This window comes from Acipenser ruthenus, chromosome 38, assembly GCF_902713425.1.
Source record: "Acipenser ruthenus chromosome 38, fAciRut3.2 maternal haplotype, whole genome shotgun sequence".
Lineage (NCBI taxonomy): Eukaryota > Metazoa > Chordata > Actinopteri > Acipenseriformes > Acipenseridae > Acipenser > Acipenser ruthenus.
The window spans coordinates 8,970,159-9,042,247 of NC_081226.1; the positions used below are offsets into that span (position 1 = coordinate 8,970,159).

A 72,089-nucleotide genomic window follows, 5' to 3' on the forward strand; every position below is an offset into this window, starting at 1 on the left:
GTAAGGTAGTCCAAGATTAGTGCTGATCAGGGTTTGTGAAAGCAGCCAAAAGAGTTGGATATTTCAAGTTATGTCTAACTTTGCATTAAGTCACTAATTGTTAATTCAATTGGGGGATCAATTTAATAATTGAGAACTCAGTTGGAACACAAACAGCAGACACAGTGGGTCCGCAGGACCAGGTTTGTGAAAAGCTGACATAAATGATGAGATATATGTATATTTTATATATGTGTGCATTGCACAATTATTATTTGTACTTGTTTTGTTTGTTATGTTTAATAATCATGAAGTTCTCAAAAGTGTCCTTTAGTTTGCATCTTTCAGGTTAATCAACTTTACCAGCAATACTGAAAAGTCTCTCTACTTTATTATGAGCATTAATATTGAAAAGTGTTTAAAATTGAAATATTTTTGAAGCTTTCCCATGATTTGAAATTCAAATGCAAATTCTTATATTTCAGAATATACAAATACCAAGTCAAATGCAAATAGTTGAGCATTTAAATTATTATTATTTATTTTTTAGCAGACGCCCTTATCCAGGGCAATTTAAAATTGTCACAATTATATCACATTATGTTTACATACAATGACCCATCTATCCAGTTGTTTATACTGAATCTAGGTAAAGTACCTTGCTCAAGGGTACAACAGCAGTGTCCCTCACCTGGGATTGAAACCACAACCCTCCGGTCAAGAGTCCAGAGCCCTAACCACTACTCCACACTGCTGCCCTGTCCAGAGCCCTGACCACTACTCCACACTGCTGCCCTGTCCAGAGCCCTGACCACTACTCCACACTGCTGCCCTGTCCAGAGCCCTGACCACTACTCCACACTGCTGCCCTGTCCAGAGCCCTGACCACTACACCACACTGCTGCCCTGTCCCAAGCCCTGACCACTACTCCACACTGCTGCCCTGTCCAGAGCCCTGACCACTACTCCACACTGCTGCCCTGTCCAGAGCCCTAACCACTACTCCACACTGCTGCCCTGTCCAGAGCCCTCACCACTACTCCACACTGCTGCCCTGTCCAGAGCCCTAACCACTACTCCACACTGCTGCCCTGTCCACAGCCCTAACCACTACTCCACACTGCTGCCCCAAAGTAATGTGTCAATTTAAACCAAAGTTATGGTTTTGGAGACATTCTGTAGGGGAAACTGATATAAAGAAAAAAACTACAGATAATTCAAGAAAACAGAAACATTGTTTAAGCACATATAGTACAGTGGCTAAGATAAGAGTGTGTAATGAGGAAAACCAGGTGTCTGACCTTCATACATTTGGGTAAAATGTTGTGTTTGTGAAATAATAGAACAAAAACTATAAAAGCTACACTGTAAAACACTTATTTGTCACACTTTCAAAACACACCACTGGGTTTATGATTTGAAATGTGTTTAGGATTTAAACACTGTGTGGTCCATTTATTCAGCGCGTCTCAGGCGCGTCAGGTCCAATTTATTTTCACACACACAGTTTATTTTAGACGCGCTGTTTACAAGTATTTTTCACAGTAAAACAGGTTTAAAAGGCCCTGCATATCAACAGGACACTCAGTACTGCATCTCCAGCCCCGCCCCACCCCTTGTTAGCTGTATTTTTCACATACCTCTTCATAGTCGTGCATACCGATAAATCATCTCCTGATCACTCGTTTTAATCACCAAACTCCTCAATAATGCGATCCAAGTCATTATTTTATTAGTATAACATCTAAAAAAAGCTTGGCAAATGTCTGTGATGTTCTTTGAGCGCTGGATGCAGAAGCAGCTATCTTCTTGTTTATGTCCGTGTTATCTCTGTGGTGGAGAATAATAGTGAGTAGCTGGCGAGCCCATGCGACCCGGGAATCTTTTTTAAGGTGAGCAAAGCGAGGTGGTTATTATTTAAGACGAGTGCAGTGAGCTGGCATCAATAAATTAAAAGTAAATCAGCTCATTTTTGCTGTTTAATCTTCTATTTGTTAATTAAACAGGTAAAACTTGAAAGAAAAGTCTGAAGTACCTGGTATTGCCAGGCACTCTCCCATCCAAGTACCAACCAGACACACATATTATTATTATTATTATTATTTTTTTTAGCATGCACACTTATCCAGGCCAACTTACAATTGTGATATACAATTACCCATTTATACAGTCAGGTTTTTTACTGGACCAATCTAGGTAAAGCAGCAATGTGTCCCCCACCTGTGATTGAACTCACAACCCTCCAGTTAGGAGCACAGTGCTCTAACCGCTACTCCACAGATGCTGCAAGCGACGTATCACTAGTGTCTCGTTGTATAACTAAATCTCGGCAGTTTCCCACAAGTTTTTCTAACTTGTATGAGGAACTACTGTTCCTCTCGCTCTCTCTAAATTAAATGATTCCTTTATTTATTTGTAATTAAACGAGGAACTACAATTTATCAGAGATTTAGACAAGGAAGCTACATGCCACTCTTGCGTACAATTCAATTATGTGGTATCTACCAAACAAACAGGAAACTGGATATTTTCAAACAGGAAATAGAGCATTTCTAGAATCAAGCAGCATCTTCAGGTTTTCAGTGAAAGCTGGTCAGGCTTGGATGTAAGCTTAAAAAATTAATACATTTCAACAACAGCCCAGCGGCGCAGCGGGCTGAGGCCGTGTGCTCTTCAAAGACATTGTGTTGCGAGTTCAAACAACGGTCATTATTATTATTATTTGCTGTTTTAAAACATAAATAAATTGTTTAATATAAATGGTGTGGATATCAAACTGCTTGCATTCCCTGGTTTATTTTGACGTTGACCAACATGTGGAATCACGTGATTGGTAGATGTCCAGTTATTTAGCTTTTCTGTTTGAAAAGTCGCTACACACCCTTAAAGTAGACGGAAGAGGAAGAAGAAGGAGGAGAATAACAATTTGACCTTAGTTTGACGACTTCTATCTCGTTGTGTATAAGAGGTATTTACGTTTTTTTTTCACATTTGATGTAAAAAAGTTTCAGACTTTTGGTACTTGTACAGACGGTAATTCTAAGTGATTTAGTTTTGCCGCTGCAACATGGTGAAAACAGCTAAACTCTTGGAGCTGTATAGAGACTCTCGGTAGTTTCAAACAAGTTTTTTCTAACTTGTACAGGGAACTACCGTTCCTCTCAATAATGGTGGCCAGGGGTGGATCGTCCACTAGGGGCGCTAGGGCGCCGCCCCGCCATAGCAGAACACAAGAAAAAAAATAAAAAGCATAAAAAAGACTGTGAACATTGAAGTGCTTTATCCTGACATTTACTCACGTTCTTATTTGTTATTATCCACAGCAAATGTAAATTTTATGGAAAAAAAAGTCTTTATGCCAAATCACTGGTTATGCTTATCGTATGCCTCTTCTCCTGGTTCCGGGGGGTCTCGCCCGGAGGATGGCCATTTATGAGCATGCGTCGTTATGATTTTCAGCCGAAATTGTAGCCTAGATTTTCGCTGCTCCTATTAATCCCATTTGTGGCGGCGAATTTAACCCCCAATGGGGAGTCTATGCAGTTACCACCTAGACACACTAGATGGCGGTGTATAAACTATTGCAATATTTATCAAGACGATTAATGTTGTAGCCAAATAGCAGCCTCAGAATAAAAACATTAAACAAGGAGAAAGAGAAGAAGTAGTTTGTAGCTCGCAGCCATTTTTGTTAGAAAATGAACGATGACAGAACAAGAAAGGCCAATGAGCGCCGTGCTGTCTCTACAGCAAAGTCCGTTTGAGCGGAGGACTCTGTCAGAAAAACTACAGGTCAAGGAGTTGGGCCCAGATCAGCCAAATATTACAGTAAATCAGCAAAGCAGTGACAGGGGGAAATTGTACAACCAGACATTCTCCAGAACATGGTACGAGAAAAAGCCCTGGCTGCGTGGGTGTGCAACACGCAACGCTGTGCTCTGCTCTCCATGTCTGCTGTTTCGGACAACTGCTTCAAATTTGGCCTGGACTGACCGAGGGGTGAGCGACATGAAGCACATCTCAGAAAAGATGAAAAAGCACGAACACGGTAAAACCCATATGCAGAATGTGGTAAAGCTGGCGATGTTGGGCAAAGTTAACATAGCTACTCAACTGAACAGAGTTCAATAAAAAGGTAATTGAGAGGTTTGCCTCCCAGAAAGAGAGACGGGCAAAGTTTCTTCATAGGTAAATGCCTGTTTCTGATCCTCACCTGTGTGATTCTGTGTCAGCTGAGCAAAATAATTAATTTACACACACCATCACTCTCACATACTGAACTATACAGTAAAAATGTGGGTGATGTTTAAATGTTTGAGTTATTTATTTTGTATTTATTTATTTGAGTTTATGCACATGTTTGAGTTATCTATTTTGGATTTATCTGAGTTCATGTAAATGTTATTTATTTGAGTTTATGTATTTGTTTCAGTTTTTTATAGTGTCAAGTTGAAATTTTTATAATGTTGCTATAGCCTATGTTTAATGGCTATAGCCTATGTCTAATGTAATGTGAATGTTGATAAGTTAAATGGAAACAATGTAAACAGTTTTAATGTAATAATATATTTGTTTGTTTTTTGACCCCTGGGAGTGTGTATCCATTCGTTTGTGTGTGTGTGGTGACCAGGCATCCCAGTGCCCCGACATTCTCAATCTTTTAAAAAAGTCCCAGGTCGTGTTATTTTGTGGTACATGTTAAAATTTGGTACACCATGTACTGCGCTTGCCCGGGCTGTGAAAATAATTTCAGCTCAGAAAACAAGGAAACGCTCATCTGAACAAAAACAAAGTACTGTTTGACCTTTAAAGTTCATTGCAATATCATTTTTTTTCTACCAGTTCAGCAAATATGTGACTAACTAATGAGCAACACATTGTGTTATCTAACATTGTAAACATATACCATTTTGTAAGTGAACTACAGTTTGTCTTATTCCTAGTGATCTGTGCAGCAGTCAATAACAACACTGACAGTGTACCATTTTTTGATGTCACACGGGTCAAGTTTTGGTACCAGTACCGCATTCTGATGATGTATCACGTTCTACACCTACACCGGTTTTCAGCCACTTCCTGCAGCGCGATGCACTCTAAATACTTTTTGTCAAAATAACAGAAACAACCGCGTCTATATCATTTAGTTTAAAACAACCGCGTCTGTATCATTTAGTTTAAAACAACCGCGTCTGTATCATTTAGTTTAAAACAACCGCGTCTGTATCATTTAGTTTAAGGCATCTGCAGTTAAAAAATAATAATAATAATAATAATAATAATAATAATAATAATAATAATAATAATAATAAAAAAATAGAGTAATCAAGAACATTATTTTTATAAAGTCATTAACACAGACAGACGTGCTTATCTCTCAGCGCGCAATGCGTTTTCATGTAGTTTATATTCAATATGAATCTACAATCACGTGTAGTTTCGTACAGTATCTGTTCAGTTCAGTCGGGATTTATCCCAGACACTAGGAGAGCATCGAGAGGTTGCGCGCATCCGAGTTCAGCAGGTTAAACCACATCAACAACGCGCTGACATTACTAGCTACCCATGACGAGAACATCACATACCTGCGCTGCACAGAAACACTGACCGGCTGAAAAACCCGCGGCTAACAGCAAAACACCACTGCGTCGAGAACAACCAAACACCAATTAAAAACAACAACATGGAACTCACTTTTTTTTTTTTTTTTTTTTTTTTTAATCGTCCACGCCTTGTCAACTGGTGCGCAACAAAATGTTAAATAAATTAAAAACAACTGTGCAGGGCTGAGTCGGGTTTTTTTCTTTTCTTTTAAATTTCAGGCGTTTGTCGTTGTTTTTATTCTCTTTGAAAATGCGCTGAGGTATGACTCTGCCTGCGCTCTAGTAACTCCTAAAAATCCTGCGTCGCCAGCGGGAGTCTGCCTCTGACGTCACCGCCTGCGTAGACGGAGCTGGGACAGATTTAGGAGGTTTCCCAGCGCGGTCCACTGAGCAAACATAGCGACCAACTTCATTGATTTTGCCATTGCAGAAGAGATAGAAGCAATTGAGTTTCCCTTCGTGCTCCACCACCTTCAACAATTACAGCAACCTCAGAAAAGGTCAAACGATGTAGACAGCACAAATACATTTTTCATTAGTTGTCAGTATTTTATTAGAAAAAGCCTTTGTACAATTAATTAAATGCTACATTTTACACAAATACATATACGTCCCATAATGATTGCATTTACTATAAGGATAAACAAAATGCAACAGAAAATATAACTGCATAAAGTGATGGAGTCCAGTAACCAAACTAGTGTATCCAGTGGTACTATTAGTTCACTGACATTCTTAATTAAAATATGTTCTATATATATGGCTTCTGATTACAAACAAACACAAGTGAACTCTCCCTACAATACAGTTTAGAAATATGCACACACATAACTCACCTTTTGGGTGCACTGTGCTCTGGCTCTTCAGTACATCACTGAAAAGCCTACTGGCATATTCAAGATCTGCATGAAATAGGATGATCAAAGATTAGTCAATATATAACTGTGGCATTAAATGAAGTCGGAATATGCATTGTATCAAGAGGAGCTAACAGGTCTGGTAAAGGGTTAGGGTTAAGGTTAGGGTTTGTCTAAACAAATACCAATGCAAATGCACAACAACAAAAGGCTGTAGTTATGGTATTACAGGGTTGTTGTAGTTATTGTATTCCAGGGTTGTTGTAGTTATTGTATTACAGGGTTGTTGTAGTTATTGTATTACAGGGTTGTTGTAGTTATCGTATTACAGGGTTGTTGTAGTTATTGTATTCCAGGGTTGTTGTAGTTATTGTATTTCAGGGTTGTTGTAGTTATTGTATTACAGGGTTGTTGTAGTTATTGTATTCCAGGGTTGTTGTAGTTATTGTATTCCAGGGTTGTTGTAGTTATTGTATTCCAGGGTTGTTGTAGTTATTGTATTACAGGGTTGTTGTAGTTATTGTATTACAGGGTTGTTGTAGTTATTGTATTACAGGGTTGTTGTAGTTATCGTATTACAGGGTTGTTGTAGTTATTGTATTACAGGGTTGTTGTAGTTATTGTATTACAGGGTTGTTGTAGTTATTGTATTCCAGGGTTGTTGTAGTTATTGTATTCCAGGGTTGTTGTAGTTATAGTATTACAGGGTTGTTGTAGTTATTGTATTACAGGGTTGTTGTAGTTATCGTATTACAGGGTTGTTGTAGTTATTGTATTACAGGGTTGTTGTAGTTATTGTATTACAGGGTTGTTGTAGTTATTGTATTCCAGGGTTGTGAAGATGACAGGTGGTCTCTGTAAAACATTTCTCTCATGTTCCTTATAACAGCTTTCGATGTCTTCAAGAACATATTTGTTGTAGTAGTTATAGTGACAAATCAAACATGAACACACAACATCACTGATACACATCATGTAAGTTTCAATAATGCATTCTTAAATGGGGTTTAGTTTATTATCAGTATTAATATTTCGTACTTGACTGAATTCTTTCCTTCTCTGCAGGTGTAATAGTTGCCATGCCATCAGTGAGTGTAATATCCAGCTTTTCCATTATGGATGCTCACCAGGGAAGTGGCTGCCACTAACATAGCTTTTATAGACACAGATACATACAGGTGGGTTGAATGAATCACTCAGGATAACAATGTGGCTTTATCACACTTTAACCATTCAGGTGTGTTTTAAGTACATGTGGGTTACTTGTTAGTATATTATTAAATGTGATAATTATGGATAACTACTTTCACAGGAGAAAGCTTATGTACTTTCATATCTATTCTGACATTTAGCTTCCAACATTAGCACATATTCTATATGTGTATGTATGTGTACATTAGACCAAATACATTCCAAATCAACAGTTAACCGGTAAGGGCATCATTTGAGGTCTGCTTTACCTTTATTGTTTGTAGTTTAATCAATAGACAGCAATAAGAACAGGAACACTATACATGTCATTAAATAAACTAGAGCAATGTAACCTGCTCTGCAAGCTGTACTGGAAATGCCTGTATAAATAAACACACACACACACACACACACACACATATATATATATATATATATATATATAGTAACATTGTCATGTCTGTGAAGCAGGACTCAGGGGAAACGCTGTTAATTCTTAATACAGGTTTATTTGAAAATAAAAGAAGGAGGGGATTCCTGTGGAGCTGCAACAACAAATAATCTGGACAGCAGCAGGACAAAATAAGACAGACAAGATAAACGAACTGGACAGACAACGAATCCTGCATTGCTGCAGGTGCCCGGATCGTTATTATTATTTTATTATAGGTCTGTTCAAGCAAGTTAAGTCATGTACATCGGTTTTACTAGTTACATTCGAGAATTAAAATCAAACGCGTAATATATACACATGTATGTCGTTTACAATAATAGGTTGTAATTTATGCAAGCTGTTTTCGCATGTATTTCACACCCCCACACCAGGTGGCGGTATCCCCTTCACTAATCCTGCACATGGCTCTCAAAGCCCCTCTTGCACGGCTGGCGCTCTTCCATTGTTTATAGTACGGGTCTGCTTCAGCGCAGCTCCTTTTAGAATCTGCAGCGCATGCATAGTCTCCCCGCCAAGGACATGCGTCACCTCTGTTGTCAGTTCTGGCCAAGCAGTTTGCCTTACTGGGACAGGTTATGCATGCAGACCCACGTCATTTGACACAGGATCCCAAAAGCCTGCGCTACTAGAACGCAGCCACTGGCTTGGTTTTTAGGATGGAACTGCTTAACAGTCCCGCGTTTTGATTGGTTCTTGTCTGTCGGAGGAATATGACGTCAACACGAGTGGGAAAGCTTGGAGGCATTTTAACATTGTGATGAGAGAGAGAGAGAGAGAGAGAGAGAGAGAGAGAGAGAGAGAGAGAGAGAGAGAGAGATGCCTGAGAGAGAAGAGAGAGAGAGAGAGAGAGAGAGAGAGAGAGAGAGAGAGAGAGAGAGAAAAGCCATTAGGTGACGCGATTTGATTGGCTCTTGTAATGCTTTATTGCATATTTCCCGATTACCCCTTGTTCTCTATTCATTGCTTTCATTCCCCTTAACTTGAAAGCTGCGTGTTTATACATATATATATATATATATATATATATATATATATATATGGCAGTTCATTAGAGCAAGTGTTTTCCTTTATCAAATGTTATTATTAAAACCCATTTTTGATATAGAACATGGTATTCCAAAAAAAGGACATCTCATTTGCTTGTGTAATGTCCATCAATATATAGTCATGTATAGCGGTTTATCAGACCTCACTTATGAGTTTTAAGAGACCAGTGCCCTTCAACAGCTTCAAATAAGCATTCCTTGCCTATCCATGGTAGTTTAAACTGGCTATAGATGATGTTTAAACAGTTGGATATGCAAATATAATGCAAACTAAATATATTGTAAATTAGTAATGATTCCATCGAGTGAGTGATTACAGACATTCTTGTGCAAAGTACATGCAACGTGTAAAAATGAGCCCCTCAACCATTTACTGTGAAGTCCTTCCTAATTGGAAACATTTACACTTGTAACGACCCACAGGCAGTCCTGATCGGATATGATCCATGACCTTTTATGTCATATCTCGGCCGTCCAATCACTAATCTACTATTTTTTTTGCGTGGGTCATATCCATGACTACGGGCCACGTCTCCATATAATTGGTTTAGGGCTAGGATGGGTGGGACGTATAATATTATAATACAAGGATAAAATCAAAGTAGATGTCGAAATGTCAGAATTCCTCTAGAGGAAAATATACTTGAACTTTGACCCATTCGACTTCTCGAGATCACTTTCAATTCAAACACAAAATGTCTAGTGTTCAATCACTCGACAACACCCACAATGCAGAAATGTTCATTAACAAAATGAGAATATGTCAAAAACAATTGATGTAAAGCTGGTACATTTGTCTGTCAGAGAAACTCGAGAGGAATGGGAAATTAAAGACATTCCTGTCAATGGCTTTCAAAAATTCAATCAGACAACACCCACAATTCATGTTTTTTAGGCACTTTTTTTTTTTTTTAAATTTAGTCGTTGCCAATTAGTTTTTATTATTTTCTCCCCAATTTGAAATGCCCAATTATTTTTAGGCTCAGCTCACCGCTACCACCCCTGCGCTGACTCGGGAGGGGCGAAGATGAACACACGCTGTCCTCCGAAGCGTGTGCCGTCAGCCGCCCGCTTCTTTACACTCTGCAGACTCACCATGCAGCCGCCTCAGAGCTACAGCGTCGGAGGACAACGCAGCTCTGGGCAGCTTACAGGCAAGCCCGCAGGCGCCCGGCCAGACTACAGGGGGCGCTGGCCCGTGGTGAGCCGAGGACACCCTGGCCGACCTAACCCCTCCCTCCCGGGCGACACTAGGCCAATTGTGCGCCGCCACCTGGGAGCTCCCGTCCACGGTCGGCTGTGGAATAGCCTGGACTCGAACTCGTGACATCCAGGCTATAGAGCGCATCCTGCACTCTAGCGAGTGCTTTTACTGGATGCGCCACTCGGGAGCTCGATGTTTTTTAGGCACTTTTAACAAATCTGTCTCTGTGAAGATTTACAATCATCCTTCACCAACGGGAGCACCAACCAAGCGAGCGACACAAATCTTTGACTCTGACAGCGACTAAAAAAAATAAATAAAATAAAATAAAAAGCATACCCCATTGAAACACATTTTTCTTAAAAACACATTATTTTTTGCAGTTCATTACCCAGTTTAATTCAACATTCCTGAATTATCAAAAATAATATTATATTTAAGACTGTTTAATATTGACAGTGTAAGGAAAAATTGATGAAAACTGGAAAACAATATTAGTAAAAGTCAAAAATATGTTTATTTCTAATACAAGAATAGAACTGTTGTACAGAGTCGTGTCCCTCTGGGCTTGCAGTGAGATTGGTAGAACTGAGCACCACACAATGCATTCACTTCAGTTGTGTAGATTCCAAAACACACCCTTTTAATGATGTCATTTATGACCCCTCCTCACTATACCTATACGTGGCAAGTCTCCAGGCCTCATACACACATTCCTTGGCATGTGTTATCTCTGAGATTCTCCCATCCCCCATGCAAGCAAGCAGAGCAGAGCTGTAAAACCCCCTACACAAATGCCCATAAATGGTCATATTTGCTCTCCCTCTAGTCAAACTGCAATTTATTGAGACAGACCCTACACTCTGTGCTCAATATCTCTCCATTGAAAGTACCATACATTCCAAATATGAAAGTGGTGATTGATTATTTGTCTTTAGGCCGTGCTGGAGATACCCTTATATTATTATTATATATTTCTTAGCAGACGCCCTTATCCAGGGTGACTTACAATTGTTACAAGATGTCACATTATTTCACATTATACACATTATACATTATTTCACATTATACAGATATCATATTATTTTTACATATAATTACCCATTTATACAGTTGTTTTTTTACTGGAGCAATCTAGGTAAAGTACCTTGCTCAAGGGTACAGCAGCAGTGTCTCCCACCTGGGATTGAACCCACGACCCTCCAGTCAAGAGTCCAGAGCCCTAACCACTACTCCACACTGCTGTCATGGTAGACTTGTTTTCTAGATTCGACTCGGCCGTACCCACTAGAGAGCAGACCACACAGACCACAATAAAAGCTCCATAGAAAGCCATAATTCAGCCTTTTGGATGTCCGGAGCGTATCCACTCCGACCGTGGGGCTGCATTCGAGTCAGAATTGGTGCAAGAACTAAGCAGGTTGTATGGCTTTCGGAAAAGCTGCACTACCCCGTACCATCCACAAGGGAACAGGGCTTGTGAGAGACTTAATCAAAACTTTTGTCTTTGTTAGCATCTTTGAGAGAGGATGTGATGTTTGGATGCCACGCCCATCTCCCTGTGGATCTAGTAACCAGAACAATACCGACACGGAATCCCCAGACCTTGAGAGGATGGATCTGTTCCTGTTTGGTTAAAGCTTTGAACCCGGAAGGACCCGTATTGTACTGTATCGTGAGTGTTTTGTTTGTTTTGTATAATTGTTATTATTAGACGGCTGACACGTTCCGGAGCTGTCGCAAGAGGCCAGCACTTACCTGGAACATCCCTGCACTGGAGCATGATCAATTGTATTTACAGCACGAGCACTACTGCACTCACTGAGGACTGGTGACCGTGTATGTGTTTTGAATACCGTGTACATTGTTTGGGGCTGCCCCGTGAATTAAATATACAGAGCAGTACACATCATTGTGTATTCCCTGTATCTCATTATTATTTCTGCTGGTCGGGTGTTCAGAGGTGGAGTGAGAGAGCGAGATAGTAAGAATTGAAACTGAAATTAAAACTAAAGAATTAACAATTGCTATGCATGCTGTCATTACACCAGCGTGCACTGGCATTACACCAGCATGCACTGGCATTACAGCAGCGTGCTGGCATTACACCAGCGCGACACTGGCATTACAGCAGCGTGCTGTCATTACACCAGCGCGACACTGGCATTACACCAGCGTGCTGTCATTACAGCAGCGTGCTGTCATTACATCAGCGTACTGTCATTACACCAGCTTGCTGTCATTACACCAGCGTGCTGTCATTACACCAGTGCGCTGTCATTACACCAGCGTGCACTGTCATTACACCAGCGTACTGTCATTACACCAGCTTGCTGTCATTACACCAGCGTGCTGTCATTACACCAGCGTGCTGTCATTACACCAGTGCGCTGTCATTACACCAGCGTGCACTGTCATTACACCAGCGTGCTGTCATTACACCAGCGTGCAGTCATTACACCAGCGTGCTGTCATTACACCAGTGCGCTGTCATTACACCAGTGTGCTGTCATTACACCAGCGTGCTGTCATTACACAAGCGCACGCTGTCATTACACCAGCGTGTTGTCATTACACCAGCGTGCTGTCATTACACCAGCGTGCTGTCATTACACCAGCGTGCTGTCATTACACCAGTGCGCTGTCATTACACCAGTGTGCTGTCATTACACCAGCATGCTGTCATTACACAAGCGCACGCTGTCATTACACCAGCGTGCTGTCATTACACCAGCGTGCTGTCATTACACCAGCGTGCTGTCATTACACCAGCATGCTGTCATTACACCAGCGTGCTGTCATTACACAAGCGCACGCTGTCATTACACCAGCGTGCTGTCATTACACCAGCATGCTGTCATTACACCAGCATGCTGTCATTACACCAGCGCACACTGTCATTACACCAGTGCGCTGTCATTACACCAGCGTGCTGTCATTACACCAGCGTGCACTGTCATTACACCAGCGTGCTGTCATTACACCAGCGTGCACTGTCATTACACCAGCGTGCTGTCATTACACCAGCGTGCTGTCATTACACCAGCGTGCTGTCATTACACCAGCATGCTGTCATTACACAAGCGCACGCTGTCATTACACCAGCGTGCTGTCATTACACCAGCATGCTGTCATTACACCAGCATGCTGTCATTACACCAGCGCACACTGTCATTACACCAGTGCGCTGTCATTACACCAGCGTGCAGTCATTACACCAGCGTGCTGTCATTACACCAGTGCGCTGTCATTACACCAGTGTGCTGTCATTACACCAGCGTGCTGTCATTACACAAGCGCACGCTGTCATTACACCAGCGTGTTGTCATTACACCAGCGTGCTGTCATTACACCAGCGTGCTGTCATTACACCAGCGTGCTGTCATTACACCAGTGCGCTGTCATTACACCAGTGTGCTGTCATTACACCAGCATGCTGTCATTACACAAGCGCACGCTGTCATTACACCAGCGTGCTGTCATTACACCAGCGTGCTGTCATTACACCAGCGTGCTGTCATTACACCAGCATGCTGTCATTACACCAGCGTGCTGTCATTACACAAGCGCACGCTGTCATTACACCAGCGTGCTGTCATTACACCAGTGCGCTGTCATTACACCAGCGTGCTGTCATTACACCAGCGTGCACTGTAATTACACCAGCGTGCTGTCATTACACCAGCGTGCACTGTCATTACACCAGCGTGCTGTCATTACACCAGCGTGCTGTCATTACACCAGCGTGCTGTCATTACACCAGCGTGACACTGGCATTACACCAGCGTGCTGTCATTACACCAGCGTGCACTGTAATTACACCAGCGTGCTGTCATTACACCAGCGTGCACTGTCATTACACCAGCGTGCTGTCATTACACCAGCGTGCTGTCATTACACCAGCGTGCTGTCATTACACCAGTGCGCTGTCATTACACCAGCGTGCTGTCATTACACCAGCGTGCACTGTCATTACACCAGCGTGCTGTCATTACACCAGCGTGCACTGTCATTACACCAGCGTGCTGTCATTACACCAGCGTGCTGTCATTACACCAGCGTGCACTGTCATTACACCAGCGTGCTGTCATTACACCAGCATGCTGTCATTACACAAGCGCACGCTGTCATTACACCAGCGTGCTGTCATTACACCAGCATGCTGTCATTACACCAGCATGCTGTCATTACACCAGCGCACACTGTCATTACACCAGTGCGCTGTCATTACACCAGCGTGCTGTCATTACACCAGCGTGCACTGTCATTACACCAGCGTGCTGTCATTACACCAGTGCGCTGTCATTACACCAGCGTGCTGTCATTACACCAGCGTGCTGTCATTACACCAGCGTGCTGTCATTACACCAGTGCGCTGTCATTACACCAGCGTGCTGTCATTACACCAGCGTGCACTGTCATTACACCAGCGTGCTGTCATTACACCAGCGTGCTGTCATTACACCAGCGCACACTGTCATTACACCAGCGTGCTGGCATTACACCAGCGTGCTGTCATTACACCAGCGTGCACTGTCATTACACCAGCGTGCTGTCATTACACCAGTGCGCTGTCATTACACCAGCGTGCACTGTCATTACACCAGCGTGCTGTCATTACACCAGCGCACACTGTCATTACACCAGCGTGCTGGCATTACACCAGCGTGCTGTCATTACACCAGCGTGCTGGCATTACACCAGCGTGCTGTCATTACACCAGCGTGCTGTCATTACACCAGCGTGCACTGGCATTACACCAGCGTGCTGTCATTACACCAGCGCGCACTGTAATTACACCAGCGTGCTGTCATTACAACAGCGCGCACTGTCATTACACCAGCGTGCTGTCATTACACCAGCGTGCACTGGCATTACACCAGCGTGCTGTCATTACACCAGCGCGCACTGTCATTACACCAGCGTGCTGTCATTACACCAGCGTGCACTGTCATTACACCAGCGTGCTGTCATTACACCAGCGTGCTGGCATTACACCAGCGTGCTGGCATTACACCAGCGCACACTGTCATTACACCAGCGTGCACTGGCATTACACCAGCGTGCTGTCATTACACCAGCGTGCTGTCATTACACCAGCGTGCTGGCATTACACCAGCGTGCTGTCATTACACCAGCGTGCTGGCATTACGTTTTATTTAGTGTTCGCTTTATTTTGTGTTTTGGCCACCGTGCCATATTATTTTGCAAAGTGTTTTGTTTGTTTGTTTAAATCTTTAATTGGCAATAAACTCGCCCAACAGCGCTTCATACCTCCCAGTACTGTGTGTCTCTTCCTGGTCTGACGTCACCCACAAGCCATCTTGCTCACGCTAGCCTACAGTATAACTATCAGGAATAGATGAGGAGTAATTGACCAATGCAATCCAATAATATCCATGTTAAGTTGTTGAAGGGCACTGGACTCTTAAAACCCATAAGCTAAAGAGCAGATATAGGCCTTTTTGTATTTTTTATTTATTTTTTTGCATGTGATAGGTGAATAAAATATGTTGAATTTCCGAGATGTCCTTTTTTTGGAATGCCATATTCCTTCTCAAAAATGTATTTTAATATTAACCTTTAATAATATATTTCAGTGTGATGCAGTTTCTTCATTGTAATAAATAAATACGCTTTTAAAAAAAATAATTAAATTTGATTTCTGTTTCTTCTTAAAACAAAATTTGGGGAGAGTATGACCTAGAAACTGGGCTGTCGTGTAAGAGCAGAACATCCCATAAACTCGGCTGAATTCGGAACAGCAGAAAAGCCCAGAATTTGGGACGTTATCTGAAAAGCAAAGCGGTCCAGAATTTGGCATATAGCCTCAGAACAGGGGCAGTGTATATATAAAACTGTGATTACATTAGAGATAAACTAATGTATCCTGTAACAAAACTGAAATAGTGCAGTATATAGATTTGCAATTAAAATAAATCATGCAAATGATAAGAAGTAGTAAGGTATAGTCAGTAAAACATTTTTTTTAACTCAATTTCATTGCAGAATGTTCTTTGGTTGTTTATTTGAGATGGTGATTGTTTTTTAAAACACTTTATTAACTGTATGACTGGGGGAAGCAAATCTAAATGTAATGATGCTTGTTATATATTGTTATATAGTTTACTTATTGCACCCTAAACCAGTTCCTAACTGCGGACGCGCATGTACACCAGATATACACATACTGTCAATTCTCATGAAAATGAATTTCAAGGGACCAGCAAAAACGTGTTATCAGTAATTCTGATTATCAGCAGTCTCAAATGCATATGGTCAGTTTGTATTGAAGTTACAGTGAGACTGAAATCAAATTTCAATTACAGTCAGCTACAGTGAAAAGTATTATAAATGTAATTACAGTTGTAAGTGAGCTTTTAAAAAGTATACATGGCAAATGAACTGCAGTTGAAATGTGCATGTCCCAGCTGCTGTGCTCATTCCTCAGGGTGTGTCTCATAGTGAATCCAGATTCAGGCACATTCTGATCACAGGCATTTTTAAAGCACAGAAGCAAGGCGTCCTCAGCATCAGGTATTGAGCAAATCAGAAACGCTGACGACTTGCATCCAGTTTGCTGTTCACAGGCCTGTATTATTGTATCCCGTTATTTCAGAACGGTTTTCAAAGTGCTTGTGGGAATGTTGAAATCTGCAGCAGCATCTTTCTTTTTCTTGTACGGTGCTGCATTATCCATCGCTTTCAGCACCTCCACTTGTCATCAAGGAGCGCACGTATTTGTGTGAGCAGCATGGCAACTCGAAATGCATCATGGGAACTGAAGTCCCCAAACAACACTAAAATACAGAACAGAGATGCTAATGTGGATGCAAGTGAATACATTTCCCACAATCCTTTACACTCAGCTGTTTGAACTAGGATGTTTTATTTTATTCACATTTCTTCCCTGGGAAGGCTCCAAAATAATTTGCATCTGCGTTAAATGAGTAGCTCTCTCTTCTTACTGAAAACCTAACCCTAGCACAAAGGATTATTCATCTTCAACCTCTCACCTTGGAGTCCAGGTGCAACACGATCTTTTTTATTCAGGGATTACAGGATAAAACCCTGCAGACGGTTGCCCAGTAAGGACGGTGCAGTCTTCTCTCTGGGATGCTACATACCAGGGTCGGGATAGTCGTTCCATCAATTTATTTATTTTCAAGTCTATGCAGTTTAAATGCTAAACCCTGATACTGATTCCCCACACTGAGTTATCAATTTCTCCTGACTCGTCCATCAGATGAGGTGCGGAATAGTTTCCTTTCTGCATATTCCCGCTCCCAGGCAATGACTGGGATCGGGAATATGCAGAAAGGAAGGGATGCAGTAGGGATTCAAGGAAATGCATGCACATGGATTAGGGAGTGGTTAACATGTAGAAAACGGAAAGTACTGATTAGAGGAGAAACCTCAAAATGGAGCAAGGTAACCAGTGGTGTAACTAAATCATTAATTAACATTAATGATTTAGATTCTGGTATAGTAAGCAAACTTGTTAAATTTGCAGACGACACAAAAATAGGAGGAGTGGCAAACACTGTTGCAGCAGCAAAGGTCATTCAAAATGATCAAGACAGCAGTCAGAACTGGGCAGACAGATGGCAAATGACATTTAATAGAGAAAAGTGTAAAGTATTGCATGCAGGCAATACAAATGTGCATTATAAATATCATATGGGAGATACTGAAATTGAAGAAGGGATCTATGAAAAAGACCTAGGAGTTTATGTTGACTCAGAAATGTCTTCATCTAGACAATGTGGGGAAGCTATAAAAAAGGCCAGCAAGATGCTCGGATATATTGTGAGAAGTGCTGAATTTAAAGCAAGGGAATTAATGTTAAAACTTTACAATGCATTAGTAAGACCTCACCAAGAATATTGTGTTCAGTTCTGGTCACCTCGATACAAAAAGGATATTGCTGCTCTAGAAAGAGTGCAAAGAAGAGCGACCAGAATTATCACTGGTTTAAAAGGCATGTCGTATGCAGACAGGCTAAAAGAATTGATTCTATTCAGTCTTGAACAAAGACTATGCGGCGATCTGATACAAACATTCAAAATCCTAAAAGGTATTGACAGTGTCGACCCAGGGGACTTCTTTGACCTGAAAAAAGAAACAATGACCAGGGGTCACAAATGGAGATTAGATAAAGGGGCATTCAGAACAGTAGTAGTGGTTAGGGCTCTGGGCTCTGGACTCTTGACCGGAGGGTCGTGGGTTCAATCCCCAGTGGGGGACACTGCTGTTGTACCCTTGAGCAAGGTACTTTACCTAGATTGCTCCAGTAAAAACCCAACTGTATAAATGGGTAATTGTATGTAAAAATAATGTGATATCTGTATAATGGGATATCTTCTAACAATTGTAAGTCGCCCTGGATAAGGGTGTCTGCTAAGAAATAAATAATAATAATAATATCTGTTGTTGAACAGCAAATAGGAGGCACTTTTTTACACAGAGAATTGTGAGGGTCTGGAACCAACTCCCCAGTAATGTTATTGAAGCTGACACCCTGGGATCCTTCAAGAAGCTGCTCGATGAGATTCTGGGATCAATAAGCTACTAACAACCAAACGAGCAAGAGGGGCTGACTGGCCTCCTCTCGTTGTTAAACTTTCTTATGTTCTTATGACTGCATTGACAGCCTGAGTTAAACTGACAGCAGAGAAGCCTCTTGTGACGTGTCCGCGTCTCCGCCAACTTTCTGACACAATCAGAGTTTAAGTTCTTGAAGAGCATTTTGACCATTTAAAAATCAAGCTCTTAGAGCGATACACAAAACAGTAAATTACACAGGGACTCATAATGCAAGGTTAAGGTTTCGTTCTGAATGAACATGGGCTTTGTCACCGTTGTGAATTCGCTGGTGTGATTTCAGAGCTCCTGCCTGACGGAAGTGCTTGCCACAGTCAGAGCACCAATACGGTTTCTCTCCTGTATGAATTTGTTGATGTACTCGAAGGTCATTTTTAGTACAGAAACTCTTCCCACAATCAGAGCAGTGATACGGTTTCTCTCCTGTGTGAATTCGTTGGTGTATATGAAGGTTGGTTTTCAAACGGAAACTCTTCCCACAGTCAGAGCAGTGATATGGTTTCTCTCCTGTGTGAATTTGTTGGTGTGTATGAAGATTGGTTTTAAAACAGAAACTCTTCCCACAGTCAGAGCAGTGATACGGTTTCTCTCCTGTGTGAATTCTCTGGTGTTTTTTCATGTCTCCTGAAAAACTGAAACTCTTCCCACAGTCAGAGCAGCAATACGGTTTCTCTCCTGTGTGAATTCGTTGGTGCTTTTTCATGTCTCCTGAATGACTGAAACTCATCCCACAGTCAGAGCAGCGAAATGGTTTCTCTCCAGTATGAATTCGCTGGTGTCTTTTCAGGTGTCCTGACTGAATGAAACTCTTCCCACAGTCAGAGCAGGAATATGGTTTCTCTCCTGTGTGAATTCGCTGGTGTCTTTTCAGGGTTCCTGAATCCCTAAAACTCTTCCCACAGTCAGAGCAGCGATACAGTTTTTAGGGCATGTGGCTAGGTGGTGAAGTGGATTAAAGTGTGTGCATTTTAGCTGTGGGGTTTGCTCTGGGTTACACTAGTTTAAAAATGCAAAGTTAAACTTAAAGCCTTTCTGTGTGAAAGCAAAGTCAGTAAAGACTGATGCTGGTGAAACCGAGCCCTGGGATCAAAATCTGACTGTGAAGTTCTCCTGTAATGTTTCAGGTTTATTGCCCCTGACAAACCCTACAATATATCTTTCTCCTCAGCATTAGATTACAATTATATCTTTCTCATGATGGCATTGAGTAGCTATATACAAAAAACACACGGTTCCTAATGTTTATTTTTACCCTATGATCGCTGGGTTTACAACACTTTTTTAAAAGTTGGAAGTACAGTAGCTCCCACACACTCTGTACATTACAATGGTGTCACACGATGATACAGTAGCTCCCACACGCTCGGTGCATTACAATGGTGTCACACGATGATACAGTAGCTCCCACACGCTCGGTGCATTACAATGGTGTCACACGATGATACAGTAGCTCCCACACACTCTGTGCATTACAATGGTGTCACACGATGATACAGTAGCTCCCACACGCTCGGTGCATTACAATGGTGTCACACGATGATACAGTAGCTCCCACACGCTCGGTGCATTACAATGGTGTCACACGATGATACAGTAGCTCCCAAACGCTCTGTACATTACAATGGTGTCACACGATGATACAGTAGCTCCTACACGCTCTGTACATTACAATGGTGTCACACGATGATACAGTAGCTCCCACACGCTCGGTGCATTACAATGGTGTCACACGATGATACAGTAGCTCCCACACGCTCGGTACATTACAATGGTGTCACACGATGATACAGTAGCTCCCACACGCTCTGTACATTACAATGGTGTCACACGATGATACAGTAGCTCCCACACGCTCGGTGCATTACAATGGTGTCACACGATGATACAGTAGCTCCCACACGCTCGGTGCATTACAATGGTGTCACACGATGATACAGTAGCTCCCACACGCTCTGTACATTACAATGGTGTCACACGATGATACAGTAGCTCCCACACGCTCGGTGCATTACAATGGTGTCACACGATGATACAGTAGCTCCCACACGCTCTGTATATTACAATGGTGTCACACGATGATACAGTAGCTCCCACACGCTCGGTGCATTACAATGGTGTCACACGATGATACAGTAGCTCCCACACGCTCGGTGCATTACAATGGTGTCACACGATGATACAGTAGCTCCCACACGCTCGGTGCATTACAATGGTGTCACACGATGATACAGTAGCTCCCACACACTCTGTGCATTACAATGGTGTCACACGATGATACAGTAGCTCCCACACGCTCGGTGCATTACAATGGTGTCACACGATGATACAGTAGCTCCCACACGCTCGGTGCATTACAATGGTGTCACACGATGATACAGTAGCTCCCACACACTCTGTACATTACAATGGTGTCACACGATGATACAGTCAGGAGCAGGAAGTATCTTCCTCTCTGTCACATGAACAAAACAAGACATAGACAAATAGTCGTATGTAACTTCAAAGCTGATTTCATGAAGCACAGCTCGATAAAACAGCTACTAATCAAAAGGTAAACTTTTTTTATTATCAATCCTCATTGAAAAGAAAACGAAAGTTACACACAGATTGTTTTAAATTCATTCTGGCTGTTTCCAGTGCAAGCCAAAGATGGCCACTGCTTGCATTCAAACAGGCTGTAAATTACATTTAACAACTGCATCACATCAAATATATTTTATCTATGTAATATAATGACATTAATATGTTGTGTAATAACTCCTCAATGAACCACCCCGAGTGAAAAAACAGCAATCCAGATTGATATATCTGTTTTTTAAACATTTTTAACCATGTTTTTAATCATGACGTGCAGGGTACGTCTGTATCGCAAAAGAGGTTAATGTTAAAATATAATGTAATTGATTTGCAGAGTCAGTGTGATACATCGAAAAAAAATGTGGTGAGCCGATAAAGAATCTTGTAGAACTGTGGTTGTGCCGTAGTTCAAAGAAACACTGCAGTTAAAATGGAAGGCTTTTTTTTTTAATGCCTGCCCATTAGCATCAAAGATTGTACAGTATTTATCGAGATTACTCAGGACTTCAAGGTAATGTTGCATTTTACCCCCTGAAAAACATTTTACTCTCAGTGTTAAAAGGGTAAGTTACTCCCAGACCCAAAACCTTATCTGGAGCGCTGATGTAAGGTAATGTTTCTTTCTGAATGAACATGGTCCTTAGGGTTTGTATCCGTTGTGAATTCACTGATGTGTTTGAAGATGTCCTAACTTGTTGAAACTGTTTCCACAGTCAGAGCACTGGTACAATTTCTCTCCTGTGTGAGTTTGCTGGTGTGTTGTTTGAGGTTACTTAACTGACTGAAACTCTTCCCACAGTCAGAGCAGCAATACGGTTTCTCTCCTGTGTGAATTCGCTCATGTTTTGTCAGGGTTCCTCTTTCTCTGAAACTCTCTCCACAGTCAGAGCAGTGATACGGTTTCTCTCCTGTGTGAATTCGCTCATGTTTTCTTAGGGCTGCTAACTGACTGAAACTCTTCCCACAGTCAGAGCAGCGATACGGTTTCTCTCCTGTGTGAATTCGCTGGTGTGCTTTCAGATGTTCAGAAACTCTGAAACTCTTCCCACAGTCAGAGCAGCTATACGGTTTCTCTCCTGTATGAATTCGCTGGTGTCTTTTCAGTTGTTCTGAAACTCTGAAACTCTTCCCACAGTCAGAGCAGCAATACGGTTTCTCTCCTGTGTGAGTTTGCTGGTGTGATTTCAGGTGTCCTGATTGACTGAAACTCTTCCCACAGTCAGAGCAGCAATACGGTTTCTCTCCTGTGTGAATCTGCTGGTGTGATTTCAGGTGTCCTAACAGACTGAAACTCTTCCCACAGTCAGAGCAACAATACGGTTTCTCTCCTGTGTGAATTTGCTGGTGTGCTTTCAGGGCTCCTGATTGACTGAAACTCTTCCCACAGTCAGAGCAGCAATACGGTTTCTCTCCTGTGTGAATTCGCTCGTGATTTCTCAGGGTTCCTCTTTCCCTGAAACTCTTCCCACAGTCAGAGCAGCAATATGGTTTCTCTCCTGTGTGAATTCGCTGGTGTGCTTTCAGGTGTCCTGATTGACTGAAACTCATCCCACAGTCAGAGCAACCATGCGGTTTCTCTCCTGTGTGAATTCGTTGGTGTGTTTTCAGGTTTCGTAACCGACTGAAACTCTTTCCACAGTCAGAGCAGCGATACAGTTTCTCTCCAGTGTGAATTTGCTGGTGTGTTTTCAGGTGTCCTAACTGGGTGAAACCTTTCCCACAGTCAGGATATTTTCCACTGCCTGCTGCTGGACTGGAACCTGGAAAATATGAACAGGAAAGAAAGTAAGAGGGACTGCTTGTAGGCTTAGGACATGTGGCTAGGTGGAGGAGTGGATTAAAGCAGGGGTTCCCAATTCCCCCCGAGGCCCACCTGTTCAGCTGCATCAGGCACTGCGGCCCACTATTAGCACTCCTTGGGAAAATGTCAAATTAAAAACATTTTCTATGCTTAAACCTGTAACATGATAAATAAAGCTAATCTAAACTGTCCTTTATTCATTTGAATAAATAATGTGAAAGATGGAAATCACATAGAATATGCACAGAGTTAAAAATTCAAACACTTTAATTTTAGTGAATACAATAAATTGCAAAGATTAAACAGACGTTTTTATCAACCTTTTAATTAGGTACCTTTGTATAATTATTATTATAATGTTTCAACAAAAAATATGTATAAAATAGCAGTATAACCAAACATTTTAATAAATCAATTACCGGCATGCAAAAAGACTTAGTTTGATTCATAACTTGATTTAGTTAATATTGAAACATCAAAGCACGCAATATTTTAAATGTTAATAGCTACTTAGTGACAAAAACGTATTCATCATTGGCATCAATTGTAAATGAATGTTATTACAAAAGTTCGTATGGAAACGTTTCTACAAAAGAAAAAAACCCATTCCAGCTCCTCAAAGCTGAGCCCGCGGTACAAATGCATTCAAACTCCTGCAGCTGCCTTTTCTGTTCTTTATACTTTGCAAAACGTATTCTTTGGTAGCGGATTCGACATATTGTAATGTTATGAATACTGAACACACTTTTTACATCTGCCAGCAGAGCGATCACATGACCTCAACACCGCCCTATTGTCAGAGCTCTCGCTCTACATCCCGCCTACAGGAAGGCAATCTGTTAGCTCTGATTTGTGAATTTCTGCTTTGATTGACAGTCCGCCGATACTCCCTTGCTACACTTTATTTTTCTATAATTACAGCTGCTGCCGACGCCTGCTTATCGTTATTAATAGAAAAAAACACATAGAATGTCATTGCACCCGCGGCCTGAAGGTGGTGCTGTTTGGAACCCCTGGATTAAAGTGTGTGCATTTTAGCTGTGGGGTTTGCTCTGGGTTACACCAGTTTAAAAATGCAAAGTTAAACTTAAAGCCTTTCTGTGTGAAAGCAAAGTCAGTAAAGACTGATGCTGGTGAAACCGAGCCCTGTGCTGAGCCCTGAAGTTCTCCTGTAATGTTTCCCCTGACAAACCCTACAATATATCTTTCTCCTCAGCATTAGATTACAATGATATCTTTCTCATGATGGCATTGAGTTTTTTCTAATCTTGGGGTCTGTACAGATGCATACACTGAACTGCAGTGTAATCCGCATCAGCTGTCAATGATGTGCTTGGAGACTGGAACGGCTCCCTCCCTCTCTCTGTTTGGAATCATCTTGTTTATTGTTGTACAGATATACATCACGGTGCATTAGAAATGTGCAGCCCCATGCCATAGCATTACATTACACATGCAGGGTTTATGTGTTTTGTTAATTCAGTTCTCTCAATTTATAATTCCTATAATTGAATCCCAACACAGTGGGTTACAGGACTCCAGTATACAGACAGAAACACAAGCAGTTTATTTTATACAGTTACACAGACTGTAAAAGCATCAGCAATCTACAGTACAGCCAAAAGTTTAGAAACACCTAGAATTTTAGGACTGAGACAAAAATAAATAAATACACACTATATAATGTGACATTTCGAAATCTAACAGGAAATACTGTGATACTATTCTGGCTTCTGGTAGAATTTTGCAATATGTCGTTTCTTTGTTTACATGATGCTAAATAAAGGGTCTAAATGATGTTTATATGTTTTTTATTATGCCTCAATCCTACAATTGTAGGAGATGCAAAGCTTTTGTCCATAGCTGTAGAGCCCTGTCTAATCCAGCCCCTCTACAAACCAGCATTCTAATTCGGTATGATTTTGGGGTCCTGATCAAATCCCTATTGAAATGAATGGTGTGATCCCCTCTACAGTCCAGAGCCTGGCTATTCTGGAATCTGTCCCTTCTGCCTGATGTTGTGTATACACTACCATGTCCAGCCGGCGCCATTCTGAATTGTGCAGTTGTTGAACAGCAAATACATGTCTAATCATCCACACAGCGAGCGAACTCTTGAAAGAAAAGCTGAACAAAACACCAACTCAAAAGAGCTAACAGTGAGAGACCCTGAATGCAGCAGAAAGCATCTGAATCCTCATGCAGGTACAGTACGAGCACGTGAAGGTCTTTCTATGGGAATGGGTTAAACAGGCTTGTGATAAAAGGTGAAGAGTTTGCTGAAGCATTACTGTGTTTATTACACTGTGTGTGTACAGTAACACAGTTGTTTAGTGTTCAGATAGTTTAGTCATTTTACCTTTAGGTCAGTATTCAATGTTTTACAGTAACTCTCTAATCTGGCACCACTTTCCAGTCCCAAGCGATGCCGGATTGGACAGGTTTTAAAGTACTCTAACCAATATGCTCCCTCTCTTTCAACCACACTGTGGATTTCACGCATCTAGAATGACAATGTCACAGCTACTGGGAGTCACTCACCTGCTAGACTGCATTCTGAATGGGAGCGCCCGTCTTCCTTTCCACCTCCTTGCGTGCTGTTGGGAGAGCCTTCCTCTCCAGCGCCTTGCTCTCTCACGCAGATTCTCTCCAGCACCACGCTACACTCCCGCAGGCGTACAGGCTCCAGCTCAGGGATGTTTGGTTTGAAGTCCTCGGATTCTTCTTTCCCTGGTTCCATGTGGTCAAACTCTACTTCAGGGGGCTCCTGTTTAATACGGACAGTTTCCAGCACCTCTTCTTGTTTCACAGGAAGGTGTTCTTCTGTCTGGGGGATCTCCTGTTCATTGTGCTCAGCTTTAATGTCAGAGACCTCTAGCTGACTGCTGTCACATTGCATCTCACAGAGCTCCTGTTTAATGGGGAGGGAAGTCAGCCCAGAGAACTCCACTCTAATGGGGACAAGTTCAAGTTCAGGGAACTCCTCTTTAATCTGGACAGATTCCATCTTCACACTGTCCATGGCAGCACACAGGATTCTGTTTAGTAGCTGCTGAACAAATAATTATGTATCAATTTAAAATGTGTTATGAAGGGCATTCAAGGGACAGACACAATCTGGCATTATAGCAGGAGTGGCTTTACCATTGAAGGAACACAGAATTTCTTGTAATAAATATATAATATCATACGATTTTATCTGTTGAAAAAGTTCAACCCTTTGCGGCCCTATGTCGGACCAGATCCAGCATTACAATTTTTCCTTTCCGGTCAGACATCATCAAAAAGATGTCAAGCACAGGTCTCAAGTACACACACGTCCATAACTGCACTTTATGAGGAAATACGTTTAGTGTGTGAGTGTCAGTGACAGAAAGGGCAGAAATCAATATTTTGGAGATGATTATTGGAGGGGCCAGTGCCCCTGCATGTACTAAATATTTGAAGATGCACTAAATAGTGTGTTTCTGACCCGGATGGTCTTCCACACGTGTGTGTGTGTGCGTGTATGTGCGCATGTGTGTGTATGTGAGTACTAAAAGCACATCGAACACCCAATGCCTTAATATTTTGTGTACAGATTAGTTTTGTTACTAAGGAATTTTACCGACTGTATTAAGTTATTTTTTAATTCTGTGAAGACCTTTTTACAATAAAGACCTTAAAATGTGCCCACATTATAGTTTAATGTAAGCTCAAGTTAAGTGTGTGCGTGGTGTCTCCATATCAAAGGCTGGACTCGCTGCGAGTGGTTCATTCTGACACAGCTTAACCTGTGCAAAATAACAAATGTCATATAAATATAAGGTCGCTTCAGCATTGATTTTATCACATCCCTGTGTTACTACAGAATGTCTAATTAATACTAATTAAAAAGCCCATTAATACTCACTATATACTGTAAAAAGCCTATCGTGCTGAAAAGTCTGTATAACAGTATATGTTATGTTAAAAAAGTCCCAGGCCGTGTTATTTTGCGGTACATGTTAAAACGTGGTACACCATGTACTGCGCTTGCCCGGGCTTTGCAAATAATTATAGCTCAGAAAACAAGGTACCGTCCATCTGAACAAATACAAAGTACTGTTTGACCTTTAAAGTTCATTTTAATATCATTTTTTTCTTCCAATTCAGCAAATATGTGACTAACTAATGAGCAACACATTGTGTTATCTAACATTGTAAACATATACCATTCTGTGGGTGATCTACAGTTTGTCTTATTCCTAGTGATTTGTGCAGCAGTCAATCACAACACTGACAGCATACTATTTTTTGACGGTACACATTTTGGTACCAGTACCATATTCTGATGATGTACCACGTTCTGCACCTACACCGGTTTTCAGCCACTTCCTGTACCTTTTGTCAAAATAACATAACACAATCGCGTCTATCATTTAGTTTATGGCACCTGCAGTTAAAAAAACAATAATAATTAAAAAATAATAAAATAGAGTAATCAAGAACATTATTTTACAAAGTCATTAACACAGACAGACGTGCTTATCTCTCAGCGCGCAATGCGTTTTCATGTAGTTTATATTCAATATGAATCTACAATCACGTGTAGTTTCGTACAGTATCTGTTCAGTTCAGTCGGGATTTATCCCAGACACTAGGAGAGCATCGAGAGGTTGCGCGCATCCGAGTTCAGCAGGTTAAACCACATCAACACCGCGCTGACATTACTAGCTACCCATGACGAGAACATCACATACCTGCGCTGCACAGAAACACTGACCGGCTGAAAAACCCGCGGCTAACAGCAAAACACCACTGCGTCGAGAACAACCAAACACCAATTAAAAACAACAACATGGGACTCACTTTTTTATTATCGTCCACACCTTGTCAACTCTGCGGAGCTCAATCTTTTTTCTTTTAAATTTCTATCGTTTGTTGTTGTTCTTCTCTTTGAAAAGACGCGGAGGTATGACGCAACCCCGGTTTTGGGGATGGAACTGCTTAACAGTCTCGCGTTTTGATTGGTTCTTGTCTGTCGGAGGAATATGACGTTGACACGAGTGGGAAAGCGTAGAGGCATTTTAACATTGTGAGAGAGTTATACAACCAATCCTTTTACACGGCAGTGAAGTTTGGAGACCCACTCTAAACTGTGAATACAGTAATTGGGACTAAAGTCCAACAGAAACCTTACATGTAGAATTCTGCAAAAACATCTTGCAGTTGCACAGAAATGCTGCAAGCAACGCTAGCCTACAGTATAACTATCAGGAATAGATGAGGAGTAATTGACCAATGCAATCCAATAATATCCATGTTAAGTTGTTGAAGGGCGCTGGTCTCTTAAAACCCATGTGTTAAACAGCAGATATAGGCCTTTTTTGTATGTTTGTATTTATTTATTTTGTTGCATGTAATAGGTTTATAAAATATGTTGAATTCCACCATTCTATTCATATTGAGGTTTGATAAACCGCTACACATGACTATATATTGATGGACATTACATAAGCAAATGAGATGTCCTTTTTTTGAAATACCATGTTCCTTCTCAAAATGTATTTTGATATTAACCTTTAATAAAGGAAAACACCTGCATTTTCAGTACTGTATCTATTTCAGTGCAATGCAGTTTTTTCATTGTAATAAAGAAATAAGCTTTTTTTTACATTTAAATGTTATTTCTGTTTCTAATTCTTATTTGGGGAGAGTCAAAAAAAGTTGTCAACTTTGATTCATGTACTAAAGGTTACTCTTAAATGAATTCACGATCCAGTTCTGTTGAACATTTTTATGGTAAACTGAGCATGACCTACAAACTGGGCTGTCATCTGTAGAGCAGAACATCCCATAAACTCAGCTGAATTCGGAACAGCAGAGCAGCCCAGAATTTGGCACATAGCCTCAGAACAGGGGCAGTGTATATGTAGAACTGTGATTACATTAGAGATAAACTAATGTATCCTGTAACAAAACTGAAATAGTGCAGTATATAGATTTGCAATTAAAATAAATCATGCAAACGATGCATAAGTAGTAAGGTATAGTCAGTAAAACATTTTTTAACTCCATTTCAATGCAGAATGTTCTTTGGTTGTGAATTTGAGATGGTGATCCATTGTTTTCTAACACACTTTATTCTTAACTGTATTAATATACATGTATGACTAGGGGAGCAAATCTAAATGTAATGATGCTGTTTATATGTGTCTTTTGTGTTGTATTCAAATCTAAATGCAATGATGCTTTTTATATGTGGCTGTTTTGTGTTGTATTCAAATCTAAATGTAATGATGCTTTTTATATGTGTCTGTTTTGTGTTGTATTCAAATCTAAATGTAATGATGCTTTTTATATGTGGCTGTTTTGTGTTGTATTCAAATCTAAATGTAATGATGCTTTTTATATGTGGCTGTTTTGTGTTGTATTCAAATCTAAATGTAATGATGCTTTTTATATGTGTCTGTTTTGTGTTGTATTCAAATCTAAATGTAATGATGCTTTTTATATGTGGCTGTTTTGTGTTGTATTCAAATCTAAATGTAATGATGCTGTTTATATGTGTCTGTTTTGTGTTGTATTCAAATCTAAATGTAATGATGCTTTTTATATGTGGCTGTTTTGTGTTGTATTCAAATCTAAATGTAATGATGCTTTTTATATGTGGCTGTTTTGTGTTGTATTCAAATCTAAATGTAATGATGCTTTTTATATGTGTCTGTTCTGTGTTGTATTCAAATCTAAATGTAATGATGCTTTTTATATGTGGCTGTTTTGTGTTGTATTCAAATCTAAATGTAATGATGCTTTTTATATGTGGCTGTTTTGTGTTGTATTCAAATCTAAATGTAATGATGCTTTTTATATGTGGCTGTTTTGTGTTGTATTCAAATCTAAATGTAATGATGCTTTTTATATGTGTCTGTTTTGTGTTGTATTCAAATCTAAATGTAATGATGCTTTTTATATGTGGCTGTTTTGTGTTGTATTCAAATCTAAATGTAATGATGCTTTTTATATGTGGCTGTTTTGTGTTGTATTCAAATCTAAATGTAATGATGCTTTTTATATGTGGCTGTTTAGTGTTGTATTCAAATCTAAATGTAATGATGCTTTTTATATGTGTCTGTTCTGTGTTGTATTCAAATCTAAATGTAATGATGCTTTTTATATGTGGCTGTTTTGTGTTGTATTCAAATCTAAATGTAATGATGCTGTTTATATGTGGCTGTTTTGTGTTGTATTCAAATCTAAATGTAATGATGCTTTTTATATGTGGCTGTTTAGTGTTGTATTCAAATCTAAATGTAATGATGCTTTTTATATGTGTCTGTTCTGTGTTGTATTCAAATCTAAATGTAATGATGCTTTTTATATGTGGCTGTTTTGTGTTGTATTCAAATCTAAATGTAATGATGCTGTTTATATGTGGCTGTTTTGTGTTGTATTTTTTGTGATATTACAGAAGCGAGTCAGTGCATTTGTTTTGTGTGTTTTTAATTCATTCTAAATGTCATCAGTCACAATTCCTGAAAACCAGGGACCGGTTGCACAAAACACCTCCAGGTAACCCTTTACTGCACAGATCATCATCATCATCATCATCATCATCATCATCATCATCACACACTACAGCAGCCTAGCAACAGTCTTCTGTTATCTCTCTTATTGCACTGAACACTGCATTCATATTTTAATAATGGTGCAATGAGCCTCCAGCATGAGTCAGTGCCGCTCCACTGAAACACATCCTAACTCCAGTGGACAAAACCCTTCTGTGATTACATAAGTGGTATTCTGTTTATATAACAATTACAATGTGTGGAAGAAGTTTGAGCCTAAACTAAACACTTGGGGGTGAGTCTCTGGAATGGGTTAACGCAGAATGATGCACTCAGTACAAGAGTTTAATACCAATGCTTTATTAAACAGGGAACAGCAAGCAATGCAGGGAGGTATTGACATGCACATCTCTTACTTGGAGATGCAGAGGGGTGCAGTGTTCTATTCTTTCTCTGATCTCACAAGAGCTCTAACACTACTCATGTTTATACTGGTTTTGAACTCAATTCCAGCTGCTGTCCAGCACAGCTACATTTCCACTCCAGAAGTTTCCTTTGTCTTGCAATCGATGCAGGTTAGAATTGTTTCAATATATATGAGTCAGGAAAGAACAATAAACTCAGTAAATTCTAATAGGATATTACGAAATCGTAATTCATTCTTTAGCAATCTGTTGTTTATTTATACATCCTTCAGTTAGAATCCACGGCCCTTAAACTGAACACCGTTACATGTATTATGTCTGTGGTTCAATTTCCCAGCGTCAGAGGCCTGTAGGATTTGCTTGTATTCCTGGTCACACAACCCAGACTCGCTCAGTGGATTGGAAAACTCTTGCTGTAAATTTGACCAGTGGCAGCAGGCTGAATCAGTTCATTCATTATTGGTTCAACATTCGTTGACTTTTCCTTTCTTCGATTGCAACCCAGTTGGTCGAGTTTCTCTTTATGGCCTTTTGATTTATTTAAGTTTCTTACAATGTTGATCAAACTATGGGGTGTTCCTGTTGAATATTGGGAAGAGCTTTCGTAAGGCTGTTACCCGTAGCTCTCTCTTCTAAATGAAAACCTAACCCTAGCACAAAGGACTTTTCATCTTCAACCTCTCACCTTGGAGTCCTGGTGCAACCCGATCTTGTTTATTCAGGGCCTCCAAAGCTCAGGAATTCGGGAGAGGCGATCTCCCCCAATACATATTGGTGTTACTATGGTGATCAGGCCATTTCACCTCAAGTCACCATGGCTACCGGGGCCGATTCCTGTTCAGCTCTACAATGCTACACATTTCTCCACTCCCTTGTACATCTGCAGGTGCCACACAATCATACCACAGAGGAGCCCTTTAACTACTCTTCTGGTCCAACACTGCAAAAGAGCAAGAAAGAGCCGGGATAAAACCTGTCTGAGTTTCTGTACCTATGACCCGTACACATGCGTGCTACACTTGTATTATATGATGCAGTTTACAAAAGCAGGGTAAAATAAAAGCATGGACAATGCACATTGCAAAATATTCAATCATTGCAACACTATCGTTTGTTCTAGAAACATGATGAATTTACAAGACAAACCCTCCAGGCGGTTGTCCAGTAAGGACGGTGCAGTCTTGTCTCTGGGATGCTACATACCGGGGTCGGGATACTCGTTCCCATCAATGTATTTATTTTCAAGTCTATGCAGTTTAAATGCTAAACCCTGAAACTCATTCCCCACACTGAGTTATCAATTTCTCCTGACTCGTCCATCAGATGAGGTGCAGGATAGTTTCCTTTCTGCATATTCCCGCTCCCAGGCATTGACTGCATTGACAGCCTGAGTTAAACTGACAGCAGAGAAGCCTCTTGTGACGTGTCCGCGTCTCCGCCCACTTTCTGACACAATCAGAATGCAAGTTGTTGAACAGCATCTTGACCACTTAAAATGCAAGCTCTTAAGAGTGATACACAAAACAGTATTTTACACAGGGACTCATAATGCGATGTTAATGTCTTGTTCTGAATGAACATGGGCTTTGTCTCCGGTGTGAATGCGCTGGTGTGATTTCAGAGCTCCTGCCTGATGGAAGTGCTTGCCACAGTCAGAGCAGCAATACGGTTTCTCTCCTGTATGAGTTCGTTGGTGTACTTGAAGGTCATTTTTAGCACGGAAACTCTTCCCACAGTCAGAGCAGCGATACTGTTTCTCTCCTGTGTGTATTCGTTGGTGTGTATGAAGGTTGGTTTTAAAACGGAAATTCTTCCCACAGTCAGAGCAGTGATACGGTTTCTCTCCTGTGTGAATTCGCTGGTGTGATTTCAGGTATTCTGTGTGACTGAAACTCTTCCCACAGTCAGAGCAGAGATATGGTTTCTCTCCTGTGTGAATTCGCTGGTGTTTTTCAAGATTTCCTATGTTAATGAAACTCTTTCCACATTCTGAGCACCAATATGGTTTTTCTCCTTTGTGAATTCGCTGGTGTGTTTTCAGGTACCCTGAAAAACTGAAACTCTTCCCACAGTCAGAGCAGCAATACAGGCTATATCCTAGATGAATTTGCTGGTGTGCTTTCAGGGCTTCTGTGTAACTGAAACTCATCCCACAGTCAGAGCAGTGAAATGGTTTCTCTCCAGTGTGAATTCGCTGGTGTTTTTTCATGTCTCCTGACTGATTGAAACTCTTCCCACAGTCAGAGCAGCAATATGGTTTCTCTCCAGTGTGAATTCGCTGGTGTCTTTTTAGGTTTTGAAACACATTGAAACTCTTCCCGCAGTCTGAGCAGTGATACAGTTTATCTGTGTGAATTCGCTGGTGTGCTTTCAGGGATCCTGACTGATTGAAACTTTTCCCACAGTCAGAGCAGCGATACGGTTTCTCTCCAGTGTGAATTCGCTGGTGTGCTTTCAGGTGTCCTGAATGACTGAAACTCATCCCACAGTCAGAGCAATGAAATGGTTTCTCTCCAGTGTGAATTCGCTTGTGTTGTCTCAGGGTTCCTAAATCCCTGAAATTCTTTCCACAGTCAGAGCAGCGATACGGTTTCTCTCCTGTGTGAATTCGCTGGTGTCTTTTCAGGTTTCCTAACCGACTGAAACTCTTCCCACAGTCAGAGCAGCGATACAGTTTCTCTCCAGTGTGAATTCGCTGGTGTGTTTTCAGGTTTCCAAACTGGGTGAAACCTTTCCCACAGTCAGGATATTCTCCACCGCCCGCCCTCGCTTTAGCTGCTGGACTGGAACCTGGAAAACATGACCAGGAAACAAAGTAAGAGGGACTGCTTGTAGTCTTAGGGCATGTGGCTAGGTGGTGAAGTGGATTGAAGTACGTGCATTTTATCTGTGGGGTTTGCTCTGGGTTACACCAGTTTAAAAATGCAAAGTTAAACTTAAAGCCTTTCTGTGTGAAAGCAAAGTCAGTAAAGACTGATGCTGGTGAAACCGAGCCCTGTGCTGAGCCCTGAAGTTCTCCTGTAATGTTTCCCCTGACAAACCCTACAATATATCTTTCTCCTCAGCATTAGATTACAATGATATCTTTCTCATGATAGCATTGAGTTTTTTCTAATCTTGGGGTCTGTACAGATGCATACACTGAACTGCAGTGTAATCCTCATCAGCTGTCAATGATGTGCTTGGAGACTGGAACGGCTCCCTCCCTCTCTCTGTTTGGAATCATCTTGTTTATTGTTGTACAGATATACATCACGGTGCATTAGAAATGTGCAGCTCCATGCCATAGCATTACATTACACATGCAGGGTTTATGGGTTTTGTTAATTCAATTCTCTCTATTTGAAATACTGTACTAATATTCTGGCTTCCGGTAGAATCTTGCAATGTACTGTAATTCAGTAGTTTCTTTGATTACATGATGCTAAATAAAAGGTCTAAATTATGTCTATATATTTTTTAAATGCTGCCTCAATCCTACAATTGTAGGAGATGCAAAGCTTTTGTCCATAGCTGTAGAGCCCTGTCTAATCCAGCCCCTCTACAAACCAGCATTCTAATTCGGTATGATTTTGGGGTCCCGATCAAATCCCTATTGAAATGAATGGTGTGATCCCCTCTACAATCCAGAGCCTGGCTATTCTGGAATCTGTCTGCCTAAATCAATGTAATAATGAGTTATCAGGTTACAAATCACTACAGGTGTTCTTTTAAGCGAAGTTCCTGTTCCTTAAGACAATGGGGAAAATCAGTTTCATCCAAAGTGTGTTTCCTCTCTAGGAGGTGCCACAGAGACTGCTGTACATGTACAGTCAGAACATGATGACTGCTTAGCAAAAAAAAAACAATTGACAACTGCTTTGACATATTGTCACAGACAGTGGTCTGGCACCAGAAATGTCTAAAACTAACTATCGTTTTTAACACAGTGCTGCTTAAGCCAAACATGTGGCTTATTGCTACCACCTACAGGACTGGAGTGTACCTCAATCAAGGCTGTTATATTGCTGAACAGTCTTTTTTTTTTTTTGAACAAGCAAGTATTTTACAGTTATTTTGCTGCAGCGTAATAGTTCACCACGAATATGCATGTCTGCGTCCCTTTCCATTCTGTGAGTCCCATGAACGCAAGACAAAATATTTTTCCGTCCAATGGATTATTTTGCATCTAGGATGCATTATTATTGCACAATTACTGTTTTGAGATTCAGATCTTATTAGGGAGTTCCACTAAATCCCTTGTTTAGAAAATACAGGGTATTAATGCTTGAGAGCGAGTAGCCGTCTGTGCTTGCACTCACTGCTGAGTGACAGACAAGAGATCAAGGTTGAAGTTGATACGCCCTGCAGGCAATCAGGATTTATTTACATATAAAACACACTGAACAGCTCACGTGACACTACCAGCAATGGTTGCGTATGGAGCACATACAACACAGTGTACGAAAACTTTGGTGGAATCTACAATCTCTGAACTAATCTTCTCTGTTCAATAATAAACAAACATTGCTGAAGAGATTGATCATGGCAGATAAACGGTTAGGATGGATAGGCAACGGATTACTGTACAAAAGCAAGGTGTTGTGTATACACTACCACGTCCAGCAGGTGCCATTCTCAATCGTGCAGTTCTTGAACAACAAATAAAATGTCAAAAGTCTACAAAGTGAAAGAAAAGCTGAACAAACACCAACTCAAAAGAGCTAACACTGAGAAACCCTGAATGCAGCAGAAAGCACCTGAATCCTCATGCAGGTACAGTACGAGCAAGTGAAGGTCTTTCTATGGGAATGGGTTAAACAGGCTTGTGATAATAACAGGTGAAGAGTTTGCTGAAGCATTACTGTGTTTATTACACTGTGTATGTACAGTAACACAGTTGTTTAGTGTTCAGATAGTTTTGTCATTTTACCTTTAGGTCAGTATTCAATGTTTTACAGTAACTTTCTAATCCGGCACCACTTTCTAGTCCCAAGCGATGCCGGATTGGACAGGTTAAAGTAATCTAACCAATATGATCCCTCCCTCTCAACCACACTGTGGATATCACGCAATCTAGAATGACAATGTCACAGCTACTGGGAGTCACTCACCTGCTAGACTGCATTCTGAATGGGAGCGCCCGTCTTCCTTTCCACCTCCTTGCATGCTGTTGGGAGAGCCTTCCTCTCCAGCGCCTTGCTCTCTCACGCAGATTCTCTCCAGCACCACGCTACACTCCCGCAGGTGTACAGGCTCCAGCTCAGGGATGTTTGGTTTGAAGTCCTCGGATTCTTCCTTCCCTGGTTCCATGTGGTCAAACTCTACTTCAGGGGGCTCCTGTTTAATACGGTCAGTTTCCAGCACCTCTTCTTGTTTAACAGGAAGGGGTTCTTCTGTCTGGGGGATCTCCAGGTCATTGTGCTCAGCTTTAATCTCAGAGACCTCTGGCTGACTGCTCTCACATTGCATCTCACAGAGCTCCTGTTTAATGGGGAGGGAAGCCAGCCCAGAGAACTCCACTCTAATGGGGGCAGGTTCAAGTTCAGGGAACTCCTCTTTAATCTGGACAGATTCCATCTTCACACTGTCCATGGCAGCAGACCGGATTCTGTTTAGTAGCTGCTGAAGAAAAAGTATTTATTTAAATACACTGTTATGAAGGGCATTCAAGTGACAAACACAATCTGGCCTTAATAGCAGGAGTGGCTTTACTATTGAAGGAACATAACATTTCTTGTAATAAATTTATAATATCGTAGGATTTTATCTGTTACTTTAATAAAATATATTTCCACATTTCTATATACATTTTATTAAACTAAGACCAGACTGGCAGATCTAGACTAGACTTTGCATTGTGCTTTCATGTCGACGAACACACGAGGCAGCCAATCAGAATCATGCATGAAAAGGAAATAAACAAATCCTCCCTCCATCACAGACTTGCTTTGTTAACAAGCCTGGAACTGCCCAATCACGCACTCATTCGATTGGCTGTGCCTTTAAAGGGCGGGGTCTAGAGGCCCGTCACAGACCTATTGCTGCCAGTCAAACTGACTGGCGGCTTCAGTCTCTGCCAGTCAACTAGCTTTATTGTAGATTGTGCAAGCTGTTCGGATATATTTGTTTCAGTTTTGTTAGTTACTTTTTTTATATATTATGTATTCAGTCAACTCTCGTTAATAGAAATTTCAAGGGACCAGCAACAACAACAACAACAAAAAAAGCATCTCATCAGCAGGGATCCTAGTTTGTTACCCAGCAGGGAGGAATTAACCCCCCCCTGCTGTCTTACTATATATATATATATACATATAGAAGAATAAAAGAAAGTAAATGGATAAATAGACTGAACACGATTATGCCAGCGGGACTCAACAGAAAAGAATGAACTAATTGACTTCAATAAATATATAACATTTAAATAAATAAACAAAATTCATTCAAAAGTTGTGCATGCTGATGCGCTGGGGAGGCCAAATCAGGACTGATCCTCAGAGCCAGCATCGCATGATATAATAAAAATATAAGTTTATATAAAGTAGTGTTAATTAGAATTAATACAGATTCAAAGATAGAAGTAAAAATGATGTCACAATATATAGAACACCATTACATCATGTAAGAATAAATCATGGATTTGAATGTAAACAATAACAAGTAGTTGTCATGCCGTCAAAAACCTATAAATACCTCCAATGTTTTGATTCAAACACAGGCTCCCTTGAGAAAGATATGTACAACATATCGAAACGTTGGGCAGCTGGCTCTTTGAGCTAATATATATATATATATAAAACATGGTGACCAGGCATCCCAGTGCCCCGACATTTCTCAATCTTTTAAAATTGTCCCAGGTCGTGTTATTTTGCGGTACATGTTAAAACGTGGTACACCATGTACTGCGCTTGCCCGGGCTGTGCAAATAATTTCAGCTCAGAAAACAAGGAACCGTCCATCTGAACAAATACAAAGTACTGTTTAACCTTTATAGTTCGTTAATATATCTTTTTTTTCACAATTCAGCAAATATATGACTAACTGATGAGCAACAAATTGTGTTATCTAACATTGTAAACATATACCATTTTGTGGGTGAACCACAAATTTGTCTTGTTCCTACTGATTTGTGCAGCAGTCAATCACAACACTGACAGTGTACCATTTTTTGATGTCACACGGATCAAGTTTTGGTACCAGTACCACATTCTGATGATGTACCACGTTCTGCACCTACATCGGCTTTCAGCCACTTCCTGTAGCGCGACACTCTAAATACCTTTTGTCAAAATAACAAAAACAACCGCGTCTGTATCATTTAGTTTAAAACAACCGCGTCTATATCATTTAGTTTAAAACAACCGCGTCTATATCATTTAGTTTAAGGCATCTGCAGTTAATAAATAAATCAAATTAATATATATATATATATATATATATATATATATATATATATATATATATATATATATATATAGGGTAATCAAGAACATTATGTTTTATAAAGTCATTAACACAGACAGACGTGCTTATTTCTCAGCGCGCAATGCGTTTCCATGTAGTTTATATTCAATATGAATCTACAATCACGTGTAGTTTCGTACAGTATCTGTTCAGTTCAGTCGGGATTTATCCCAGACACTAGGAGAGCATCGAGAGGTTGCGCGCATCCGAGTTCAGCAGGTTAAACCACATCAACACCGCGCTGACATTACTAGCTACCCATGACGAGAACATCACATACCTGCGCTGCACAGAAACACTGACCGGCTGAAAAACCCGCGGCTAACAGTAATAATATAGCAGCAGGCAGAGGCTTCGTGTCCCGTTAGATTTTCTGTCACAGGTCTGAGTTGAATGTTAATTGAATCGGTCTTGCTGAGGAGGCTCGCCATGGCTTGTTCATTCAGGATCTGCAACACCACTGCGTCGCAAACAACGAAACATGAATTAAAAACAACATGGAACTTACTGCTTTTTTATCGTCCACGCCTTGTCAACTGGTGCGCAACAAAATGTTAAATAAATTAAAAACAACTGTGCAGGGCTGAGTCTGTTTTTTTTTTGTTTGTTTGTTGTTCTCTTTGAAAAGACGCTGAGATATGACGCAGGCCCGGTGTTTGGAATGGAACGGCTTAACAGTCTCGCGTTTTGATTGGTTCTTGTCTGTCGAAGGAATATGACGTCGAAACGAGGTGGGGTGGATAACATTTTGATCAGAGAGAGAGAGCTGCTTTCCAGAACCTTTCAATTCAAATATAATACGCTGTTTTGCGGTAATAATATAAAACTATGAGGGAGTATTACTTTATATAAATGATCATGTTATAAATGAATGTAAGTTTGCCTTGCAAAAGTATTACAAATGGTACATTGAAATTTTGTTCTGTTTGATATTTTATTTTAAAACACTGAAACTCAAAATCAATTATTGTAAGGTGACACTGGTTTTATGTTGGGAAATATTTTTAAGAAAAATAAAAAACTGAAATATCTTGCTTGCATAAGTATTCAACCCCTGTGCTGTGGAAGCTCCCAGTTTACACCGATGAAAGAAATTGCCCTAACGAGGACACAATTACCTTACCATTGGCATCCACCTGTGAACCATTAAAGTTGCTGTCACATTTTCTGGATAAAAACCTCACTGTTGAAGGATCATTGGTCAGGCTGTGAATCTGAAGGAAAATGAAGACCAAAGAGCATTCTACAGAAGTTAGAGATAAAGTAATACAAATGCATAGATTAGGGAAAGGGTACAAAATAAATCTGACCTCCTTTTCTTTCCCTCCTCCTCCCCCTCCTCTGATCTCTCTATCTCTGTTCCTCTGGAATCTACCACACTCTCTCCCTCTTCCTCAGCTAAGAACCTTGGAGTCACCCTGGACCCCTGCCTCTCTTATTCCCAGCACATCTCCACTCTGGCACGCACTTGCCGATTCTTCCTGAGCAACATCCGAAGAATCCGACCCTTCCTCACCAACTATGCTACCCAGCTCCTGGTCCAGGCCTTGGTACTCTCCCGTCTAGACTACTGCAACTCCCTCCTGGCTGGCCTCCCTGCGTCCGCCACCCGTCCGCTCCAGCTCATCCAGAACTCTGCTGCCCGCCTGGTGTTCTCTCTGCCTCGCTTCGCCCACGCTACTCCACTACTCCGCTCGCTCCACTGGCTCCCGATCACCGCTCGCATCCAGTTCAAGACTCTTGTACTAGCCTACAGATGCCTTGACCAGACTGCACCCAGCTACCTCCAGACCCTCATCTCTCCCTACACCCCCACTCGACCTCTCCGCTCCGCCTGCACTAGAAGACTAGCTCTACCTCCGCTACGCTCCCCTGCCTCCAGAGCCCGCTCCTTCTCCACCCTTGCTCCGCAGTGGTGGAATGACCTTCCTACAGATGTCAGGACTGCCCAGTCCCTGACCACATTCCGGCGCCTCCTTAAGACTCACCTCTTCAAACAGCACCTGTAGAACTCCTCTGTTTGTATCCTGGGACACTATCACCCTTCATGTAAATGTGCTTTATTTTGCTCTTATCTGCCCCCTATTTTACTGCATTTAATCCTGTACTTCAGAATAGTGTAATCTGCCAAGTGTTTAACCTGTAGTACTTTGTATTTAATCATATCCTGATGTAACTATCACTATTTAATCATATCCTGATGTAACTATCACTATTATCTGCTGTATTATTGAATTGTGGTTTGTCATACTTGCACTTTGCTTGAACAAAAGTTATTGTATTTCTTGCTCTTATTGTATTACTTGTATTGTAACACTTGAAATGTATTTGCTTACGATTGTAAGTCGCCCTGGATAAGGGCGTCTGCTAAGAAATAAATAATAATAATAATAATAATAATATCCAAGTGTTTGGATATCCTAGTGAGCACAGAGCCCAGGCACTGCCAAGAAAAGGCCGTCCCTCAATTTTGCATATGTTGTTGAGGAAGAAGCGACAGGAGCGTGCCAGAGTAGAGATGTGCTGAGAGTAGGAGAGGGAGGGGTCGAGGGTGACACTGAGGTTCTTGGTGGATGAGGAGGGAGAGAGGGTGGGGGATTCAAGAGGAATAGAGAGAGAGAGAGAGATCAGCGATGGGGGAGGAAGAGGAGGAGAAAATGCAGGAACTAAACACTTGGGGGTAAGTCTCTGGAATGGGTTAACACAGAATGATGCACTTAGTACAAGAGTTTAATACCAATACTGTATTAAACAGGGAACAGCAAGCAATGCAGGGAGGTATTGACATGCACATCTCTTACTTGGAGATGCAGAGTACTTGAAGAACCACAGGGTCAGAGGACTGAATAAAATTCAGGATATTTGGAACCCTATGGTGTATAAAGTGGTACAGTCCCCTCAAGGACAGGGGGCAGCTTATTCTGTTGCCCCTGTGGATGGAACTGGGACGTTTCGGCATGTCCATCGAGGGGAGTTAAGACCACTTCAATGTTGTGGAAGTAATATCACCTGCTGTAAACCTCGATTTTGGCCTGTTCCCCTCACAGTTTCCCACTGCAGGAGAAGATACATCATCAGAGGATGGGGAGAGCATGATGTGTAGCACAGTCCCGGTACCTCAGGATGCCCCTATTCTACCACATGAGGAAGAGGAACTGGAACAGCTGTCTCTAGTGGCACATGAGGAGACGGCCTCAGAGATAGAAGAGGTCTTACGACAGACCGTACGGAGTACTGCGGGTCATCATTCTAATCCCCACAACCTTTCTAGGTCTGTAGTCCAGCACATTGAAGACGTTCCAGGTCCAGCAGTAAGGACAGTGAATCTCACTAGGCTAGGCATCGACAGTTGCATAGTCGAGTCACTACCCGGTATTTCTGGCAGTGGTTGTTAAAAGTGTTGGTGACAGGGGCGTTGACGCAAAATGGGGGGTGTTAGAATGTAGCTGTGTTTTGGTGTTCCCATGGTTCCCCCGTGATGAGGTAAGCTGGTTGCACTATTGTTTTGCTCCCTCTTAATCTTTGTTAAATGCAGTACTCTTGTGGTGGTCTGGTTTCATTGTTTTGTTTATTGGTAGAGTGCAGGGTGAGTCGGCGCACATGCTCTGGATGTCAGTATTCCGGACTCTCCCGTGGTAATGTAAACCGTGTTTGAAATGGAATTGCTGTGTTAGATTTGTTGTGGTGGTGTAACCGGGTTTCTTTCGTTTGCTGTAGGAAGTGGAACGCTGCCAGTCACTGTTTCCGGTAGTTTTCTTTCCCTGTGTTTATATCTTGCACATTGCTTTTGTAATTATTGTCCCCTTCATTTTAGTTTGTGTATACGCACGGTTTGATGTCTTTACAGTTTTAATAGTACCGTGCAGTGTTTAGCTAGCTTTTAGTGTGTGTGTTTATAGGAGCTGCGAGGGAGAGCATCGCTATTTTATCAAGTCGGGTGCTGGGTTGTGTTTTCCTTTTGAATTGTGCACTATTAAGTCTGGTGTGGTGATTTGTTTTGTACGTACACTTTCATATATTTACTTAATTATTCACGTGTGATTTCTTTTTGTTTATTTTATCACAGGTGGTGTTTGACTGCCCTTCTGGGCTTTGGTGGGTGGAGCAGCCCAACACTATTCATTAATTGGATTGACGTTTCTCTATCTCTCCTCTAGGTGTCGCTGGGGACAATAAGTAAACATTTATTTTTAGTGCAAGATATATGGTTAAGATTGTGTTTTTGTTCTATTGCACTGCAGCAATTACTGATTTTAGTTTTGTTATTTTGTTGTCTATTATATTTTGCTGAAAAGAGCACAACCAATTTCCATTCTTTTGTCTCCATTTATTTCAGAGGGGCTCTATGTGGGGTACCCAAATATTGCTGGTATATAGATAAGGTTATTGTAGGTTCTGTTCCTCATTAAATTATTGATGGCGTAGTTTGGATAATGACCTGGACAGTTAAGTAGAAGAGGTCATGGCCGCCACGTATAAATATCAGGTAACGAGTGGATCTAAGCATATACTATTTCATCAAATAAATGTATCGGGTACGTTTTTTCCCTTATTACTGATAATAATGAAATGAGCAACTTATTTTATTTATAAATATTTATTTTGAGAAAAAAATCGAGAGTAGCATTATTGCTTATAAAGTCCCTGAGAAAAAAACGTGTGTTATGTCATTGCAATCACTCAGGTGAAACAATGTCTTGTAATAACATCAACATTTTTCAACAAAACTTTCAGGCAGTATTGCAAGGTCCCTCTGGTCATAGAAGAACGTGTTTCATACAGGCATCTCTAAGGAGAATACATATTAAAAATTACTTTAAAAAAAAAGGTTTGTATGGTTTCTGAAGTACTTTAATGCTCCCCAGAGTGTTCTGAAAAAAGACACCATTTGCAAGATGCTACTGTAAACAATTGATTTTTAGTGAGTTTTTATAGGAAGAGCGTGAACTACAGCCAATGAAACTTCATTCAAAACACAATAAACATTTCCATTTTATTGAGAAAATATACTTACTCTGCAAGATTATGTAACTCCCACCCGAGCTATCCAATGGAATAAGAACACAAGAAAGTTTACAAACGAGAGGAGGCAATTCGGCCCATCTTGCTCATTTGGTTTTTAGTAGCTTACCAGAATCTCATCAGAATCTCATCAAGCAGCTTCTTGAAGGATCCCAGGGTGTCAGCTTCAACAACATCACTGGGGAGTTGGTTCCAGACCCTCACAATTCTCTGTGTAAAAAAGTGCCTCCTATATCCTATGAATATGTGCCTACCTTCTTCAGCACACCCACTGAATACACCAGGGGTTCTAGAAGAGGTTTCCTGAGTTCAGTGGTAGCAGGTCTTGTGGTCCACCAGGTTATTATTCCTATTTGGTTTAATCTTCAATGGTTCACAATAGCGTGGTGCCTCCATCCTGGAAAGACTGTGCACACCTACCAGCATGCCCAGGAATGCTCTCCAGGAAACTCATTTTTAAATACCCAGCAGTGCAATTGTACTAGTAATTCAGAATGGAGTCAAGAACATGAAATGAACAAACTTTGAATGAAAATAAATGTATTTTAATAGAAATGGTAAGCGCAGCCTGCAATACTCAGATGTCTACCACTAGTTGGCTCCATAACATGTACCCACACAATATAGTGAAGTCACTGACTAGTTCAAATAAAAAACAAATAAATAAAACTCTATATTTAATTATAATTTGTAGATACACACTAATTGGACAATTACAAATGTATTTCAATGTATAACACAGTAATATATATTATATAAGAATTAAACCAAAAATCAGAAGTTTTCTAAATAAAAATGCAATCATTCACGCATTCACACAGTATATAATAGAACGGTGACAAAATTCAATTATTACTTATAATTATAATTTAAAAAAAATTATAATAGTAACCACACAAATAAACAATGAAAAAGGAAACTTAAAAACGACTTTACAGATACTGTTTTAAATTAAGTATATTCAACATGGAGACCCCTTTCTTGTTTCAGTTCAAGAACATAAGAAAGTTTACAAACAAGAGGAGGCCATTCAGCCCATCTTGCTCGTTTGGTTGTTAGTAGCTTATTGATCCCAGAATCTCACCAAGCAGCTTCTTGAAGGATCCCAGGGTGTCAGCTTCAACAACATTACTGGGGAGTTGGTTCCAGACCTTCACAATTCACTGTGTAAAAAAGTGCCTCCTATTTTCTGTTCTGAATGCCCCTTTATCTAATCTCTATTTGTGACCCCTGGTCCTTGTTTCTTTTTTCAGGTCAAAGAAGTCCCCTGGGTCGACACTGTCAATACCTTTTAGAATTCTGAATGTTTGAATCAGATCACCGCGTAGTCTTCTTTGTTCAAGACTGAAGAGATTCAATTCTTTTAGCCTGTCTGCATACGACATGCCTTTTAAACCCGGGATAATTCTGGTCACTCTTCTTTGCACTCTTTCTAGAAAATTTAACAAGTTTGCTTACTATACCAGAATCTAAATCATTAATGTAGATTAGGAATAGCAGAGGACCTAATACTGATTCCTGTGGTACTCCACTGGTTACCTCACTCCATTTTGAGGTTTCTCCTCTAATCAGTACTTTCCGTTTTCTACATGTTGACCACTCCCTAATCCATGTGCATGCATTTCCTTGAATCCCTACTGTGTTCAGTTTGAGAATTAATCTTTTATGCAGGACTTTGTCAAAAGCTTTCTGGAAATCTAAATAAACCATGTTGTATGCTTTGCAATGATCCATTCCTCAAAAAATCAAGCAGGTAAGTTAGACATGATCTCCCTTTGATAAAACAATGCTGACTGTCTCCCAGAATAGTGTTACCATTTTGGATCTTATTATAGTTTCCATGAGTTTACATAGTTCCAGTACTCTTAAGATGGCACGCTTGCTGCGTAGTATTTGAGTAGAAAGACAAAAAAAAACATCATCCAAAAGCAGTGGTTTAAAGCAAAATCCAAAAACCCCACTTTGTTTAATGCAAATGAACAGTTCAGATTAAACAGTCCCTGAACTAATATATCAATTACAACCTCCACCCGTCGGGCATTTTATTTGATTTAATTTTTGGATAGAATTATTTAAAATGGATGCAGTGAAATAAAAACAAGTCATTTTTACTCACAGTCTTTGAACTGGGAAACAGTATTTTTAGATGAAAAATATCCCGCGCAGCTTCAGCAGTCACAGCGCGTGGATCCGATTCCCACGCAGCTTCAGCAGTCACAGCGCGTGGATCCGATTCCCGCACAGCTTCAGCAGTCACAGCACGTGGATCCGATTCCTGCGCAGCTTCAGCAGTCACAGTGCGTGGATCCGATTCCCACGCAGCTTCAGCAGTCACAGTGCGTGGATCCGATTCCCGCACAGCTTCAGCAGTCACAGCACGTGGATCCGATTCCTGCGCAGCTTCAGCAGTCACAGTGCGTGGATCCGATTCCCACGCAGCTTCAGCAGTCACAGCACGTGGATCCGATTCCTGCGCAGCTTCAGCAGTCACAGTGCGTGGATCCGATTCTCACGCAGCTTCAGCAGTCACAGTGCGTGGATCCGATTCTCACGCAGCTTCAGCAGTCACAGCGCGTGGATCCGATTCCCGTGCAGCTTCAGCAGTCACAGCGCGTGGATCCGATTCCCACGCAGCTTCAGCAGTCACAGCACGTGGATCCGATTCCTGCGCAGCTTCAGCAGTCACAGTGCGTGGATCCGATTCTCACGCAGCTTCAGCAGTCACAGCGCGTGGATCCGATTCCCGCGTAGCTTCAGCAGTCACAGTGCGTGGATCCGATTCCCGCGTAGCTTCAGCAGTCACAGCGCGTGGATCCGATTCCCGCGCAGCTTCAGCAGTCACAGCGCGTGGATCCGATTCCCGCACAGCTTCAGCAGTCACAGCGTGCGGATCCGATTCCCACGCAGCTGCAGCAGTCACAGAGCGTGGATCCGATTCTCACACAGCTTCAGCAGTCACAGCGTGTGGATCCGATTCTAGCGCAGCTTCAGCAGTCACAGCGTGCGGATCCGATTCCCGCGTAGCTTCAGCAGTCACAGCGCGTGGATCCGATTCTCACGCAGCTTCAGCAGTCACAGCGCGTGGATCTGATTCCCGCGCAGCTTCAGCAGTCACAGCGCGTGGATCCGATTCCCGCACAGCTTCAGCAGTCACAGCACGTGGATCCGATTCCGGTGCAGCTTCAGCAGTCACAGCGCGTGGATCCGATTCCCGCGCAGCTTCAGCAGTCACAGCGCGTGGATCCGATTCCGGTGCAGCTTCAGCAGTCACAGCGCGTGGATCCGATTCTCGCGCAGCTTCAGCAGTCACAGCACGTGGATCCGATTCCTGCGCAGCTTCAGCAGTCACAGCGCGTGGATCCGATTCCCGCGCAGCTTCAGCAGTCACAGCGCGTGGATCCGATTCCGGTGCAGCTTCAGCAGTCACAGCACGTGGATCCGATTCCTGCGCAGCTTCAGCAGTCACAGCGCGTGGATCCGATTCCCGCGCAGCTTCAGCAGTCACAGCGCGTGGATCCGATTCCGGTGCAGCTTCAGCAGTCACAGCACGTGGATCCGATTCCCGCGCAGCTTCAGCAGTCACAGCGCGTGGATCCGATTCCCGCGCAGCTTCAGCAGTCACAGCGCGTGGATCCGATTCCCGCACAGCTTCAGCAGTCACAGCACGTGGATCCGATTCCTGCGCAGCTTCAGCAGTCACAGCGCGTGGATCCGATTCCCGCGCAGCTTCAGCAGTCACAGCGCGTGGATCCGATTCCGGTGCAGCTTCAGCAGTCACAGCACGTGGATCCGATTCCTGCGCAGCTTCAGCAGTCACAGCGCGTGGATCCGATTCTCACGCAGCTTCAGCAGTCACAGCGCGTGGATCCGATTCCCACGCAGCTTCAGCAGTCACAGCGCGTGGATCCGATTCTCACGCAGCTTCAGCAGTCACAGCGCATGGATCTGATTCTCACGCAGCTTCAGCAGTCACAGCGTCTGGGTCCGATTCCCGTGCAGCTTCAGCAGTCACAGCGCGTGGATCCGATTCCCGCGCAGCTTCAGCAGTCACAGCGCGTGGATCCGATTCCCGCGCAGCTTCAGCAGTCACAGCGCGTGGATCTGATTCCCACGCAGCTTCAGCAGTCACAGTGTGTGGATCCGATTCCCGCGCAGCTTCAGCAGTCACAGCGCGTGGATCTGATTCCCGCACAGCTTCAGCAGTCACAGCGCATGGATCTGATTCTCACGCAGCTTCAGCAGTCACAGCGCGTGGATCTGATTCCCACGCAGCTTCAGCAGTCACAGCGCGTGGATCCGATTCCCACGCAGCTTCAGCAGTCACAGTGTGTGGATCCGATTCCCGCGCAGCTTCAGCAGTCACAGCGCGTGGATCTGATTCCCGCACAGCTTCAGCAGTCACAGCGCATGGATCTGATTCTCACGCAGCTTCAGCAGTCACAGCGCGTGGATCTGATTCCCACGCAGCTTCAGCAGTCACAGCGCGTGGATCCGATTCCCGCGTAGCTTCAGCAGTCACAGCGCGTGGATCCGATTCCCACGCAGCTTCAGCAGTCACAGCACGTGGATCCGATTCCCACGCAGCTTCAGCAGTCACAGCGCGTGGATCCGATTCCCGCACAGCTTCAGCAGTCACAGCGCGTGGATCCGATTCCTGCGCAGCTTCAGCAGTCACAGCGCGTGGATCCGATTCCCACGCAGCTTCAGCAGTCACAGCGCGTGGATCCGATTCTCGCGCAGCTTCAGCAGTCACAGCGCGTGGATCCGATTCTCACGTAGCTTCAGCAGTCACAGCGTGTGGATCCGATTCCTGCGCAGCTTCAGCAGTCACAGCGCGTGGATCCGATTCCCACGCAGCTTCAGCAGTCACAGCGCGTGGATCCGATTCTCGCGCAGCTTCAGCAGTCACAGCGCGTGGATCCGATTCTCACGCAGCTTCAGCAGTCACAGTGTGTGGATCCGATTCCCACGCAGCTTCAGCAGTCACAGCGCGTGGATCCGATTCCCGCGCAGCTTCAGCAGTCACAGCGTGTGGATCCGATTCTCACGTAGCTTCAGCAGTCACAGCACGTGGATCCGATTCCTGCGCAGCTTCAGCAGTCACAGTGTGTGGATCCGATTCCCGCGCAGCTTCAGCAGTCACAGCGCGTGGATCCGATTCCCGCGCAGCTTCAGCAGTCACAGCGTGTGGATCCGATTCTCACGTAGCTTCAGCAGTCACAGCGCGTGGATCCGATTCCTGCGCAGCTTCAGCAGTCACAGTGTGTGGATCTGATTCCCGCTCAGCTTCAGCAGTCACAGCGTGTGGATCCGATTCCCGCGCAGCTTCAGCAGTCACAGCGCGTGGATCCGATTCCCGTGTAGCTTCAGCAGTCACAGCGCGTGGATCTGATTCCCGCGCAGCTTCAGCAGTCACAGCGCGTGGATCCGATTCCCGCACAGCTTCAGCAGTCACAGCGCGAGGATCCGATTCCCGCGCAGCTTCAGCAGTCACAGCGCGTGGATCCGATTCCCGCACAGCTTCAGCAGTCACAGCGCGTGGATCCGATTCCCGCGCAGCTTCAGCAGTCACAGCGCGTGGATCCGATTCCCGCGCAGCTTCAGCAGTCACAGCGCGTGGATCCGATTCCCGTGTAGCTTCAGCAGTCACAGCGCGTGGATCCGATTCCCGCACAGCTTCAGCAGTCACAGCGCGTGGATCCGATTCCCGCGCAGCTTCAGCAGTCACAGCGCGTGGATCCGATTCCCGCGCAGCTTCAGCAGTCACAGCGCGTGGATCCGATTCCCGCACAGCTTCAGCAGTCACAGCGCGTGGATCCGATTCCCGCGCAGCTTCAGCAGTCACAGCGCGTGGATCCGATTCCCACACAGCTTCAGCAGTCACAGCGTGTGGATCCGATTCCCGCGCAGCTTCAGCAGTCACAGCGCGTGGATCCGATTCCCGCGTAGCTGCAGCAGTCACAGCGCGTGGATCCGATTCCCGCGCAGCTTCAGCAGTCACAGCGCGTGGATCCGATTCTCACGCAGCTTCAGCAGTCACAGCGCGTGGATCTGATTCCCACGCAGCTTCAGCAGTCACAGCGCGTGGATCCGATTCCTGTGCAGCTTCAGCAGTCACAGCGCGTGGATCCGATTCTCACGCAGCTTCAGCAGTCACAGCGCGTGGATCCGATTCCCACGCAGCTTCAGCAGTCACAGCGCGTGGATCCGATTCCTGTGCAGCTTCAGCAGTCACAGCGCGTGGATCAGATTCCCGCGCAGCTTCAGCAGTCACAGCGTGTGGATCAGATTCCCGCGCAGCTTCAGCAGTCACAGCGTGTGGATCCGATTCCCGCGCAGCTTCAGCAGTCACAGCGCGTGGATCCGATTCCCGCGTAGCTGCAGCAGTCACAGCGCGTGGATCCGATTCCCGCGCAGCTTCAGCAGTCACAGCGCGTGGATCCGATTCTCACGCAGCTTCAGCAGTCACAGCGCGTGGATCTGATTCCCACGCAGCTTCAGCAGTCACAGCGCGTGGATCCGATTCCTGTGCAGCTTCAGCAGTCACAGCGCGTGGATCCGATTCTCACGCAGCTTCAGCAGTCACAGAGCGTGGATCCGATTCCCACGCAGCTTCAGCAGTCACAGCGCGTGGATCCGATTCCTGTGCAGCTTCAGCAGTCACAGCGCGTGGATCCGATTCCGGTGCAGCTTCAGCAGTCACAGTGTGTGGATCCGATTCCCACGCAGCTTCAGCAGTCACAGAGCGTGGATCCGATTCCCGCGCAGCTTCAGCAGTCACAGCGCGTGGATCCGATTCCCGCGTAGCTTCAGCAGTCACAGCGCGTGGATCCGATTCCCACGCAGCTTCAGCAGTCACAGCGTGTGGATCAGATTCCCGCGCAGCTTCAGCAGTCACAGCGTGTGGATCAGATTCCCGCGCAGCTTCAGCAGTCACAGCGCGTGGATCCGATTCCTGCGCAGCTTCAGCAGTCACAGCGCGTGGATCCGATTCCCACGCAGCTTCAGCAGTCACAGCGCGTGGATCCGATTCCTGCGCAGCTTCAGCAGTCACAGCGCGTGGATCCGATTCCCACGCAGCTTCAGCAGTCACAGCGCGTGGATCCGATTCCCGCGCAGCTTCAGCAGTCACAGCGCGTGGATCCGATTCCCACGCAGCTTCAGCAGTCACAGCGCGTGGATCCGATTCCTGCGCAGCTTCAGCAGTCACAGCGCGTGGATCCGATTCCCGCGCAGCTTCAGCAGTCACAGCACGTGGATCCGATTCCCGCACAGCTTCAGCAGTCACAGCACGTGGATCCGATTCCCGCGCAGCTTCAGCAGTCACAGCGTGTGGATCCGATTCCCGCACAGCTTCAGCAGTCACAGCGCGTGGATCCGATTCCCGCGCAGCTTCAGCAGTCACAGCACGTGGATCCGATTCCCGCGTAGCTTCAGCAGTCACAGCGTGTGGATCAGATTCCCGCGCAGCTTCAGCAGTCACAGCACGTGGATCCGATTCCCGCGCAGCTTCAGCAGTCACAGCGCGTGGATCCGATTCCCACGCAGCTTCAGCAGTCACAGCACGTGGATCCAATTCCCGCGCAGCTTCAGCAGTCACAGCGTGTGGATCCGATTCCCGTGTAGCTTCAGCAGTCACAGCGCGTGGATCCGATTCCCGCGCAGCTTCAGCAGTCACAGCGCGTGGATCCGATTCCCGCGCAGCTTCAGCAGTCACAGCGTGTGGATCCGATTCCCACGCAGCTTCAGCAGTCACAGCGCGTGGATCCGATTCCCGCGCAGCTTCAGCAGTCACAGTGCGTGGATCCGATTCCCGCGCAGCTTCAGCAGTCACAGCGTGTGGATCCGATTCCCACGCAGCTTCAGCAGTCACAGCGTGTGGATCCGATTCCCACGCAGCTTCAGCAGTCACAGCGCGTGGATCCGATTCCTGTGTAGCTTCAGCAGTCACAGCGCGTGGATCCGATTCCCACGCAGCTTCAGCAGTCACAGCGTGTGGATCCGATTCCCACGCAGCTTCAGCAGTCACAGCGCGTGGATCCGATTCCCACGCAGCTTCAGCAGTTACAGCGCGTGGATCCGATTCCCGCGCAGCTTCAGCAGTCACAGCGCGTGGATCCGATTCCCACGCAGCTTCAGCAGTCACAGCGCGTGGATCCGATTCCTGTGCAGCTTCAGCAGTCACAGCGGGTGGATCCGATTCCCGCGCAGCTTCAGCAGTCACAGCGCGTGGATCCGATTCCCACGCAGCTTCAGCAGTCACAGCGCGTGGATCCGATTCTCGCGCAGCTTCAGCAGTCACAGCGCGTGGATCCGATTCCCGCGCAGCTTCAGCAGTCACAGCGCGTGGATCCGATTCCCACGCAGCTTCAGCAGTCACAGCGTGTGGATCCGATTCCCACGCAGCTTCAGCAGTCACAGCGTGTGGATCCGATTCCTGCGCAGCTTCAGCAGTCACAGCGCGTGGATCCGATTCCCGTGCAGCTTCAGCAGTCACAGCGCGTGGATCCGATTCCCGCGCAGCTTCAGCAGTCACAGCGCGTGGATCCGATTCCTGTGCAGCTTCAGCAGTCACAGCGCGTGGATCCGATTCCCGCGCAGCTTCAGCAGTCACAGCGCGTGGATCCGATTCCCACGCAGCTTCAGCAGTCACAGTGCGTGGATCCGATTCCCACGTAGCTTCAGCAGTCACAGCGCGTGGATCCGATTCCCGCGCAGCTTCAGCAGTCACAGCGTGTGGATCCGATTCCCACGCAGCTTCAGCAGTCACAGCGCGTGGATCCGATTCCCGCGCAGCTTCAGCAGTCACAGCGTGTGGATCCGATTCCCACGCAGCTTCAGCAGTCACAGCGCGTGGATCCGATTCCCGCGCAGCTTCAGCAGTCACAGCGCGTGGATCCGATTCCCGCGCAGCTTCAGCAGTCACAGCGCGTGGATCCGATTCCTGCGCAGCTTCAGCAGTCACAGCGCGTGGATCCGATTCCCGCACAGCTTCAGCAGCACAGTGCGTGGATCCGATTCCCGCGCAGCTTCAGCACTCACTGTGCGATTTTGGTCTTGGTATCCAAGTAGCAGAGGGTACAAACCGAATGAAACACTGTTTTAGATTTGCAGGCAGGTTCCCACCGAGGGAAAACGCAGTCTCTAGCTCTTCGTTTTACTTTTTTTTTAATTTCTTTAATTATGTTGAGGTTTTGAGTCAGTCTTGAATCTGGAATGCTAACGTAACCTACTCTACGCAGCTACACAGGTCACCAACTCCCCTTCTTCTGTCACACAGACATTCTTAATTAAAAGAGAAGAATCAGCTTTGTTTGTTTAGGCAAGACTGGCAGGTTACTGATATCTAGTCCTTTGAAGTAGTTTTAGGCTGTTTTGGGGGGAGGAAGGGGAAAGACAAACTTCATTAACATCACAGCATCTCAAGTCTCATAGGGTTAAGAATTGAAATGTCATGGTATGGTACATTCAATTACAACTACAAATGTCTCCCACAGAATCCAGGTGCATTATAGGCCATAATCATTTATTAGTTTTAGAATCATGATGAATTTACAAGACAAACCCTCCAGGCGGTTGTCCAGTAAGGACGGTGCAGTCTTGTCTCTGGGATGCTACATACCGGGGTCGGGATACTCGTTCCCATCAATGTATTTATTTTCAAGTCTATGCAGTTTAAATGCTAAACCCTGAAACTCATTCCCCACACTGAGTTATCAATTTCTCCTGACTCGTCCATCAGATGAGGTGCAGAATAGTTTCCTTTCTGCATATTCCCGCTCCCAGGCACTGACAGCATTGACAGCCTGAGTTAAACTGACAGCAGAGAAGCCTCTTGTGACGCGTCCGCGTCTCCGCCCACTTTCTGACACAATCAGAGTGCAAGAGAGATGAAGAGCATTTTTACCATTTAACCACCTAGCTGCTTATGCCGCGATTTCCATGTGGAGCGCATGCAAGTCCAAATTTGTCACTCTTGTGAGAATATATTTATACTTATATAATGCTGCCATTGGGGGAATTGCCAAAATAAATAGGCAGCTGGGTGGTTAAAATGTATGTTCTTAAGAGCGATACACAACACAGTAATCACACAGGGATTCATAATGCAAAGTTATTGTTTTTTCTGAATGAACATTGTCCTTAGGGTTTCTCTCCTGTGTGAATGTGCTGGTGTGCTTTCAGGGATTGTGTGTGACACAAACTCTTCCCACAGTCAAAGCAGATACGGTTTCTCTCCTGCGTGAATTCTCTGGTGTGTTTTTAGGTGTGATGACTGACTGAAACACTTCCCACAGTCAGAACAGTGACACGGTTTATGTCCTGTGTGAATTCGCTGGTGTCTTTTCAGGTTTTGTAACACACTGAAACTCTTCCCACAGTCAGTGCAGAGATACGGTTTCTCTCCTGTGTGAATTCTCTGGTGTGTTTTCAGGTGTGCTGACTGACTGAAACTCATCCCACAGTCAGAACAGTGACACGGTTTATCTCCTGCATGAATTCGCTGGTGTGTTTTCAGGTTTTGTAACACACTGAAACTCTTCCCACAATCAGAGCAGTGATACGGTTTCTCTCCTGTGTGAATTCTCTGGTGTCTTTTCAGGTTTTGTAACACATTGAAACTCTTCCCACAGTCAGTGCAGATACACAGTTTCTCTCCAGTGTGAATTCGCTGGTGTGTTTTCAGGTTTTGCAACACACTGAAACTCTTCCCACAGTCAGAGCAGCGATACGGTTTCTCTCCTGTATGAATTCGCTGGTGTGTTTTCAGGTGTCCTGAATAACTGAAACTCTTCCCACAGTCAGAGCAGCAATACTGTTTCTTTCCTGTGTGAGTTTGTTGGTGTATTTTTAAATGCCCTAGCTGGGTTAAACCTTTCCCACTGTCAGGATATTCTCCACTGCCCGCCCTCGCTTTAGCTGCTGGACTGGAACCTGGAAAATATGAACAGGAAAGAAAATAAGAGGGACTGCTTGTAGGCTTCGGGCATGTGGCTAGGTGGTGAAGTGGATTAAAGTGTGTGCATTTTAGCTGTGGGGTTTGCTCTGGGTTACACCAGTTTAAAAATGCAAAGTTAAACATAAAGCCTTTATGTGTGAAAGCAAAGTCAGTAAAGACTGATGCTGGTAAAACTGAGCCCTGGGATCAAAATCTGACTTTGAAGTTCTCCTGTAATGTTCCCGGTCTATTGCCCCTGACAAACCCAGATTACAATTATATCAGCATTAGATTTTAGAACTGAATTGAATCCCAATGATTATTGTTAAACATGAGAGGATGTTGCTTTTAGGTGATTTTAATGTACGTGTTGATGTCGCTGGAGACCCTCTTGATAGAGATTTTCTGGCATTGCTTGAGTCTTTGGGTTTCATTCAACATGTTACTGGTCCTACTCATATTCATGGCCATACGTTAGACTTGGTTATCTCTTGTGGTCTAATTATTCAGAATCTGTCCATCAATGATCTAACCATTTCAGACACCTATGCGGTTGTCTTTGAAATGTTATTTCCCGACTCTATGAAACAGCCACCATGCAGTATTACAACTAGATCTCTAAATTTATAAACTTCTAAAAAGATCCTGGAAGTTTGTCTGTTTTAGAATGTGCTCACTCTGGAGCGGTCGGAGAGTTGGTAGATAACTATAATGCCACTCTAACAATCACCTTGGATACTACTGCACCCTATAAACTGAAGAAATTATCTACAAAAAGATTCTCTCCTTGGTTCAATGATACAACACATACACACAAACGTATGAGTGGCAAACTAGAACGCAGATGAGAGCTACAGGACTTCAGGTACATTATCTAACTTGGAACGATAATCTTTCAAAGTACAGGCTGCCTTGTCTCTAGCTAGATGACACAAAAGTTTAGAAATCCACTTATTCATTTTTCTTTACAAATGTCCTCATAAGTGTCATTACTGATCTCCTTCTTAAAATATGTAAGGTTATCAGTGGTAGCCACACACCGCAGGAACTAGAATCTGAAATCATTTTTTAAATATCATGTATGGTCTTGATTTTATACAAAATTGTTTTACAGGTGCACATTTTTACCTTTATGAGAAGTGATTGGCAGGGTTTTAGATTATTATGTGAGTTAATGTATATATCCATTTAAAGCATCGAGTGTGAAACCTTTTTTAAAAGCTGAGTGTTTGTAAAACCTGGACATACCAGGGGTTACACTCTGACATTCAGTCAAATCTGAATTTACCCAACTAGAAAGCAAAACAAAAAGCAGAAAACACACACACATCTTCGTCTTTTTTTTTTTTTAATTGCTTTAAAAATATTTTTAATTCTTAACAAATGTAGTCTGTATACTTATGTACATACATATGTTAGAATATGAATAATGTCTGAGCAACAGCAAACATAAAAAAAATATATATTTCTGATTTTAAAAGAAAAATTGGTTTCAGAAAAATACTAGTGCACTTTGTCTGTAAAATATTTAAAAAAATAAATAAATAAATAAATAAATAAATAAATTATAGTAACTAATTAATAACTATATAAGTAATATACTACATTGAACCAAATTCATAAATGGCAAAATCAAAAAGGAACCAATAATGTAAAATAAATAAAGAAAGAAAGAAAGAAAGAAAGAAAGAAAGGAAGGAAGGAAGGGTAACAACACCAAAGTCAATATTGCAATATTGAAAGCGTAACACATTAGCCTACACTAAACAGTTGGACAGTGTACTATCCCTACACACACAAGTCTATTTACAACCAGGGCTTATTTCACATAACTAACATCTATTGAAAACTCAACAAGCAGAACCAGAGCGTTCCCAGACTCATGCACTGCAGAATCTTCATATCCGTGAGGAGAAGCTCGGAATCCAGGGGATAGTCTTCTCCTGGCATTCACTCCATCAACATCTTCTATAAAAATGTCTTCCATCGTATTTCTTTTGGCTCAGTAAGCGTTCGGGGTCTTGCTCTTTGATCCCGTGTTCTACGGTAATCTCAAATAACAACTGCAACCACAGATACTGAAATGCTGCACTGCGTCCAAAAACTCAACTCTATTGGTTAGGGGCTTTAGTGAAATACATTTTGATTGGTTTACATGCCTGAAGTTTGTCGCACAGACATTTCTCAACAGTAAAGGTTTTGTTCTGTTATGAACATTTTGGGTAGTTTAGTATGCTGTCAGGTAATTCTCTGTACTTGCAGAACGCATTGTGGTTGCTGACTCGTTCGGCAGAAAAAAATAAAAAAACACATTGATAAAAAATGAAATAAAAATATTGATCTTGAACTAGAGACCAGACTAACTGTTGTTTGTTTGTTTCTCTGAAGTCAGACGAAGTTTTTTATGCTAATTTAAAAAATAAAATAACACACGTGTCACCACATAGAAAGCAATTACATCATCAATCGATTTAGATCGAGATTATAATGGGCCGTCTGCAAAGGGTTAAGGTGTTCAGCTGTAAGGGAAGCTCCCTCGAATGAGCTGCCCAGTGCTGTAAGGGAAGCTCTCTCGAATGAGCTGCCCAGTGCTGTAAGGGAAGCTCCCTCGAATGAGCTGCCCAGTGCTGTAAGGGAAGCTCCCTCGAATGAGCTGCCCAGTGCTGTAAGGGAAGCTCTCTCGAATGAGCTTCCCAGTACTGTAAGGGAAGCTCTCTCGAATGAGCTGCCCAGTGCTGTAAGGGAAGCTCCCTCGAATGAGCTGCCCAGTACTGTAAGGGAAGCTCCCTCGAATGAGCTGCACAGTACTGTAAGGGAAGCTCCCTCGAATGAGCTGCCCAGTGCTGTAAGGGAAGCTCCCTCGAATGAGCTGCCCAGTGCTGTAAGGGAAGCTCCCTCGAATGAGCTGCCCAGTACTGTAAGGGAAGCTCTCTCGAATGAGCTGCCCAGTGCTGTAAGGGAAGCTCTCTCGAATGAGCTGCCCAGTGCTGTAAGGGAAGCTCTCTCGAATGAGCTGCCAGTACTGTAAGGGAAGCTCCCTCGAATGAGCTGCCAGTGCTGTAAGGGAAGCTCCCTCGAATGAGCTGCCCAGTACTGTAAGGGAAGCTCCCTCGAATGAGCTGCCCAGTGCTGTAAGGGAAGCTCTCTCGAATGAGCTGCCCAGTACTGTAAGGGAAGCTCCCTCGAATGAGCTGCCCAGTGCTGTAAGGGAAGCTCTCTCGAATGAGCTGCCCAGTGCTGTAAGGGAAGCTCCCTCGAATGAGCTGCCCAGTGCTGTAAGGGAAGCTCCCTCGAATGAGCTGCCCAGTGCTGTAAGGGAAGCTCCCTCGAATGAGCTGCCCAGTACTGTAAGGGAAGCTCTCTCGAATGAGCTGCCCAGTGCTGTAAGGGAAGCTCCCTCGAATGAGCTGCTCAGTACTGGAAGGGAAGCTCCCTCGAATGAGCTGCACAGTACTGGAAGACATTCTAGCTAAAATGATATTCTCTTGTCTCTATATGGCATGTTTGACTATTTCCAATTATTTTCCTGTTTTATTTATTCCATGTTATAGGTATTGTTCTTGTTATTATTACAATTACTGTTATTCCTTTTTGTTTTGTTTTTCTTTTTTGTTCCTTATATATTACATACATATATTACAATGTGACATTTCCAAATCAAACATGAAATACTGTACTACTGTTCCGGTAGACTATATAATTTAGTAGTTTCTTTGATTACATGATACTAAATAAAAGGTCTAAATTATGTTAATGTATTTTATTTTTATTATGCCTCAATCCTACAATTGTAGGAGATGCAAAGCTTTTGTCCATAGCTGTAGAGCCCTGTCTAATCCAGCCCCTCTACAAACCAGCATTCTAATTCGGTATGATTTTGGGGTCCCGATCAAATCCCTATTGAAATGAATGGTGTGATCCCCTCTACAGTCCAGAGCCTGGCTCTTCTGGAATCTGTCCCTTCTGCCTGATGTTGTGTATACACTACCATGTCCAGCCGGCTCCATTCTGAATTGTGCAGTTGTTGAACAGCAAATACATGTCTAATCATCCACACAGCGAGCGATCTCTTGAAAGAAAAGCTGAACAAAACACCAACTCAAAAGAGCTAACACTGAGAAACCCTGAATGCAGCAGAAAGTACCTGAATCCTCATGCAGGTACAGTACGAGCACATGAAGGTCTTTCTATTGGAATGGGTTAAAGAGGCTTGTGATAATAACAGGTGAAGAGTTTGCTGAAGCATTACTGTGTTTATTACATTGTGTATGTGCAGTAACACAGTTGTTTAGTGTTCAAATAGTTTAGTCATTTTTAGACCGGTATTCTGATTGGACAGGTTTTCAAGTAATCTAACCAATATGCTCCCTCCCTCTCAACCACACTGTGGATTTCACACGATCTAGAATGACAGTGTCACAGCTGCTAGGAGCTGGGGCTCCCAAGTGGTGCATCCGGTAAAGGCACTCCATGTGGAGTGCAGGATGCGCTCTATAGCCTGGACGTTGCCGGTTCGAGTCCAGGCTATTCCACAGCCGACCGTGGACGGGAGCTCCCAGGGGGTGGCGCACAATTGGCCAAGCGGCGCCCGGGGGGGGGGAGGGGGGTTTAGGTCGGCCAGGGTGTCCTCGGCTCACCACGCACCAGCGACCCCTGTAGTCTGGCCGGGCGCCTGCGGGCTTGCCTGTAAGCTGCCCGAGAGCTGCGTTGTCCTCCGACGCTGAAGATCTTGGGTTGCTGCATGGTGAGTCCGCAGTGTGAAAAAAAGCAGTCGGCTGACGGCACACGATTCGGAGGACAGCGTGTGTTCGTCTTCGCCTTCCCGAGTCTGCGCAGGGGTGGTAGCGGTGAGCTGAGCCTAAAATAATTGGCCATTCCAAATTGGGAGAAAATCATAAAAAATAATTGGCAACGACTAAATTTATAAAAAAAAAAAAGAAAAGCTACTGGGAGTCACTCACCTGCTAGACTGCATCCTGAATGGGAGCGTCCGTCTTCCTTTCCACCTCCTTGCGTGCTGTTGGGAGAGCCTTCCTCTCCAGCGCCTTGCTCTCTCACGCAGATTCTCTCCAGCACCACGCTACACTCCCGCAGGCGTACAGGCTCCAGCTCAGGGATGTTTGGTTTGAAGTCCTCGGATTCTTCCTTCCCTGGTTCCATGTGCTCAAACTCTACTTCAGGGGGCTCCTGTTTAATGCGGACAGTTTCCAGCACCTCTTCTTGTTTAACAGGAAGGGGTTCTTCTGTCTGGGGGATCTCCAATTCATTGTGTTCAGCTTTAATCTCAGAGACCTCTGACTGACTGCTGTCACATTGCATCTCACAGAGCTCCTGTTTAATGGGGAGGGAAGCCAGCCCAGAGAACTCCACTCTAATGGGGACCAGTTCAAGTTCAGGGAACTCCTCTTTAATCTGGACAGATTCCATCTCCACACTGTCCATGGCAGCACACGGGATTCTGTTTAGTAGCTACCAAAAAAAGAAAATTATTTATTTATTTAAATACAGTATTATGAAGAGCATTCAAGGGACAAACGCAATCTGGCCTTAATAGCAGGAGTGGCTTTACTATTGAAGAAACACAGAATTTCTTGTAATAACTTATTACAAGAAGGATTTTATCTGTTGAAAAAGTTTACTCAACTTATTTAACCTTTCTATATACAGTGTTTCCGTGAATTAAAGCATTTGTACTGAACAGATAGGAGATAGGAGACTTCCATAAGACCAGACTGGCAGATCTAGACTAGACTTTGCATTGTGCTTTCATGTCGACGAACACACGAGGCAGCCAATCAGAATCAGGCATGAAAAGGAAATAAACAAATCCTCCCTCCATCACAGACTTGCTTTGTTAACAAGCCTGGAACTGCCCAATCACGCACTCATTCGATTGGCTGTGCCTTTAAAGGGCGGGGTCTAGAGGCCCGTCACAGACCTATTGCTGCCAGTCAAACTGACGAGCGGCTTCAGTCTCTGCCAGTCAACTAGCTTTTGAACCCGTCTGACAGGTTTACCAGGTAATGGAAACGCTGCTATATTAGTCATGGTAGAATTATTTTGTGCAAACTGTTCTAACATATTTGTTTCAGTTATGTTAGTTACTTTTTTATATATTATATATACAGTCAACTCTCATTAATATGAATTTCAAGGGACCAAAAAATCATTAATTCTAATTATCAGGGGTCTAAAGCTAAATGAATACTGTGAGTTTTTATTGGAAGTATACATGGCAAATGAACTGCAGTTGAAATGTGCATGTCCCAGCTGCTGTGCTCATTCCTCAGGGTGTGTCTCATAGTGATTCCAGATTCAGGCACATTCTGATCACAGGCATTTTTAAAGCACAGAAGCAAGGCGTCCTCAGCGTCAGGTATTGAGCAAATCAGAAACGCTGACGACTTGCATGCAGTTTGCTGTTCATAGGCCTGTATTATTGTATCCCGTTATTTCAGAACGGTTTTCAAAGTGCTTGTGGGAATGTTGAAATCTGCAGCAGCATCTTTCTTTTTCTTGTACGGTGCTGCATTTTCCATCGCTTTCAACACCTCCACTTTTGCCTGCAAGGATGATACACATTTTTTGCTCTGGTCACTAATTTCGATGTTTCCTTGAAATGGCATTGATGTGTGCGCACTGTGGCAAAAGCATCAGTAATCTCAAAACAGCATTAAATACAGTAAGGCTGAACTGGATGCAAGTTAATACATTTCTCCAAAATACTGATTTTTGGGGGAACAATGCACCTTTATATATATATATATATATATATATATATATATATATATATATATATATATATATATGTGTGTGTGTGTGTGTGTGTGTGTGTGTGAGTACTAAAAGCATATAGAAGAGTCGACAATGCCTTAATGTTTACCAGAGCATTTATATTTTTATTATTATTTATTTCTTAGCAGACGCCCTTATCCAGGGCGACTTACAATTGTTACAAGATATCACATTGTTTTTTTACACAATATTTTTACATACCATTACCCATTTATACAGTTGGGTTTTTACTGGAGCAATCTAGGTAAAGTACCTTGCTCAAGGGTACAGCAGCAATGTCCCCCACCTGGGATTGAACCCACGACCCTCCGGTCAAGAGTCCAGAGCCCTAACCACTACTCCACACTGCTGCCCTATACTTCTAACTGCAGAAACACTGTGCTTCACTGATACAAGTTGAAATTAGTCTTTTAAATTGGTTAACTTTGAGCTGCTAAACAAGTATTAAATAAGTATCGTGGTTTAGAGAATATATACAGTAAAAAAAATTCAAGATCATTATTTTCTCTTTCATTTTTATTTGTGCATTTCTGAGTCGTCCTGCGTACCCCCTATGACCCTTATTTATTTACTTATTTATTAAGTGTTTCTTAATGTTCCTCATCTTGCTGGAAACAAAAGTGGGCATGTGTACTAAAAAGCTGATTGCATTTGCTGTACAATATATCGGAGCCGTTTTTCGTTCTGGTGTGACCAGGGCTTAATCAAGAACATTGTTTTATAAAGTCATTAACACAGACAGACGTGCTTATCTCTCAGCGCGCAATGCGTTTTCACGTGGTTTATATTCAATATGAATCTACAATCACGTGTAGTTTCGTACAGTATCTGTTCAGTTCAGTCGGGATTTATCCCAGACACTAGGAGAGCATCGAGAGGTTGCGCGCATCCGAGTTCAGCAGGTTAAACCACATCAACAACGAAAAGGCCGATAATACCACGAGAGAGAGGATGGCTATTTAAATAAACTATATTTAAATGGTTAACACATTAGACGTGTAAATTATTTAAGTGTGTCCCGGTGTTGAGCTTTGGAAAGCTGGTCACCCATACCGAGAACATCACCTGCCTGTGCTGCACACAAAAAGCATGGACCGTGCTGAAAACCTGCGGCTAACAGTAAAATAGCAGCAGGCAGAGGATTTCTGTCACAGGTCTGAGTTGTAATGGAAATTGAATCGGCCGTATTGTGGAGGCACACCAAAGATTGTTCATTCTGTCTCCGCAACACCGCTGCGTCACAAACAACACAACTTACTGTTGTTGTCGTCCACGCCTTGTCAACGGGAGCCCAACACCATTTATAAATAAATTAAATACAACTCCGCGGGGCTCGGTCGGGTTGTTAACTTCTGACTGGTGTCGTTATTGTTGTTGTTGTTGTTGTTGTCTTTGAAACGACGCTGTGTCTTAAATGTCTGCAGCAGGCACCCTTTTAATACGTCATTATGAGCTGCCTCGGTCACATGACATGTTTGTATTCCTCAGTGAAGCAGCTGTGTGAGCATATACTGTCAATCTGTATCCTTGTTAGGAGGGAGCACTCTTTCTGTTTCTTAGTGGGAGGGAGCAGTTCAGTCTCTGTGCCTCAAGCCTGCCCTGGGCTAACCCAGGGGGGAGTACTGAAGCCAGTGGTTTTTAATGTGATATTAAAGAAGCCAGTCAGTGTATTTGTTTTGTGTGTTTTTAATTCATTCTAAATGTCATCAGTCACAATTCATGAAAACCAGGGACCGGTTGCACAAAACACCTCCAGGTAACCCTTTACTGCACAGAGCACTGACATCATCATCATCATCATCATAATAAAACACTACAACAGTCTAGCAACAGTCTTCTCTAATCTCTTATTACACTGGACACTGCATTCATATGTTAATAATGGTGCAATGAGCCTCCAGCATGAGTCAGTGCAGCTCCACTGCAACATATCCTAACTCCTGCATTGGGAGGCAGTGGACACAACCCTTCATGTATTATCTACATGATTGGTCAACACAGAAAAAAGACTGAGACAGTACAGGTTTCCCCTCAGTAGCATTCTGTTTATATCACAATTACAATTAATGGAAGACGTTTGATCCTAAACTAAACACTTGGGGGTGAGTCTCTTCATTGGTAGTTAAACTGAGTTTACCTTTACTTCTTAGCCTGTTACTATTTCATTTCTAACTGCTTCAATATACACATCCAACCATGTGTTTCTCCCTGTGGAGGAGTCCAATGGTGCTTTCATTTCATTTGTATTCCATGTTTCACCCATATTCTGACTCTGTGTGTGTGTCATCATAAAAGTATTCCTCTAGCCTCATTCATCTTTCCCATTCTTTGAATTCTGTTATTAACTGATCCTTATTTATGTATCTTCTTGCTGTAGAAAAACCTCGAGCTCCTTGCATAGTAATGCTTTCTGTGAGGCTGTTAATGTTTTAGCAGATACATGACATGCTGTGTCCACTTCATGACCCTCAGTGATCTTCTCTTTGAAATGCTTTCTGTTGTGCACCTGATTGTTAGGTACTTCTTCACTAATGTTATTTAGGATGTTTTTTCCTCTGTTCCGCATTCCTTTCTTTTTGTGTGTATGTATTTATTTATCTTGATTCCGATTCCTTGCAGTTGATATATTTGATATCTATCTGTTACATTTTAGTATAATTAATACAGGTTTAAGGATCTCAGATCAATCACATGCTTACTTTAGTATCCTAGCAAGCAAAACGAAACTCAACAGATAAAAATGATTACATTTATTAAGGTTAACAAAACTAAGAAAAATATAGAAGTTAGAAATCATGGAACCAAAATTATAAGCATCAACACAAGAAGGAATAAAACATTTAAACAAACATTTTCATAAGCAAGCTGGCTTCAGTGTGGTTACGTACACGCAGACTTCAGTGTGGTTATGTACACGCAGGCTTCAGTGTGGTTACGTACACGCAGACTTAAGTGTGGTTACGTACACGCAGGCTTCAGTGTGGTTATGTACACGCAGGCTTCAGTGTGGTTATGTACACGCAGGCTTCAGTGTGGTTACGTACACGTGCACGCAGGCTTCAGTGTGGTTACGTACACGTGCACGCAGGCTTCAGTGTGGTTACGTACACGCAGGCTTCAGTGTTGTTACGTACACGCAGGCTTCAGTGTGGTTACGTACACACAGGCTTCAGTGTGGTTATGTACACGCAGGCTTCAGTGTGGTTACGTACACGCAGGCTTCAGTGTGATTACGTACACGTGCGCACATTATTCCTGCACATTACGTACAGTAATGAGGTTAGGCAGCGTGTGGTGTGTTGGTATGGAATAAATATATATATATAATCAGACAGAAGCGCTCGGGTTCAACACACAGTATGTTTTATTCACAGTGGCCACCTTGACATTTCTCTCCAGCCTCCAGTAGGTGGCACAATCGTACCACTGCTAACTACTATTACACCTCCCTTTCTGAGCTGAAGAAAACTATACTAATTGGCATATTATTGTTTTCCTATTTACCCCCCATTGTCCATACCTTTTTTTTTTTAACAGAACCACACTGCAAACAGGATAACAGTGTATTTTAACTAAACTATAGAAGGATGGGGTAGACTGCCCAAACCTCCTGCAGAGTGTGGGGATTACTCTGCTCCTGAATAACTCAATCAGTGTTATCTAAATGTACCTGTTATTATGTCACAAAGTCCACCATGTGCTGTGGTGGATGTCTCTCTCTCTGGATGGATATCGCTTCAGGACGGAGCATCAGACGGATCTTTGCTGACCACCGTTCCTGAAGTGTCCTCTGCGGTCTTGGCTTCTTGATCAGAAGTTCCAGTCGGAGCAGTAGGAGTTAGCATCACAAGAACATAAGAACATAAGAAAGTTTACAAATGAGAGGAGGCCATTCAGCCCATCTTGCTCGTTTGGTTGTTAGTAGCTTATTGATCCCAAAATCTCATCAAGCAGCTTGAAGGATCCCAGGGTGTCAGCTTCAACAACATTACTGGGGAGTTGGTTCCAGACCCTCACAATTCTCTGTGTAAGAAAGTGCCTCCTATTTTCTGTTCTGAATGCCCCTTTATCTAATCTCCATTTGTGACCCCTGGTCCTTGTTTCTTTTTTCAGGTCAAAAAAGTCCCCTGGGTCAACATTGTCTATACCTTTTAGGATTTTGAATGCTTGAATCAGATCGCAGCGTAGTCTTCTTTGTTCAAGACTGAATAGATTCAATTCTTTTAGCCTGTCTGCATACGACATGCTTTTTAAACCCGGAATAATTCTGGTTGCTCTTCTTTGCACTCTTTCTAGAGCAGCAATATTCTTTTTTTCAAGTGATGTAGGTTGCGCCGGACCACTCCTCTGGACGTGTTAATAAAGTAGGAGCGAGGGGTAACTGCATGGTTTAACACTGTCCCTTTTTCCATTGTGTCACTCACCCAGAGGTAATCTCCGTTCTGCAATTTTTCCAGATCTCTTGCTCAGTGCTGTTGATTAAAATTCTTCACGTGACATGTTTTGATATGCTCCCCTTTCTTTCTGAGCTTGGCAAGATCTGTCCATTTAGGGTCCAGATGGGATGAGAGAACGGGTACAGGTGTGCGCAGTCTTCTGCCCATCAGTAGCTCTGCAGGGAGCAGAAAGGTCAAGACAGCGATAGACGAGAACAACAGTTTAGAATTGGGTGAGCTGCAAGCAGCGATAGGGAGCCAGTGCAGAGAACAGAGCAGCGGTGTAGTGTGGGAGAAACAAGGAAGGGAAAAGACAAGGCGAGCAGCAGAGTTTTGGATGAGCTGGAGCGGACGGATAACGGAAGCAGGGAGGCCGGCCAGGAGGGAGTTGCAGTAGTCTAGATGGGACAGTACCAGGACATGGAGCTGTGTGGAGTAGTGTGGCAAAGTGGTGAGTGGATACAGGTGAGTGCAGTGCAGGTACAAATCACACAGAGAAATAAGAAAAGGTGCAAGGGTGTTTATCGAGAAAAGACTACAATGTCCAGAGCCTTATGGCAAACACCTCTAAATAATAATGCTGGAAGTGATTACAGCGGTGTGTATCACTTCGGTTTTGTAAAATCTTACGGGTTTGATCCACAACCAAAAAGTCCAGTTTTATCGCCCACACAAAACACAAAGACACAGACACAGTTCCTACGGTGCGTGAATTAAGTGCTTGTGGTGAAAAGACAGTTCTCAGTGGAAAGTGAAGTGCTGGTGTCCGGGTTTAATGCTGGCCTGTGGTTGCAGCTCCGGATCGTGTTAGTAATCTTTTAGACAAACGAAACAAACAAACAACGTTTACAAGACAGACTAACAGAACACTCATGGTTTTTAAATGCAGGGACTCCTTTTTAGGTTGTTTTCTAACCATTCACAAAAACAACAGATCACGTCCGCTACGTCCCCTATTTATATCCTTGCTCATGACCCCTAGGTTAACGAGCGCATCCGCTCCTCCAATCCTCGGATGCCACACCGTTTCACGTCTGGGTCATTGAGTTTGGATACTGTAGCTCTGCCCCTTTCCTAAATGACCTACCCTAAGGAATAACTTGTCGTGCCATTTAGTTAAGGGTACTCTGTTCCTCTTACATCGTGCCCTCACAGATCGAGAGGGAGATCTAACACCAAGAATCATTCGATCTCTGTCACAAGTAATCAGTGAGGAAGGGGCAAATTCTGCGTATGTTGTTGAGGAAGAAGCGACAGGAGCGTGCCAGAGTAGAGATGTGCTGAGAGTAGGAGAGGGAGGGGTCGAGGGTGACACTGAGGTTCTTGGTGGATGAGGAGGGAGAGAGGGTGGGGGATTCAAGAGGAATAGAGATAGAGAGATCAGCGATGGGAGGAGGAGGGGGAAGAAAAGGTCTCCCTTATTCAAGTTTACATGGTAAAAAAATAGAGTAAATATACCATAGGATTTTTGCAGTTAGCATAGTAGAAGTGCCATGGTTTACCATGTTCACCATTTACCATGGTATAATACCACCATTTACCATTTACCATGTTTATTTAACCTGGTATAAATCCCACCATTTACAGTGTTTATGTGTCATCAGTGTATATCCAGTACTTGCTCTAGACACTGGATTGTATGGAACCATTTCTGCTTTTTTCAGTTTCAGCATTTCAATTAATTATTTTTAAGTTGCCAAGATTATTAAGATTTTTCAAGTTGAGTTGCTGTATACAAAGAAAAACTAAAACTTCATGGAGTCAGATCCCCACAAAAAGAAAACATGTATGTATATATGTACACAAGACATCACTATTAATAAATCCGTGCAACATGTTTTTGAGGGTCTTATTAAAACTCTCCACAAGACCATCAGTCTGAGGATGGTAAACCAAGGTCTGAATGATCTTAATCCCCAAAAGTTTACATGTTCCGCGGACTAGCCAGGACATATAGTTGGTGCCTTGGTCAGTCAGTATCTCCTTGGGGATCACAACCCGGAAAAAAAACCTTCGCTAGTTTGTTGGCAACAGATTTAGCAGACGCAGATTGGAGGGGAATGGCCTCTGGATAAAGCGTAGTGTAATCCAAAATGACCAATAGGTGTGTGTATCCTGCCGCACTCCTCTCTAGCGGTCCAACTATATCTACTCCAATACGCTCAAACGGAGCTTCCACTCATGGCCTTCTGGCACTCGTCACAGCATTCACAAAAATGCCGGACATCACCATCCAGCTCCAGCCAATAGAACCATGTCACAAGCCTCACTTTGGTCTTGTCCCTTCCCAGATGACCAGACAGAGGAATAGCGTCAGCCAATTGCAACAAATCCTCTTTAAAGGGCTGTGGAATGAACAACTGGTGACGCACTTCCTCCGTCTGGGGTAATTTTTCAACCCGGTACAAAAGATCTCGAGCAATTTCAGAAGGTCCATCATGACCGTGAATTGTATTGCATCCATGGTTTGCACTGCTGTAGGTGGACAGTGCCAGTGAATCCCACTCTGACACTACATGTGGGAGGGTGTGGGAATTCACTGGACACAAGACAGAAAGTGGAGTTGAAACACACCTCTAGGACGCACTTTTTATTTTGCCACAAGATGGCACTGTGCTGCTGGTTCCCCCCAATACCATCGATTGATTGAGTTATCAATTTCTCCTGACTCGTCCACCAGATGAGGGGCAGAATAGTTTCCTTTCTGCATATTCCCGCTCCCAGGCACTGACTGCATTGACAGCCTGAGTTAAACTGACAGCAGAGAAGCCTCTTGTGACGTGTCCGCGTCTCCGCCCACTTCCTGACACAATCACAGTGCAAGAGAGCTGAAGAGCATTTTGACCATTTAAAATTCAAGCTCTAAAGAGCGATACACAAAACAGTAATCACACAGGGATTCATAATGCAAGGTTAACAGCCCCCAGTGAAAAGTCCCATTCAAAATAGTCTTTAAGGTTTCTCTCCTGTGTGAATTAGCTGGTCTGTTTTCAGGGTTCCGGACTTTCTGAAACTCTTCTCACAGTCAGAGTTTCTCTGCTGTGTGAGTTCGCTGGTGTATTTGAAGGCCTTGTTTAATGTGGAAACTCTTCCCACAGTCAGAGCAGCGATACGGTTTCTCTCCTGTGTGAATTCTGCTGAGTGCTGTGTCTGTTGATTGCTCATTTTCGGTCAATGTAAGCCACTTCCACCTTCACAATAAGCTACTGACCAAAAGATATGCCTGGACTGCTGGTGCTTTTTATATCACCGTGGTCACGGGTAAGTCTCTGACATTATCGTGCACATTAAATTATCGCTCACTATACATGTAGTGTGCACGGTATGGTATGTAAATTAGCCAAATACTGTGCACGTCAGGATCATTCATTTCCGTGCGCGTGAACTCCACATGCGGTGCCCTTTCGTAAATGAGCCCCATAGAACTACCAAGGTATGAAAATTTGACAGCTGAGCTGCCTTTCAATTCAATTTTCCTAACTTCAGTAAAGAACATTATCCAACTTTGATATATTTTAGCCATCTATCAATTGGTAGACACAAAGCAATGACCAAAACGGAATAATTGAATAAACTGAATAATTTAAAATGTAAAAGGCAGGAAATAGTGGAGCTGCTCCAGAACCTCAGCTCTGGCGCCATTCTCCGCAGCACTCCAGTGACCCAGCTCCAGCTCTGCTCCGGCCCCAGCATCCCCAGCTCCAGCTCCGCTCCGGCTCCAGCATCCCCAGCTCCAGCTCCGCTCCGGCTCCAGCATCCCCAGCTCCAGCTCCGCTCCGGCTCCAGCATCCCCAGCTCCAGCTCCCCTCCGGCTCCAGCATTCCCAGCTCCAGCTCCAGGTCTGCTCTGGCTCCAGCATCCCCAACTCCAGCATCCCCAGCTCCTGCTCTGCTCTGGCTCCAGCATCTCCAGCTCCAGCTCCGCTCCGGCTCCAGCATCCCCAGCTCCAGCATCCCCAGCTCCAGCTCCGCTCCGGCTCCAGCATAGCCAGCTCCAGCTCTGCTCTGGCTCCAGCATCCCCAGCTCCAGGTCTGCTCCGGGTCCAGCATCCCCAGCTCCAGCATCCCCAGCCTCAGCTCCAGGTCTGCTAAGGCTCCAGCATCCCCAGCTCCAGCATCCCCAGCTCCAGCTCTGCTCCGGCTCCAGCATCCCCAGCTCCAGCATCCCCAGCTCCTGCTCTGCTCTGGCTCCAGCATCCCCAGCTCCTGCTCTGCTCTGGCTCCAGCATCCCCAGCTCCAGGTCTGCTCTGGCTCCAGCATCCCCAGCTCCAGCATCCCCAGCTCCTGCTCTGCTCTGGCTCCAGCATCCCCAGCTCCTGCTCTGCTCTGGCTCCAGCATCTCCAGCTCCAGCTCCACTCTGGCTCCAGCATCCCCAGCTCCAGCTCCGCTCTGGCTCCAGCATCCCCAGCTCCAGCTCTGCTCTGGCTCCAGCATCCCCAGCTCCTGCTCTGCTCTGGCTCCAGCATCTCCAGCTCCGCTCTGGCTCCAGCATCTTCAGCTCCAGCATCCCCAGCTCCAGCATCCCCAGCTCCAGCTCCGCTCTGGCTCCAGCATCCCCAGCTCCAGCTCTGCTCCGGCTCCAGCATCCCCAGCTCCAGCATCCCCAGCTCCAGCTCCGCTCCGGCTCCAGCATCCCCAGCTCCAGCTCCGCTCTGGCTCCAGCATCCCCAGCTCCTGCTCTGCTCTGGCTCCAGCATCCCCAGCTCCTGCTCTGCTCTGGCTCCAACATCTCCAGCTCCAGCTCCACTCTGGCTCCAGCATCCCCAGCTCCAGCTCCGCTCCAGCTCCAGCATCCCCAGCTCCAGCTCCGCTCTGGCTCCAGCATCCCCAGCTCCAGCTCTGCTCCGGCTCCAGCATCCCCAGCTCCAGCTCTGCTCTGGCTCCAGCATCTCCAGCTCCGCTCTGGCTCCAGCATCTTCAGCTCCAGCATCCCCAGCTCCAGCATCCCCAGCTCCAGCTCCGCTCCGGCTCCAGCATCCCCAGCTCCAGCTCCGCTCTGGCTCCAGCATCTCCAGCTCCAGCTCCGCTCCGGCTCCAGCATCCCCAGCTCCAGCTCCACTCTGGCTCCAGCATCCCCAGCTCCAGCTCCGCTCCGGCTACAGCATCCCCAGCTCCAGCTCCACTCTGGCTCCAGCATCCCCAGCTCCAGCTCCGCTCCGGCTCCAGCATCCCCAGCTCCAGCTCCGCTCCGGCTCCAGCATCCCCAGCTCCAGCTCCGCTCCGGCTCCAGCATCCCCAGCTCCAGCTCCACTCTGGCTCCAGCATCCCCAGCTCCAGCTCCGCTCCGGCTCCAGCATCCCCAGCTCCAGCTCCGCTCTGGCTCCAGCATCCCCAGCTCCAGCTCTGCTCTGGCTCCAGCATCCCCAGCTCCTGCTCTGCTCTGGCTCCAGCATCTCCAGCTCCGCTCCGGCTCCAGCATCCCCAGCTCCAGCTCCACTCTGGCTCCAGCATCCCCAGCTCCTGCTCTGCTCTGGCTCCAGCATCCCCAGCTCCTGCTCTGCTCTGGCTCCAGCATCTCCAGCTCCAGCTCCACTCTGGCTCCAGCATCCCCAGCTCCAGCTCCGCTCCGGCTCCAGCATCCCCAGCTCCAGCTCTGCTCTGGCTCCAGCATCCCCAGCTCCAGCTCTGCTCTGGCTCCAGCATCCCCAGCTCCTGCTCTGCTCTGGCTCCAGCATCTCCAGCTCCGCTCTGGCTCCAGCATCTTCAGCTCCAGCATCCCCAGCTCCAGCATCCCCAGCTCCAGCTCCGCTCCGGCTCCAGCATCCCCAGCTCCAGCTCCGCTCTGGCTCCAGCATCTCCAGCTCCAGCTCCGCTCCGGCTCCAGCATCCCCAGCTCCAGCTCCACTCTGGCTCCAGCATCCCCAGCTCCAGCTCCGCTCCGGCTACAGCATCCCCAGCTCCAGCTCCACTCTGGCTCCAGCATCCCCAGCTCCAGCTCCGCTCCGGCTCCAGCATCCCCAGCTCCAGCTCCGCTCCGGCTCCAGCATCCCCAGCTCCAGCTCCGCTCCGGCTCCAGCATCCCCAGCTCCAGCTCCACTCTGGCTCCAGCATCCCCAGCTCCTGCTCTGCTCTGGCTCCAGCATCCCCAGCTCCTGCTCTGCTCTGGCTCCAGCATCTCCAGCTCCAGCTCCACTCTGGCTCCAGCATCCCCAGCTCCAGCTCCGCTCCGGCTCCAGCATCCCC

General features: G+C 44.0%; 2 protein-coding genes and 1 pseudogene across 3 annotated transcripts; all 3 read right to left on the reverse strand.

Moving 5' to 3' along the window:
- Positions 1 to 18,430: 18,430 nt before the first annotated feature.
- Positions 18,431 to 20,106, reverse strand: LOC131706922 (zinc finger protein 239-like). The gene is made up of 2 exons (XM_059008867.1): positions 20,085 to 20,106; positions 18,431 to 19,853 (listed from the first exon to the last, which is right to left on the reverse strand). Exons 1-2 carry the CDS (start codon positions 20,104 to 20,106, stop codon positions 19,141 to 19,143), a joined length of 735 nt encoding a protein of 244 aa, XP_058864850.1. The 3' UTR covers positions 18,431 to 19,140.
- Positions 19,853 to 36,867, reverse strand: LOC131706923 (zinc finger protein 850-like; annotated as a pseudogene).
- Positions 36,868 to 52,156: 15,289 nt separating this feature from the next.
- On the reverse strand, positions 52,157 to 63,015 carry LOC131706983 (zinc finger protein 665-like). 2 transcript variants are annotated; one of them, XM_059008986.1, is made up of 3 exons: positions 62,728 to 62,993; positions 59,636 to 60,143; positions 52,157 to 54,670 (listed from the first exon to the last, which is right to left on the reverse strand). In XM_059008986.1, the coding sequence occupies exons 2-3, from the start codon at positions 60,114 to 60,116 to the stop codon at positions 53,952 to 53,954; spliced, it is 1,200 nt and encodes a 399-aa protein (XP_058864969.1). In that variant the 5' UTR covers positions 60,117 to 60,143; positions 62,728 to 62,993; the 3' UTR covers positions 52,157 to 53,951. The 2 variants fall into 2 exon arrangements, 1 of the variants encoding a protein (XP_058864969.1); XR_009310908.1 differs by lacking the exons at positions 52,157 to 54,670; positions 59,636 to 60,143 and adding an exon at positions 60,196 to 61,237 and having other exon boundaries at positions 62,728 to 63,015.
- Positions 63,016 to 72,089: the final 9,074 nt, after the last annotated feature.

Bases quoted from the DNA above. Each gene is read 5' to 3' on its own strand.
- LOC131706983 (XM_059008986.1), bottom strand. From the start codon at position 60,116: ATGGACAGTGTGGAGATGGAATCTGTCCAGATTAAAGAGGAGTTCCCT. The intron at 54,671-59,635 runs GTGAGTGACTCC...CATATTTTCCAG, and splicing joins TTCAGGATGCAGTCTAGCAG to GTTCCAGTCCAGCAGCTAAA.
- LOC131706922 (XM_059008867.1), bottom strand. From the start codon at position 20,106: ATGCTGAGGAGAAAGATATATT. The intron at 19,854-20,084 runs GTAGGGTTTGTC...TGCCCTAAAAAC, and splicing joins GCTGAGGAGAAAGATATATT to TGTATCGCTGCTCTGACTGT.